The sequence below is a fragment of the Cupressus sempervirens genome, chromosome 11 (genome assembly GCF_028749045.1).
Source record: "Cupressus sempervirens isolate cs-2001-9-10 chromosome 11, ASM2874904v1, whole genome shotgun sequence".
NCBI classification, from domain to species: Eukaryota; Viridiplantae; Streptophyta; class Pinopsida; order Cupressales; family Cupressaceae; genus Cupressus; species Cupressus sempervirens.
The window spans coordinates 542,520,352-542,592,440 of record NC_143128.1 but is presented as its reverse complement, the minus strand read 5'-3'; positions in this window follow the sequence as shown (position 1 = coordinate 542,592,440).

The window sequence follows — 72,089 nt, the reverse complement described above, 5'->3', positions numbered from 1 at the left end:
CAAAAGGATTCATAGGTTAAGCTATGACCCCTCTCGATGCATTTCATGACAATACATGTCCCTAGGGGCCCTAGGGGCCCTATGGACTCATTTGGTTTGTTTCAATGTGTCAAAATAGTTCATAGGTTAACCTATGACCCCTCTAAATGCATTTCATGACAAAATATGTCCCTAGGGGCCCTAGGGCCCCAAGGAACTCATTCAACTTGTTCCAATGTATCGAAAGGTGTCATATGTTAACCTATTACCCCTCTCAATGCATTTCTTGACAACATATATCCCTAGGGGCCCGTTCGGTTGGTTCTAATGGGTTAAAAGGTGTCACATTTTAAACTCTAGCCCCTTTCGATGTATTTCATGATGACATATGTCCATAGGGGCCCTAAGACCCCTAGGAACCCATTCTATTGGTTCTAATGCATCAAAAGGGTTCATAGGTTAACCTATGACCCCTCTCGACACATTTCATGACAACATGTGTCCCTAGGGGCCCTAGGACCCCTAAGGACCCATTTAGTTGGTTCCAATCTATAAAAATGAGTAATAGGTTAACCTATGACCCCTCTCGATGCATTTCTTGACAACATATGTCCCTAGTGTCCCTAGGACCCCTAGCGGCCCTTTATACCCCGAGGGACCATTCGATTGGTTCCAATGCCTCAAAAGGGATTATACATTAACCTATGACCCCTCTTGATGCATTTAATGACAACATAAGTCCCTAGGGGTCTATTTGGTTGGTTCCAATTGTCAAAAGGGGTGATAGGTTAATTGATGACCCTTGCTGATGCATTTCATGACAACATATGTCCCTAGGGGCCCTAGGACCCCTAGGGGCCCATTCGGTTGGTTCCAAAGCATCAAAAGGTGTCATAGGTTAACCTATGACCCCTCTCGATCCATTTCATGACAACATATGTTTCTAGTGGCCCTAGGCCCCTAAAGACTGATTCATTTGGTTCTAATGCATCGAGAGGGGTCATAGGTTAACCTATAACCCCTTTCTAAGTATGGGGACCAATTGAATGGATCACTAGGGGCCCCAAGACCCCTTGGGACATATCTTGTAATGAAATATGTCGAGAGGGATCATAAGTTAACCTATGACCCCTATCAACACATTTGATGACAACATATGTCGCTAGGGACCCTAAGATCCCTAGGGTCCCATTTGTTTGGTTCTATTGTGTTGAACATGTACATAGGTTAAGCTATGACCCCTATCAAGGTAGTTGATGACAACATATGTACCTAAAGACCCTAGCAACTTGAAGGACCCATTTGACTGGTTCCAATGCATCAAAAGGGGTCATAGTTTAACCTATGACATCTCTTGATACATTTCATGACAACACATCCCTAGGGGCCCTAGGGCCCCAAGGGACCCATTTAGTTGGTTCCAATGCATCGAAAGATGTCATAGCTTTAGCTCTGACCCCTCTTAACATATTTCATGATGATATATGTCCATAGCGGCCCTGAAACTTCTAGGGACTCATTCGATTGGTTCTAATGCATTGAAAGGGGTCATAGGTTAACCTATGACCCCTTTCGATGCATTTCATGACAACATATGACCTTAGGGGCCCTAGGACCTTTAGGGAACCATTCGGTTAGTTCTCATACATCAAAAATAGTCATATGTCTTGATACATTTCTTAACAACATATGTCAATAGGAGACATAGGACCCCTAGGGACCCATTCAGTTGTTTCCAATGCATCAAAAGGTGTCATACATTAACCTATGACCCCTCTCAATGCATTTCATGAAAACATATGTCCCTAGGGGTCTATTTGGTTGGTTCTAATGCATTAAAAGGGGTCATAGGTTAACTAATGATCCCTTTCAATGAATTTGATGACAATGTATTTCCCTAGGGGCCCTAGGTCCCCTAGAGACCTATTTGATTGGTTCCAATGCATCGAATGGAGTCATATGTTAACTTATAACCTCTTCAATGTATTTCATGACAACATATGTCCCTAGGGACCCATTTCATTAGTTCCAATTCATTAAAATGGTTCATAGGTTAACCTATGACCCTTCTCGACTCATTTCATGAAAAACTTCATTGTCAAGGTTTTTCTGAGTGATCCAAGGTTTGATATTTGGATTTGAGGTTCATGACTTAGTTTACAAGGTCTGATAGTGATTGGTTCAATTGATAGAAAAAAGGAAAGAAAAACATAATAGTAAATTGCATGTTTGAGTAATGAGCTCTTCTTGTAGTTGAAATTTCATGTTTGGGTAGTGGGCTCTTCTTGTATACATTGTACACCAACTCCTAATAGGGTTGGAAATAGGGAGTCAAAGTCTCCTAACAGGGACTCATATATAACAAATGTGGTAATAGAATTCTAATAGGGTCCATCCTCTAACAAGGAATGTTTATATTAGTACATCATCTTGTGGGCATCATATTCCCACCGGGGTTTTCCCTCTAATCAAGGGTTTCCCTAGTCAACATATCTAGTGTAACTATCTATGTTCATATTATTATGGTTATTGTTTACTTTGGTTGAATGGTTAAGTTTTTTTGAAGAGGATAAATGTTTTAATTATTGGATAATTGATTCACACCCTCACCCCCAACCCCTCTTAGTTATCTTGGTGGGTTATTGTTTCTAATAGGTCAAGTTAGGGTAGATTGTGGAATTTGTGGAGAAAGACCCAAAAAAGCTAATAAAAGCCTAAGAAGTGGTATGTGGAGCTATTGTTCTATTTAATTGGTGCATTCACTAGTTTAAGGAAGTAGGATCTTGTATATAGAATCCTAAGGAGAGTAGGTCCAATTAAAAACCATATTAGGTAAGAAGAGAGGGCCTAAGGAGACTCTAGAGAGAGATAGGGTGGGATCAAAACTAGTGTTACATCATATTGGTATTAGAGCAAGTTAAGGATTTGGGAATCTAGTATATGTCTATAGCTACTGATGAATCAGTATGTGAGTGAAGGATGGTGAAAAATTAAGAGTTGACTAAAGAGGTTGATGAGAAAAGAGATAAGAATAGACTCCTTGGAGAAGCCTTAGAAGAGATGAAAATAAGGTTAGAGGAAGATGTTGATACAACTAAGGGAAAGGAAGTTGAGAGCAATGATAGGGGTAAGGAGATAGATAAGGAATATGTTGTCCCTAAACCAGATCCTATCTTAAATGAAGAACCCTTCTTGAAGGCCGTAAAATCCATAGGAGGGAATGCATTGGTAGGTATTCCATTATTTAGTGGAAAGATGTATATCTATGTTTTAATGGATTGCACTAGTACATTTGCACTTATTTTTCTACCAAATTTTTTGACGAAAGCTATGAAACCCTTTTTTTTTCTTGTTTTCATTCCTATGTTGGTTGAAAATAAAAATAATATGCCCACTTTGGTTGAAATTTTAACCAACTTAAGTTTTCTCTAGTTGAAAATATCCTAAGTTTTCCCAAGTTGGTTGAAATTTTGACCAACTTGGGTCATAATAGAATTGGTCATAATAGAAAAGTCAGGCGTTTAGAATTTTATTGATGCATATGCATTGAGCTTGAAAAATTAGGGCAAGAAGAATAGAAATTCCCTGGGAATGAAGAAGAATTGAAATTCAGAGGGAATGAAGAAGAATGGAAATTTGTGGCTAAATTCATTCCCACATTGGTAAGAATGGAAATTTTGGCTAATTTCATTCCCACAGGCTATGATGGAAATTCACAAGAAAATTTAGGGCTCATTTTGTAGTGATTGTGGCTAATATTGGGCTCATTTTGACTACGGCTAATACTGGGTTCAATTTGCAAGTTCATTTTGATTGTGGCTAATACTAGGTTCATTTTAAGGTTTATTTTGTAGGTGCATTTTGATTGTAGCTAATATTGGGTTTATTTTGCAGGTTCATTTTGGACTCTTAATTATTGCTAGTATTGTAGAGTCTATTTTGTTCTAGATTTTTTCTATCTAATTCCATATTTTCTATGATCTTGTACATGTTTTCAATTTCAAAAGTATCCTTGCTTATGATATTCTATCTAGTTTGTAGAGGTTACTATCTGGATGTAGTATTCTTCATGAAGCTTGAAGTCAAAGATATATTGCTGGTGACTTGAAAGTATCAAAGCAGATGGGCCTTGTTGTTGGAGTGCTACATTATGCATTGAGTAATTTCCAAGGCAGGTGGCCTGGTATGTGTCACCTTTCTTAAGAATTTTGTATAATTGTTGCCATTTAGTGTCTTACATAATGCTCAATTGTATGCCATTCAGTGTATGTGAATATATTCTCTTTTATTTAAGGTGAAGATTCTTGGAGGTAGACTTATAGACAAGAGCTTGATGCTCTTAGTGAGATTCTCAAAAAGTGTGAGCATGAAAATGATTTTATATGGCATGATAAATTACCTTATTCGGATGAACTGCCCAATTCAGAGGGAAAGAAAATTGCAACGCTAATTTCATATAAACCAATTGGGTTAGACAGAGAATTTGTTTTTGTGGTGTGATTTCACAATATATTGACATAATTCTTTGCTATCCCTATCAAAATGCAATATTTTTCTTGATTTTACTTTTCCAATGCATAACAACTTGCATATGACTCAAAAAAGCATTGCTTTGACAAGCCATGGGAGATAAGATATAAGATTTTCATTTGAATCAATCAAGAATAACATGTAAAAATGCTCCTTTGGGCCTTGAAAATTTGTGTAGGGTGGCTAGATGCAAGTGTTGGAAGAAATCTATAAGAAAGTCTTTTTTAGGCAGAAATTAGTTTTGTAACTTGGAGAGCTAAATATAAATATACATGTAATTTACAATTCCTAATGAGATGATTTTGAGAGATTGTTCCAATATTAAAGAGAAATGGTTTTTTTCCCAATATGCTGAAGTCAATTTTTTGCCATGGCATTTTTCCTAGAATAAATTGCAAACATAAAAGTATTTTACCCTTCAACACAGTTTTCAAAGTCTTATTCATTTTTTATAAAGTGAGTAGCAATGTTTTATGGGAATTTTTCCATGGAGGATGAATGTAGTCAGGGATTAAAAAAATTTCCTCCCTTTTATAAATTAAATTATATATGTGATGGTTGTACACTTATTTAAGGTCTTATTGTTATTGAATGCTAGTCTTTCTGAAGAGTGGCAAGTCTAAGAGTTGTAGTGATGGCATGAAGTGTTGATTGCATTTTCATTTTAGCATTCAAATATGAATGTGTGTGACTCTAGAACCTAAGTAGATATTCGATAAGATCTAAATGGTAGATTCTATTGCATTAGTAAAATCTTTATTTAGTTCTGATAGTTATAGGAACTCTATTGAGTTAATGGTAACACTATTTTCTAAATTTTGCAGAACCATCTTGTTGATCAGGTATATAATGAAACCAATTTTTAGTTTAACTCTTTTGTCCATTTCTCATCCTTTTTATAAATGTCTTTAACCTCCAACTTAATGTTTTTGAAGTGTAAAATTATCCCTTCTACTTGATTTTTATGTTTTTGTTTAAATTGCTTCGACCTTGAACGTAATGCTTTTGTAATGCAAAACTATCTCTTGGACTTTGATTTTTATGTTTTTGTGTAAATGGCTTCTTCCATTAACTTAATGCTTTATAATGTAAAATTTTTGTGCATAGTTGTTTCTGGAAATAATTGTGTGTTCTTTATTTGCATTGATGTTTTGGATCACACTTTCTCCTTCTGCTCTTTCATCCTAATGATGGGTCACATAGTGTGATCCAAAACGTTAATGTGAAAAAGGGAACACAATCATATCTAGAAACAACTATGCACAATACTACGGATTGTAGTAACTACTAACTTTAATTCATAACCACCATTGGACATTAGCTTTACATGTCACTATTTAAGTGGTTTTAACCTCCCATTTAATGTTTTTGTAATGTAAAATTATCTCTTGGGCTTCAATTCTTAATGTTTTTGTTTTCTTGCTTTGTTGTTGGCTATAACCAAGGACAAATTATGCACTAGTTGTTAGTTTATATTCTAATATGTAGCAATGCATTTCAGAGTAATAGGAGTCTGTTTGTCAAGTACAAGATCTAGTGCCAAGAATAAGAACAAATACGTTATTATTGAATTGAGTTTATTTTTTTGGTGTTTTTCTATGATCCAAGTTGTTCATGATAACAAAGGCTTCAATTTAGAATAAAAAGAATAGTTGTTTGTATTTTGAGATACAAGAGAGTTTACACTTAAGCTCACTCACAATTGTCAACATATAATGTCTTGGAACATGTATACTAAAATGCAATTGGAAATTGCCTCAAGATTTAAATCACTAAAGAGTTACCATTTTGATAGAAAATTGCATTGGAATGTAGCCAACACAATCATTTGACAACTATAATCTAATATGTTATCAAATTGGCAGACAAACCAGGTAGTCCTTGGTTTGTTTTGTGTTGGAATAGCAAGTGGAATTGTCTAAGGTGCCTTTTTAAAGGTCCCAAAATCAATTTCAACTTTTGGCTTTTGGAAAATAGTTCAATGAAACATTTTAGTTGTAGAATAGGCATTTGACAAATAGCCCAATGGTGTATATGAGCACAAATCTACACTGTACCAAGTACAATATGGTCTAGCTTGCAAAACAATATAAACAAAAACAATGAATGGAAAATATAATAATCTATAAATAGAAAAAAAAACATCATCACCTAATTATTATGGCCTATTTGACATGGAGTGCATTAGTGGAAGCCTATTTTTATTTAATTTACCATTACCAATAATCTCTGCAAGAACATTGTCCCTATTTAAAATTATGGAAATGGTTAATATCTCTCACAACAATTTCTCTTCCAACTATCTTGGAGATAAATTTTGTTGTAATGTGGCAATCTGTGCACACCTAAAGATTCTTAACAACTCTAATAGTTATTCCAGGGGGTGTGCTTAACAAACCAAATGCAATTGCCAACTTTTCACTATGGTAGCCAAAAAATGATTATTTTTCCTCCTCTTCCACATCATTAAGTAAATGTCTTGGATCTAGGGAATACACTACTGCCTTTATCTCACAAGTCAATTTCTCAAACTTTGTATAGATCTCTTGTGTTTGTGGATGTGATCTATCTCCTACACAAAAAAACATGTACCATGTTGTGGCCTTCAATACAACTACGTCTAGGGATCTTTTTTATCCCTTGATCTTCACTAGTCTCCTTACTATTTGAAAGTCATCCCATCTACCAACTTTTGCATAGAGGTTTGAGATAATAACATAGGTTGTAGCATTCTTCAGATCCAAATCAAGAATCATCATTGCTGTAAACACTCCTAAGCCTACATTCATATGTGATCTACATGCACCAAGAAAATGCATCCATAGAACCACCATAGGTTTGATTGGCATCTTAATAATAAAGTTTAGGGTGTCCTCTAGATATCTAGCATGAGTAAGAAGGTCAACCATGCACACATAATGATTAACAGTAGGTTTGATGCAATAAGGGTTACTCATATAGTTGTGGTATGTGCAACCCTTTTCAACTAGTCTTGCATGGCTACATGCACATAAAACACAAGAAAAGATTATTATGTTAGGATGTTTTCCAAACTGCCTCATTAATTCAAAGGTTTAGAGAGCATCTTTGTAAAATCTATTTTTCGCATATCCTACAATCATTGCATTCCATGAGATGACATCTCATTAAGACATCCTATCAAATAGTTTAGGTGCCCTGTATATGCTTCCACGGTATGGTAAGTAGACTCATTGAGAGGGTTATGGAGCTTTGCAAGGACTCTTTGAGAAATAATTAACTTTATCAAATTTCCACAATCCATTTGAAATGTAATTTTTTTTTCTCAATTTGATTGTGTATGTCTTTTAACATCACCACTTTAGATCACACTCTATGATCCATCATCAAGATGAGGGAATGCAAGAAAAGAAAAGAAAAATATGTAGATCAAGCCTAGCAGGGAAGATAAAGTAATTTATTGTCTTCCTCTCAACATATCATTCTAATGCTTTCTTAATTACTCAAGATAATGAAGTAGTTTCATTGAATGAAAGTAAGCATGCAAGTGTATCAACACATAAAACAAAGATAGACACAACTTATAAGGGCTTAGCCTAGGTAGCCTCATTGTAGGATAAGTTTAGAATAATGAATATGTGCTTCCTTGTGTCCACTGCCATCTTGAGAATCATGTCACTCCATCCAAATCTTAATATGCATTGTAGATTTTGTGAACATCCCTATAATTCTCTGCAACCTACTTTGATTAGAATTACTACTTTAATATATTTCTCTACTTCTCTCCACTATTACAGTCATTTTTGTCCCCAAGAACTCTTGTAGTTCACCTTTGGAAATATTGTAAAGCATTTATGTTGCCTTTGAATTATTTGTAGTGCATATTTGTGATGCTTAGATAGCATATATGAGAATATAAATTGAAGAAGAGATACTACATAATAAGAACTTGAAGTGGTGTCATTTTGTATTGTTACTCTTATTTTTGGTTTGAAACTAAAAAAACTACCTTAGAGTTCAAGACATGACCACCATGGCATATACACAACCACTAAGGTGTTATTTGAAATAAAAAAATTCTAAATCAAGATGATGGATATAGATTATAAGGTAGAGGGAAATTTCATCTCAAAAATTGGTTCTAGTTTTGCTTTTCCAATCTAAGAATTTTCCATTATGATGTTTACGAGCTTCAACTGGTACAAAAGATTTAAACTCCATTTGTTCTTTTCTTAGCAATACCTAAATGAAAGTATGACAATGTAACTATTGAAACTGGATTTAAAATGTATTATACAACAAAATATTCCTTCAAACAAGCTAGAAAGCTCATAGAATCCAGGATGTCATCTTGACACTCAAGCATTTTTGATATGCCTCATCATATATCATAATATTAGGTTCCATTAAGATGGGTCTATGCTAGTTAAACTATACAACTCTCTCTAACAATTGTATATATCTATTTTAAAACTATTATGATCTCTCCATCATGAAGGTGTTAGGATACATACAATCCAAACATTTCCTGAACCAACTATAAGATATTGATATTCATTTCTTGGCCATGTGTGACTAATTGGGTCTTTAAAAAAAATCAATCAAAAAAGTATCATATTTTCATTATTAATATGGGGACTTGTGTAACAAATGTTGAATGAAATCTAAACAAACAAGATGTGGGCACCTACCAGAGTTGATAAATCTAGGTTCTTAAAGACCTTGTTTATTTTATTCAATAAGTATGATAAGAAAACCTTAAAACATGATCAGGAAACAACTTACAATGCCCTAGAAGTTATAGGCTTTTTACTGCAATTATGCCGACAAACAAAACATAATGAGGAAACCTTGAAAGGATGTTTGCATTACAAATTGCATTTTTCCTACTAAAGAAGGCAATGTGATACCACCATGATGCTTCTATTAATTTGGCCCACATCATCATATGACCATGATTTAGGAAGGGTGTTCATGAATAATTTCCTTTGGGTAGTAGCATTCTTGTTTACTTGCATGTTTCCTTTGTTCCTCTTTGTACCTTGAACTAGTATAGCATGATTCTTTATTGACTGCAAAATCTGTACAAACCAATTTGGATTTCAAAAAATCAATTAACAAGTTATGCAAAGAAATTCCTTCACCTTAAGTTTTGTGGTTAATATGTCTTCCCTATCACATAATCTTTTTAAAGATTGAAATTTTTAGGGCTTGACAAAGAGACCAATTTGGAGTTTTTTTATGCACAATAGTATACATTAAAAAACTAAATTAAGAATTTATGGAAATGATTAAAGAAACTCCTACACCTTAAGCACAACCAACAAATTCTCTTGACTATAAAGTCTCTTCAAATTTTAAGAAATGATCTATCAAGTCTTGACTGAGTTGTCAATCTTAGGACTGATACTTTTGTGAGCTAACAAAAAAATTAGATACAACACTAGTTATGATTAATTTTCATGACCATAGCCTTGCTTCAAATTTTATATTCCACTTTCTTTATTGATGTCATGAAGCATTTGAGAATTATCAGGATATATAGCCCTAGTTGCAATCTATGCTACAAAGATTGCTTAGATGTATACGTATCTAATAAAAAAAACTTGTGCTTGTTGTGTAGTGATACTTTCTTCCATTTCCTTGTTTTGTAGATAATAAAAATGGAAGTGATAAGACTCTATGTTCTTGTATCATGGAATGTTCTACTTCTCCAATGAGAGTCAGAAGCATACATGTTAGCTCACTACTATTGGTGGCAAAGAATCCTTTCTTTTACAAAGTAATAATAGCTTGCACATACTTTAAATCTCTCCAATGTACCCTATTTTCTTAGACCTCTATTTATAAACCTTTTTGGAACAAATGAAGCTTTTCTCAAATGTTATTTGAGAATCAAAGCAAACAGATATCACTATTCATTCAAGTTGTACATGTATATTTTGTTGATTGATGCTTTTTTGAATTTTTAGCATGCTTTTTTGTTATTAGAATATGTAAAGTTCCTCTTGTTAATTGGAGAAGAAGTGGTAGTGGAATTTTGGACATAAAAAACTTCATTTGATGTTTTCTTTTGATTCCCAATTTTTAAAATACTAATTTGTATTTGGTAATAACTAATATACCAAGTTGCTTTTAATGATCACAGAGGAAGTGGAATTTATGGATTTACTGAACTTCATTGATTGTGAAACACTCAAAGCATACAATAGAAATGCACTTTTGAAAGTTCTAATGATTGTAGACAAGTTTGAGGTTGTATCTTGTATGCAATTTTGTGCTGATGCTTTGCAGAACTTATCAACTCCAAAGTCTGCATTATCAAAAAATGCAAAAGAACTTCTTATAAAGAATCTTGCAAAGAATAAAAGTTAGTTTGGATAAGAAATTAAGGTTTTAATGATTTCTTATAGGCCTTTAAATTTAGATACCACAGTGAGATGTTCTGTATCAGATGCTCTAGCTCTTATTCTAATCTCATTGATGGTTCTCACTTTGTAGTTAATTGATGATTTATGGTTTTTCAACTTTGAAGAAGAGATTGTGAATCTACCTTTACTATCCATTGAAGATGTTTTATCGAATGAAGATATGGTCATTAGGGCCACTATTAATGACCTTCCCACTCCCACCTTTTACAAAGTCCTTATCTCCAAGGATATCATCAAACAAGTTCTCTACATTCACATCCCTTCCTGTGTAGTCCTGAATGAAATGAAAACAAACAATTAGAGAAAGCGGTCTTAAATAGTAAGTCACATGGGTGAACCTTAGAGATAGTCTCATCAGGAACATAGCAAGTATATTATGAAGTCACATAGGTAGAGTTATGAGATAGTCTTAAGAAATTGAACAATAAGGTATTGTAAAAGTAGATCACCTTAGGGACACCTGCCTAAACATCTTGACCTTTAGGATGGTTGATGATAATCCCTGGTCAAGGATTAATAATATTATTTACTATGTCATTGTACATGAACACAACAATATTTTCCTCCCTTAGTCCCCCCTTTGTAAGAATTTGATATGCATGGAAAACATCAGCCTGCAAAACGAATCATTCAATTCTCAGTATAATAAATAGGTCCACAGTGTGATTTTTGGCACACTTAAAAATAAAAACTACTACAACCCTTATTATTGAGTACATTAGGTATATACCAATCTATTATTTCTAGTGTGATATAAATTATAATTTCCTGAGATTTATGATTGGATTGATAAATCAAATCCTAAGAATGGATTTGAAGCCTGAGGGCTAGGGAAGCATCTACCTTTATAGCCACTGACTAAAGTGTATTGGGTAACAAAAATATGATCATAGAAAGTGAGATATGAAATCTAAATCTATATGCATGATTCTAAAATGCCCATATTAGCAAATCTCTTTAATTCTTGTGCTATTTTGTTACCTATAATTAAATCTACCCTTGTCATTAATTGACCAATAGATTCATGTGAAACAAGAAAAAAGATTGTTAGGAACCTGTGTGTTCCTTCTGTTTATTTTGTTAGAGTAGAGTTGTTGGACGCATATGCTTTGTAAGTCGTCCCGTGAGTTTATTTTATTATCCCACATGCATAGGTAGTATTACTTTTCTAGATCGTACCCAGTATATAAGAATAGGTTGAGGCCCTTGATGGGCACGGACGAATTTATTGTATTGAGCTTGCTCAAAGGAGGTTACCCCCTCGAAGTGGCCTGCGATCAGTAGATTTATTCTGAGTTCTGCTATCACTTTGTATTCTGTTATTTCGAGCATTCTTACGACATTGCTATAAGGAGGTTCTTCTCATCTGGTATCAGAGCACTCTCTTGGGCTCGCTGGGTGGAAATTACATCAAATTTTTTTTCTGTCGTGGCCTTCAGGTTCCTCTCACTTCTAATATCTCTTGTTATTGCAATAACTCTTTTCAATTGTTCTGTCTGTGAGTGAATTTTTCTAAGTCGACTGTTCAGAAAAAAAAAAAAAAAAAAAAAAAAAAAAAAAAAAAGAGTACAATTTTTTCTGTTTTTTAGTCGTAGCTTCCTTGTTTGCTTTCTGTTTCTGCTCATACTTCCGCAGAACGTCTGCAATATCATTTCGCATACTTCCTTCCTTGGCGACCCAACCCCAAATTTTACATATCAAAGCCCTAAATCCCTCATTTATCTAATTTTAGGGTTTGCCCTATCTTTTTCACCTCTCATCCAATCGCCACCAAACTGAGCCACAAGATTCAATTCCTCATTTTGCTCCCTTATCCCTCTTGGACTGTTCGCCTCATTTCGCCTCCCTACCCTTGAAACCCTCATTTTTCTTTTTCCCTTGTCCCCAGATAGTCTCCCACCACCCGTCGAACACCCATTTCCTATATGAGTTTTACCCAAATCCAAGTTTGCCGTAACTAAAAAAGTTTTTGTTTCTCATCTTCTACCCATTTCCAAAAAAAAAAAAAAAAAAAAAAAAAAAAAAACCTTGTTTTATGGTTGTTACGCGTACAGGAGCAAAAATCATGGAAGAGGAAATTGCATCCCTCAAAACCAGACTTCAAGATCTGGATGACAAAATTCTGGGTCTTAACTTTCAGCAGTCAGCCATGAGCCGAAACCATTCAGGAGATACTAGGTCCTCTTCTGGCAATTTCCGTGGACCAAAGCTTGATTTTCCACGCTTCGATGGTTCTGATCCGACTGGATGGATCTATAGGGCAGAGCAGTATTTCAGCTTGCATAATACTTTGGATAACCACAAAGTCTCCCTTGCATCTTTTCATTTGGAACATGAAGCTCTTCAATGGTTTCGTTGGTACATCAAGGCTAATGTAGGCCCAACGTGGAGCGAATTGTGCACCCTCATTTTGGAGCGCTTTGGCCCTAGTTCCTTTGATGATTTCACAGGAGCACTCACTAAACTGCGTCAAACAGGCACTGTAAGAGAATACCAGACAGAGTTTGAAAAATTAGCTAATCACACAGAGGGCTTGTCTGATGAATTCTTCCGTAGTTGTTTTGTCAGTGGTCTGAAGGATGCACTTCGCTCAGAAGTCAAAATGTTTCGACCTACTACAATGATGGAAGCCCTTGGGTTGGCTAAGTTAGCGGAAGACAAGATTAGTGCTCTACAACGCTCCAGATCTAATTTTGTTCCATTCAGAAATACAGGTTCTCACAACCCTCCAGTCATACCAGCTCCCAGAATTACTCCGATCAAGCACTTGTCTGAAACAGAGATGCGAGTTAGGCGAGACAAAGGGCTTTGTTATAATTGTGATGAGAAATGGTCTCGGGGCCATAGATGTGTTCAGCAAAAGCTTTATCTCTTGGATGTGGATTCTCCACCGGAACTGGAAGAATATGTAGATGCTCAGGAAACAGTGGATGCTGAGGTTGAGCCTCACCAGCCTGAACCTCCTTCCCCAGAAGCTCCACCAGAGATATCTGTCCATGCTTTGGCAGGAGTCACTACTCCACAAACCATGCGGGTCCAGGGTTTCTTCAAGAAGATCCCTCTTACTATACTCATTGATTCTGGTAGCACTCATAACTTCATTGATCCACGAATAGCCAAACAGGCTGATTGCTTTATCCATCCTTGCTCTAGCTTTGAAGTCATGATTGCCAATGGGGGCACTTTACCTTGTAAAGGGAAATGTCGCAATGTGCGTCTCTCTATTGGAGATTATAACATGCGCTCTGACATGTTTGCCTTACCCTTAGGTGGCTGTGATGTGGTTTTGGGTGCCCAATGGTTACGCACTCTTGGCCCCATTCTCTGGGATTTTGCTGAACTTTGGATGCAGTTTTCAGCCGAGGGGCACCAACACACTTTGAAAGGCTTACAACCAGGGTCTCTCAGCATCATCAGTTCACACCGTATGGAAAAACTTCTTAAGAAGAATTCACATGGTGTCATCGCTCAGCTCCATTCCATTCAGATGCAGCCATCAGCAGTCTCTAGCACTCCTGCCGATCTCCAACACATTTTGGACAAGTATTCTGGTATATTTGCTGAACCTGTGGGATTACCTCCTTCTCGTCCAGAGGACCACCGTATTCAGCTCCTTCCTGGCAGTGTTCCGCCCAACATCAGGCCCTACCGCTACCCATTTCATCAGAAGACCGAAATCGAGATACTTGTCCGTGACTTATTGAAGCAAGGTATTATTCGCCCTAGTACCAGTTCCTTTTCTTCTCCAGTTCTGCTTGTTCGCAAAAAAGATGGGTCATGGCGACTCTGCATTGATTTCTGAGCACTTAATCATCTCACTATAAAGGACAAGTTTCCCATTCCAGTTGTTGATGAACTTCTTGATGAACTTCATGGGGCTCATTTTTTCTCCAAGTTAGATCTTCGTTCTGGGTATCATCAAATTCGGGTTAATGAGGAGGATATACCTAAAATTGCCTTCCGCACACATGATGGTCACTATGAATTTTTAGTCACGCCCTTTGGCCTCACGAATGCTCCTTCAACATTTCAGGCAGTGATGAATAACATATTTTGACCATACCTCCGGAAATTCATTCTAGTCTTCTTTGATGATATCCTCATATATAGCAAAACTTGGGCTGAGCATCTCCATCATCTGGAGCTTGTCTTGCAGCTTCTCTCTGATCATCAACTCTGTGCAAAACTATCTAAATGTGTGTTTGGCCAGGAGGAAGTGGAGTATCTCGGGCATATTGTTGCACACCATGGAGTGCGGGTGGATCCTACAAAAATAGATGCCATGAAAACTTGGCCGCATCCTAAAACTCTCAAGAGCCTTCGGGGTTTTTTGGGGTTGACTGGCTACTACCGCAAGTTTGTCAAAGATTACGGAAAAATTGCAGCACCATTGACAGCTCTGTTAAAAAAGGATGCCTTCTCCTGGACCCCTGTTGCTGAGACTGCATTTGAACAACTGAAACAGGCTATGTGCAGTACACCTGTTCTCGCGATGCCAAATTTTTCCAAACCCTTCACTATTGAGAGTGATGCTTGCGGCAATGGATTGGGTGCTGTTCTCCTGCAAGATGACCATCCTATTGCGTTCACTAGCAAAGCCCTCTCTGGTAAGAATCTAGCCCTCTCTACTTATGAAAAAGAAATGATGGCTATTTTGCATGCTGTACAGAAGTCGCGGCCATACCTCTTAGGGAGTCATTTTTGCATCAGAACCGATCACCAAAGTCTGAAATACTTCCTGGAACAACGGGTATCCTCTCCTACACAACAGAAATGGGTCAGCAAACTCATGGGGTATGATTATGAGATCACCTACAAGAAGGGTAAGGAGAATATTGTGGCAGATGCTCTTTCTCGCACATTTGATAATCAAGCTTCCCTTTTCGCTATTTCTAAGCCCATTCCCAATTGGTTAGCGTCTGTTCAGCAGGGCTATGACAGTGACTCTTCTTTATCTCAAATCATTCACCAGCTAGCCAATAATCCTTCTGCTATACCACATTACTCTTGGGATGGTGCTTCTCTTCGATACAAGGGTCGGCTAGTGCTTCCTCAGAACCCAGCTCTACATCAGGCTATTTTTTATGAACTCCATGCTTCTCCTTCAGCAGGGCACTCAGGCTTCCTCAAAACTTATGAGTGAGCAAGGAGAAACTTCTTTTGGAAAGGAATGAAACAGACGATTCAACAGATGGTGGCTGAATGTGATACTTGCCAACGCCACAAGGGTGAAACGACCCTCCTTCCTAGCTTGCTCGAACCATTGCCCATCCCTACACGGATTTGGACTGATATTTCTATGGATTTCATTGAAGGGCTTCCTAAATCCGGTGGCAAGACAGTGATCTTGGTTGTGGTTGATCGTCTCTCGAAATATAGTCATTTTTGTGCCCTCAGCCACCCCTATACTGCCTCCTCTGTTGCACAAATCTTCATGGACCAGATATTTCGTCTTCATGGACTCCCTTCTTCCATTGTCTCTGATCGTGATGCAACTTTTACCAGTCATTTTTGGACTGAATTGTTTCAAAAAACTGGCACCAAACTGAAGATGAGTTCAGGCTATCACCCACAAACTGATGGTCAAACGGAAATTGTCAATAAATGCTTGGAAACTTATCTTCGTTGCTTCACTTCCGAACAGCAACATCAGTGGGCCAAGTGGCTCCCTTTAGCTGAATGGTGGTACAATACCTCTTACCACACTGCCTCTAAAATGACTCCATATGAAGCAGTCTATGGTCAGGCACCTCCAGTGCTCCTTCCCTACACTCCCAACAGCTCACCAATCCAGGCAGTTGACATAGTTCTCCGCAGCAGGGATCAGATTCTTCGTACCTTACAGGATAATCTTCACATGGCCCATAATCGGATGAAACAACAAGCAGATCAACACCGTTCTGAGCGCTCATTTCAAGTTGGGGATATGGTTTTTCTTCGTCTACAGCCATACAAACAATCCTCCCTAAAGCTACAAGGGCGTCATAAGCTGGCCCCAAAATTTTATGGGCCTTATCAGGTTCTGCAGAAGATTGGTTCAGTTGCTTATAAACTGGAACTTCCTCCTTCTTCCCGCATTCATCCAGTCTTTCATGTTTCTTGTCTAAAGAAAGTTCTGGTTACCACTGTCAGAGCCCAAACTACTCTCCCTGAAATGGATACGGAAGGATCCATTATCCTGGAGCCGGTGGCAATCATTGACCAGCACACTCGCTAGCTTCGCTCTCGCTCCATCTCTGAGGTCTTGATTCAGTGGCATGGCATGCAACCAGAGGATGCTACCTGGGAACCCCTTCTTTAGATTCAACAACAATTTCCACACCTTAAGCTTTGAGGACAAAGCTTTTTTCTAAGGGAGAGGGGATGTTAGGAACCTGTGTGTTCCTTCTGTTTATTTTGTTAGAGTAGAGTTGTTGGACGCATATGCTTTGTAAGTCGTCCCGTGAGTTTATTTTATTATCCCACATGCATAGGTAGTATTAATTTTCTAGATCGTACCCAGTATATAAGAATAGGTTGAGGCCCTTGATGGGCACGGACGAATTTATTGTATTGAGCTTGCTCAAAGGAGGTTACCCCCTCGAAGTGGCCTGCGATCAGTAGATTTATTCTGAGTTCTGCTATCACTTTGTATTCTGTTATTTCGAGCATTCTCACGACATTGCTATAAGGAGGTTCTTCTCAAAGATGCCTTAGTTGCATCACTATTCCATGTAACCAATGGTACTATTATTTCACTTAGATGTATCTCTTTTTTACCAATAAATATATGAGAAAATCTATAGATCTATTGGATATTATCTATTTCTATATCATTTTATACAATACTACAAGATAATCAATAAAAAGAAGATAAGATAAGGAGTCCAAGCTCTATATCCAACCAAAATAGAGAAAGAACAATCTTAGCCTAAATTTGGAAATTAGTTTAATATTGAGTCAAAATGGCATATCAAGAGGTCAACCACTTTTAGAAGAACCAAATAGAGACATTGAGCAAACACATTGCCTATGCCAGCTTCAGTTGAAAGGATACATATGGTAAGGTATGACATTCTAGATGCTTTTGATTCTAAGATAATCAAATGACTTCTTGTTTTAGGTCCATTGATAGGCAAGTTGTGGTCTTATTGGTAAAGTATACCTATTAGTGCCCCATTGACATCTAAGCATATAGAGTCTTCATTCAAATTTGGCTCTATCCTTTGTTCCTCAATATCTTGTCATGGTGGTCCATTAAAATTATCTCCCAATGTCTCACCTCCTAATCTATCTCCACCCCACAAAACCACACTGTATGAGCTTCCCAAGCCACCTATTGAGATAGGGAAGCCATTGAAGTCTTCTAACATATCTAATATAACTCATTCAATACCTTTGTTGGGTAAGAAGAGTCAGGAGAAACATAATTTCTTAATTCTATACAAATTAAAACAAGCTTGTATTCTTAGTTTACTACTATTTTATATTTAAAAAGACTAAATATTGTCAATTTAGAGCCATAACAATAATTTTCCATGTTTTGGACTGTGCTACATAGTTTGTATGTGAAAAAAAAAGCAGAGAAAGAAGAGCTACTAAAAGGCCTTATTATTGGCACTGAACTTGCCCGTCTCTTCCTATTCTTGAGAAGGCATTGCCTACTTGCTTGTTTCTTATGCATGATGTTTAAATTTCCATGCCCTTTTTTCCTCCTACCTAAATGCTTTTTATCCAAAGTTGTATTCAAGGACTGATGATTGGGTGTTTTGTAGGACATTTTGATTGTGTGGAGAGAACATGACCAGATCTTTCCAATGGCTAAGGTCTTTGAATTGAAAAAGTGAGTACTTAATACTTTCAGTTATGATTGAACATTATATTTTGTAAGTTTTATAGTGTGAATAACATGGGAAGCTTCCATAGTCCATAGTGCTAAAAAGAAACTCTTAGAAAGAAGTAAGGTCATAGACATTGTGACACTCTATATATACATTGTGATACTCTATATAGACATTGTGACACTCTATAAATGGATTCAAGATGATAGATAATGTGGTTATTGTTGAATGTGAAGTCCAATAGTCATCTAAACATTCCTCCCTGGTAATGATTACCTCCTTGTGATCCACCCACTTCATTGTTTATGAAAGTGTCTCCCAATAAATTTCACGATTCTTCCTCTTCATGTCCTTAGTAAGAAGAATTTCAACATCATCAAATCTTAATATACTTTCTTTCTTTACAACTTGTTGTATCCATAAGTATGCATCCTTGTAATTATTTTATACTTTAGGTGGACAGGCAGGTAGGTAAAACAATTGAAGAATTTCAGCACTTGTCCTATATCCTCACTTGTCATAATATGACCAATTTTTTTTTTATAGGTAATGGGCTTAAGTCTAGTTTATTCATTATTTTATTATTTGTTGAAATTAATTATTATTATGTGTTAAGTTTGAGGAGAAATGAACACAAGACTCCCATATGAGAGGCTAACTATTTACCATTAGTGGATGTTATCTAGATCAAACAAATATTAGATATATAAACCTTTCATATAACTTGCTATGCATAGTTGCCAAGTTTACCTTTCATATTACTTGTTGTGCATAGTTGATGAGTTTGCTTACAGTATTTAATAAATGTTTCTCATCCCATGGCTTCTGTATGTCTGGTTCACATGCTATTGAATTTCTCTAAGGGTGAAGCTTGTCTGAGGTAAGTCAACCATATGCTTGTACTCATTTTCATCTTCAATTTTAACTTGAGATGTTTTATGTGTTGCTACCATGTCACTGTTGACATAATAAATACTATGGGACCCATCTTTATTCATATTGATTTTCGTAAAGGACTATCTTCCTGATGCTAGGTGTTTCAAAATTCCATCGCATATATTATACTCTTGAATAGATTCAAAATTGATTATTTAATAATCATTTTTTTAGAAGTAAAATCATTTACTTATTGGTAACAATTTGATTTGTCTTTATTCCTGACAGTCAAAGTTTACTATTTGGTGCATATGAGAATGCTTTGTACTAAAAAATGGAGTGTCATGTATAAAGGATGTATTTGGGATAGCATTGACCTTATATGGGCTTCTATGTTGAATATTTCTTATTTTTAGAATGGGTTGTGATAAAGTTTAATGAAGGAAAAAACATGTGTATTGGTGGGAAAAGACATTACTACAAATTCCAAAAGTATTACTCTTTATTTCTGCTATCATGGGCCATGCCCTATTTAGTCAAGGGTGAATGTGTCATTATTTTATAAAGAGATTTGTATCAATTCTTGGAGCATGCATGAGGAGATCGAGATTTGGTTAAAAATTATTCTTCTTATCATGTGTGTACTAAGAGATAATCCATTTAGGTACAAGTCTTCTATATATCCAGCTCTTGGACAATATAGCTATTTTTTTATTCCTGTGAATGAGTCAAGCCAAGCATATGATGTAGTAAGAGCAAATATATAGAGATAAGAAGTTTATTTTAGACTAGGAGGTGAAAATATACATTAAAGGAGAAATGAATGAGTTGTGTCATAGATATTATTTGATGTTGTGCATTTCATTGCAATTGAGATGTTGTCATTGAAGATGATATTTGCAATGCAACATTCATTTTTCTATTATTGTAGATAAAAAAGGGGTGTTATCTAAAATGCTAAGAATTTTCTAAAAAGTGGTATTAAGTTCTACATCTAGATTGGTGCTCACATTTGTAGTTTGGGTTGTTGGTACCCATTTTTCATTTTGGTTAATAAAAAGCTCTTGTATGTTGTGGTTTTTTACCCATAAGGGCTTTACGTGAATAAATTAATGTATGCATCTTTACGCTTACTCTCTTTAGTCTTTAATACTTTATGACCAATTCTTAATAGTTTTCTACCAAGAGTCGGTTGAAATTTCCACCAATTATAAAACATTTTCGACCAAACATTGGTGGAAATTTACCCCAATTCTTGATAGTTTTCTACTGATATTTGGTCAAAATTTCCACTAATTATTAAAAAAATTGACCAAACATTGGTGGAAATTTTGACCAATTCTTGATAGTTTTCTACTAAGAATTCATTGAAATTTCCACCAATTCAAAAAAATTTCAACCAAACATTGGTGGAAATTTTGACCAACAATGACAAATCAGAGCTAGCAAAAATTAAAAATTTTCAATGAATGTATTGGTTGAAATTTTGACCAACCTATAGGTTGGTCAAAATTTCAATGAGAAAAATTACCATGAAGTTCTTGGTCAAAAGTTTTACCAACCTGGGTTGAAATTTTGACCAAAATTCGTCAAAAATTGAGTTCAAATTTACTAGTGTTGGATTGATGGAATGGAGAACAAATTCAAATATGAAGGACTAATAGAAGCAAAAAATCTCAAGCTAGCTAAGGAAAGACTCAAAGGATCAACATTATTATGGTGGAAATATGTTCAAGATGAGAGGGTTAGGATGGGTAAGCGGTCCATAGCTAACTGGAATGCAATGGTGACTAAACTAAAGGAGAATTTTCTACCAAAAGACTATGAGATTAAACTCCATAGGAGGAGACAAGGACTAAAGAAAAAATACATGGATGTAACTCTTATATAGATTAATTTCAAAGATTATGTCTTAGGTCCAAGAAGAAAGAAGAGGAGCCAATGAAAAGTGGCTAGATACTTGGGTGGTCTAAAATGCAACATTCAAGAAGAGCTAAGTTTGTGGGCACCTACTATTATTTAGAGATGATTTTAATTATCTCTATAAGTGGAAGAAAATAATAGAAATAAAGGGGACTCTAGCTTCAAAGACATAGGTAGAGGAATAAATCAAAGGGGTCGAAGAGGAGGATATCAAGGTAGAGGTAGTGAGAAGAGGAACCAAGGTGAGACCAAACTCACTAATAAAAGTACTAAAAGAACTCCAAGACGGGGTTGTAATAGGGGAAGGGGTAATAAAGGAGGTTCTAATAGAGGTAGAGGGTCAAGGAGAAGTAATTTTTACTTTGCTAGCATGAAATGATATGGCTGTGGTCAACTAGGCCATCCAACATATAGGTGCCCTGATAAACCTACATCTTCCAACCATGACAAGAGAATTTCCTATGCCCAAGAGGATAATTATAGTCTTAAAACACCTAAAGTGGATCAAATAAAATTAGATATATGAAAAAATATCAATTTTTAGAAGGGTACTAATAAAAAAAATAGCCCAAGATGAGCCTAAGCATAAGAGAGCTTTGTTTAGGATGCAATAATCTTGGAAAGGTCTACAAGGTGGTAGTGGATTATAGTTCTATAGACAATCAATTTTTTGAGGAGGCAACCAAAAAGCTTAAATTGACTAAGATACCCTATGTGAATCCATATAAGGTAAGCTAGCTCAACAAGGGACAAAGTATTTTGGTGAATGAATAGAATTGGGTTGAGTTCTCCATATTAGGGTATAAAGATAGTTTGTTGTCTAAAATCTTACCAATAAATTCTTTTGTTGGGAATACCCTAGAAATTTGACAAAGAGGCAGTGCATAATGGGAAAGAAAATCCCATCTCATTTAAGAAGGATGGCAGAACTTTCAAGATTTAGTCTTTGTTGGAAGGTGACTAACCATAGTCTAAATTTCCTAGCACATTGCTATTTAGTGGGAAGGAGTTTATTAAGGATCTCAAGGATGATGAGGGTCAAGGCTATTCTATTGTGTTGAAATCAAAAGAATGGAACAACACAATCAAAGAACCACTACCAACAAAGATATAAGTATTGCTTGAGAAGTATAAGGAAATTGTAAGTGATGGAACCCTTGCCACCTTACCTCATAGAAGGGTGATAATTCATCAAATTGATTTTCTCCCTAGTGCATCTTTATCAAAAAAAATAAGCCTATAAGCTCATTCCTAACCAAAATTTGGAAGTAGTAGGGTAAGTGCAAGAACTCTTGGGTCAAGGCCTGATCAATAAGAATATAAGTCCATGTGTAGTCCTTGTTGTACTAGCATCTAAGAAGGGAGGAAAGTGGAGAATATGCATAGATTCAAGGGATATAAATAGAATCACAATCAAGTATAGGTTCCCCATACCTAGGACTAAAGATCTCATGGATTATCTTGGAGGGAAAATGTACTTCAGCAAGTTGGACTTGAAAAGTGGATATCACCAAATCATAATCAAGGAGGGAGATGTGTGGAAGACAACATTAAAGATTTAAAAAATGGGTTGTATGAATAGCTTGTGATGCCATTTAGCCTCACAAATGTTCCTAGCACATTCATGAGTCTTATGAATGAAGTGCTTAAGGACTTCACTAGAAATTTTTGGTTATATATCTTGATGATATACTAATATTTAGTAAAAAAAAGAGAAGAGCACATTAAAAATGTTGAGGCTATATTGTAGAGATTGTATGAGGAGAAGCTTTCCATTAACCTTGAAAAATGTGATGTTTTAAAGCAAGAGCTTGTGTATATGGGCTTTTTAGTGTCCAAGAGATCCTTGAAGATGGATCAAGAGAAAGTTTCATCTATCCACAATCGGCCACCACCTACCACATCTACTAAGGTAAGAATTTTTCATGGTTTATCGCGGTTTTATAGAAAATTCATTAGGAATTTCAATGGTATATGTGCCCCTTTGTTAGATACCACCAAGGGTGGGTTCAATTCAAAGTTCAAGTGGAATTTGGAAGTAGAGAAATCCTTTGAGTTGTTGAAGAAACAAGTAGAAACCCAACCTATCTTATAGTTACCTAGTTTTGAGAAACAATTCACCATAGAATATGATGAAAGTGGATTGGCACTAAGGGCTATATTGAGTCAAGAAGGTGGGCCAATAGCCTTGTTTGGTGAAAATTTGAATGAAGCAAAGAAGAAATATTCTTCTTATGATCTAGAATTATATGCCTTAGTTCAGTTTCTTAGGAAATGGAGACATTATTTGTTGCCCAAACAATTTGTTGTATTTATTGATAACTAGGCCCTCAGCTATATAAACACCCAAGAGAAGTTAAGTAATAGGAATTTGAAATGGATGGAGTACTTGCAAGAATTTACCTTTACTATAAAGCATAAGAAAGAGCACATGAATAAGGTAAAAGATGCATTGAGCAGTAGGCTATTAACTATCCAAGAATTTTAGTTAAATAGCATTTGGATAGAGAGTTTTAACAATCTCTATGAGGAAGATGAAGATTGTGTAGAAGCATAAAAGGTATGTTTTGATTTTGAGAACCATTTTCATAGCACCTTCTTTGAATTTAATTTGTAGAATGGATTGTTATTTAAGGGATATCAAGTATGTGTTCCAAGATTATCAATGAGAGAGAATCTCATTGAAGAAAAGAATAATTGGAGTTTAAGTGGTCACTTTGGTGGGAATAGAACTCTAGAGTTAGTCCAAAGATCTTACTATTGGCCAAAACTAGTCAAGATGTGACTAGGTATGTTGAACAATACATGGTGTGTATGAAAGCCAAGGGTAGAATAAGTAATATAGGTTTATACCATACCTTACCAGCCCCAAATAGGCCATGGGAGTGTGTGAGCATGGACTTCATAGTAGGTCTACCCAAGATAAAGTAGGGATATGCCAATATTTATGTAGTGGTTGATAGATTCAGCAAAATGGGAAATTTTGTACCGTACAAGATGACCAATGATGCTAGAAATATTACACACTTGTTCTTGAAGGAGGTTGTGAGGATTCATGGTCTCCCATTGATTATTATCTTAGATAGGGATAGTAAATTCATGAGCCATTTTTGGAAGACCTTGTGAAGCGTACTAGGTACAAATATTTCATTTGGTTCAACCTACCATCCTCAAAAAGATGGCCAAACTAAGGTAGTTAACAAAGTTTCGGGTAATCTATTGAGATGCCTAACTAAGGAGCATGGTAATACATGGGATGTTATTATTCCTCAAGAAGAGTATGCTTATAATGATAGAAATAATGGAACCATAGGAAGAATACAATTTGATATTGTGTATGGGATGCATCTAAGTGGTGTATGTGAATTAAGAGATCTTGGAGGCATGGAATATAGAAGTGTTCATGCTGAGGAATTTGCTCAAAATATGAAAGAGATCCAAGACTGGATAAAAAGGACTTTCCAAGACAATACACAAAAGCTCAAAGCTAAGGTAGATGAGATGAGAAGAGATCTTCAATTTTCAATGGGTGATTATGTCATGTTGAACTTAAAAAAAACTAAGGCTACAGAAAGGTGTACTGATGAAACTCTAAATTAAAAGAGTAGGACCTTGCCAAATAATAGAAAATTATAGATCCAATGCATAAAAGGTTGATTTTCCATCAAATTTGGGCATTTATACTATCTTCAATGTGGAAGACTTGGTCAAATTCAAAGGCCCATTGGTTGAGGTTGCTCAAAATAGTCAAGGAGTTAGTACTAATCTAGAACCTACTATGGTGACTTCCCCAACCAAGTTGGAAGTTGAGAAGATATTGGATTCAAGAGTCAAGAAATCTACTAGGCATAAGTTGTACATGGAATATCTCATCAAGTGGAGGCACAAAATAGATTTAGAGGCAACCTAGATTGTAGAGTAAGACTTCAACATGGTGGACATCTCAAAATATCTATTGTCCATAGGATTATGGTGTAGGAACACCTAGGTAGGGCCCACAGTAGACCTATGGTTCCAAATTTGTTTTTTCTTGTAGTGGTTCTAGCCACACCACAAGTGCAATAAGGGGACTAGCCTAGTCCTAATGTGAGGTATGTTAGAATAAGAAACCTTAATAGGTCCTTAGTGGCCTTAGTTGCCAGTATGCCCACATATTTTTGTGATTTTGGTGGTAAATTGGCCATGAAGGAAACTTGAGGTCCTTTTTCAATTCTTTAATAGCCTAGATAAGCATATGGTGAAGTTTGGTGGACTTATTACCATGTTTGGATAGCAAATCCAAAAAGATGTGAAAGTTGTCAACATTATCATTAACAACATTGACAACATTTGTTGCACAAGGGAAACTTCAAGCAATGGGTTTGATAACTATTTGAAACTATTGGTTGTGACCCTTCATCAACTATTTAAGGATATTCTTGATATGATCAAGGGGTTGGCTTAATTTTGGAAGAGTGTGTACAGACTGGATCACAACAAGAATAGTCATAGTTTTTGTTTTTCTAACCATTTGGAATTTTAATGGATTGGACTAAGTACTATAACCCATGGAAGTGTTAAAATAATTCATTTCAAAAATCTATTTAGTGTTGGATTTCTTTTTAGGCTTTCAATTAGGTTTGAAAAGTCTTTTGTTTTTTGTCAATTTGCTAGTTTGAACTAGGCAACTGATGAAGATGGAGTCATAAGTCCTCTTCCCACTGTGGCATCTATAGAGATATTGTGAATACAGAGGTGACTCTATGTACATGTTTTACAATTAAGTGGGGACCCTAGAAATCAATCCAAGTATTGTAAAGGTGATTCCCTAGATGAGCCAGAGTTGCATGGTGAGGGATCATAGTGAGTAGCATAGGGGATAAGGTGGATTGAAGGCATTGATAGCTTTAATAAAATCTTGGAGAATAGTAGATACATAAGTGTTGAAGTCCAAAATTGAATGGGAAATGTTGGTGAAAGTTTCTTGGAAGGGGAAATGAAGATTTTGTTAGATAGGCTTTGTAATCCTTGAAACCCTCATTTATACGCATGTTTGTAGGAAACATTGTACAAACAATTTGGGAGCCAAAGACCTTGAGAATCTTTTAGATCTCTAAAATGGTGCCTAGATAAAATTTTGGTTTCCCTCCTTTCTAATTATGTTTTCAATTTATTGGGGTTTTTCACCAAAAAATAGGCCTAATTTCTTGTAGCCCTACTTGGGAAGCAATTGTTGAGTTTTTTGAAACTTGACTAGGGTCCCAATGCAAAATGTTGTTGCAGGCTTGCTAAAGGAACTCAATGACCTCCTAGGAGCCTACATCCCTTTGTGAAGTGATTGTTGGGGAGATTTTTGGAAGCATGAATGCAGATGATATTCCTTATGGGGGAGTATTGTAGATATGTTACTACGATGATATGTTACATTCATGACTGAGTTTTTCATTGATGTCAACATGTAATTTTTTGTGGTATCTAATGGAAGAAAAATGAAAAGATCAAGTTGGTATAGATGGCTAGTTGAGTATTCTAACTATCCAAGGTTATGGGAGATACTTTTGAGTATCTAATATATGCAATCAATGTCAGAAGAAGAAATGATAAGTTTGGAAGAAGTTATGTAAGTTTTGGTGATGTCTATTCTAAGATAGAGTTTATAAAGGCATATTCTAGTAAACTTGTTATATCTCCTAGTAGATTTTTTATTCTAAGAATTGAAATTAAGGATATGAAGAAGTCATGTTGTTGATGACATGGATAACTTCTCTTTTTATAATATTACATGTACAAAAAGATATTCAAGTTGCAAGGCAGAAGATTAATGTTATCGCTAAGTGTAACATGTTCTTAATGTGGTCCTATAATGACTAATTGAGAAGGTCTAATAGTTGACTCAGGTTTTATGGACTTGGTACAAAGGAAGGACACTTCTATTTATCATGTTGTATAGAATTATATTAATTTTAAGTGATTACAAGTAGTAGAGAGAGTGGAATGTGAAGTTGAGTAAAGAAGAGTAGAAGTGAAGGAAACTTCATTACCAAGGTTTTTCTAAGTGATCCAAGGTTTGATATTTGGATTTGAGGTTCGTGACCTAGTCTACAAGGTTTGACAGTGATTGGTTCAGTTGATAGAACAAAGGAAAGAAGAACATAATAGTAAATAACATGTTTGAGTAATGAGCTCTTCTTGTAGTTGAAATTTCATGTTTGGGTAGTGGGCCCTTCTTGTATACATTGTATGCCAACTCCTAATAGGGTTGGAATCTCCTAACAGGGAGTCAAAGTCTCCTAATAGGGACTCATATATAATAAATTTTGTAATAGACTCCTAACAAGGTCCATCCTCTAACAAAGAATGTTTATATTAGTACATCATCTTGTGGGCATCATATTCCCACCAGGGTTTTCCCTCTGATCAAGGGTTTCCCTAGTCAACATATCTAGTGTAACTATCTATGTGCATCTTATTATGGTTATTATTTACTTTGGTTGAATGGTTAAGTTTTTTTTAAAGAAGATAAATGTTTTAATTATTGCATAATTGATTCACCCCCTCACCCCACAACCCCCTCTCATTTATCTTGGTGGGCTATTGTTTCTAATAGGTCATGTTGGGGCAGATTGTGGAATTTGTGGAGAAGGAGCTAGAAAAGCTAATGAAAGCCTAGGGAGTGGTATGTGGAGCTATTATTCTATTTAAACTGTGTCTTCACTAGTTGAAGGAAGTAGGATCTTGTGTATAGAATCCTTAAGGGAGTAGGGTCAGTTAAGAACCCTATTAGGTAAGAAGAGTGGGCCTAAGGAGAACCTAGAGATAGATAGGGTAGGAGCAAGACCAATGTTACATCACCTATATAAAGTCCCTAAAACAAAAAAGAAATGGGTTAAGTTCACAATAATTTTTATTATTTTTACAAGTATATCATTAAAATAACATTACAAGGTCACTCTTTACGTAATGGGGCTACATGAGATTTTGGATCATGTTGTCTAGCCTCATCCTCAACATGTTGAACACCTTCTAAATCTTCTAGAGTTGAAACATAAATGCTTATATTATTCAATAGAAAAATTATACTTAAATTCATTTAAATGAATAATAGTGGTCATCTTTACCTAATGGGGACACAACATGTTCCTAAAATTTTCTATCTTGACCGTACACCACTTGTTGACCACACTCTACATGCTCTAAAATACAAATAGAAAGGGTTACATTAATTAATAAACCAATTGAAATTAAAAAAAATTTATTGTATTAAAATTTACATTAAACAATTTGTATAGCACATGAATACCTTCAGCACCAAATGCACATCATGACCTTCGGAAGCTACATCAAAATGTTATGTGCATTTTTACCATTTATTTCTTATTTCCAACAAATATAGTGTCTTTATGGTGAAAATTAATATCAAATAGATTATTTTTCACATATTTAATTTTAAATAATCTCCATTTAAGGTATTTAATTACATGATAGATGCACTAGAAGATTGTTTTTTCCCATTTAATTCTCTTAGGCATTCAACCATGATTCTATAGCCTTGTTAGAAGGAAATCTTCATGTCATCTTATATGAGAACTCTATTGAATTAAAAGCCATAAGTTTGTGCATAATATCATGAAATTAAATTCTATTATGTGATTAAAAATAATCCAATATATTATTTCAGTACAAGATTTCATATCTTGATACTCTGATAAATTTTGTATAACCATTAAAGTCAAGTTTGTATTGCTCACATTTTTCTAGTCTCACCTTTGTTTTCGTCAATGTGTCAAAAAACTATGGAAAGTTTAAAATATGTTAGTTTATGTAAAAATAAAAAGTAGTCATTACATACTTACATTGTTGATAGTATCAAATACATTATTTCATATGGTGGTGTATGTTCGTTCTCTTTCCTTTTCTTCTGCTTTCCATCATAAACTAGGTCCTTCAACTCCCTCTTTGGAATTATTGGGAGACACATATTTTATTTACTTATCTAAATGTGTCCTATATTGATACCCACAAACTTTAGATATAAGCAAGATTTTTGATATACTTTGGTTTTGTTGAATGTGTCATTTACGAACAACACAACTAAATGACTTATGAGTTCATCTTTTAATTGTTAATTTTGGGCGTTCCAATGTGTATGTATGATGGGCCTAAAGATCTCCAATGTAAGATGTTTTAGATTTTTAATAAAAACATCATTGTCAAAAAATAAATCATAAGATCATTAGTCCAAAAAGAGTGATGAATAAGTAAATAATTGAACTGTATATAATAATATTTTTTAAGTACCTAGAACCTTCTCTATCTATATGGAAACTAAATCGTCAATCACCACAAATGTGACTTGTAACATTATTGCACTAGTAATATAAGAAAATCCATGAAATGTTTATAAAACATCACCACTAATTGCCTCTACATCCTTGGGTACATATCCTCCTACACTAGTCGATGCACTAGTCAAAGCATGTTTGTTGTGGGGTTTTGTATGCAAAAGAAAATCAATAACACTTGAGTTACCTTAATAAAATGAATTAAATACATGATAAATAACCATTTAATGGAAGGACAATAACATTTAAAAATATGAGGTGGTGTATGCCCATGAACATGACCAACACTTGAAGTACATGGAGTACTTTGATCATGGCCAACAACATCACAAGGACACAATTTTTTGAAAACTTACATATTTAAGTTGATTCCATATGAGAGTATTAAATATAAAAAATTAACACAATTATGTTATAATTATAAATTTCATGACAACCAACTTCCAAGTTTTGTAATCTCACTTTCAATTATATCACACTTTGTTGTATCTCATCGATTTGAGGGTACATGAATAATAATGTAAGATTTTTTCTTGCATCCTTATTTTCATTTCAATAGGGTTTGTCGAATATGTAATGTCATTCTCATATAATAGTGAGTACAAAACTATTTGGAGGTTGTTAGGTACTGCAAGTATCTTTCCCCAAACATCTACCCATGACAATAATACTAGTAACATTGGAAAAATTAATCCAAAACCATAAAAAAAGAACATAATAATATAAAAATCATGATGAAGTTTACTTGGTGGGAAGATGTGCCTAGTAGGGCATCAATCTATGACAATAATATTAGTAATATTATCAAAATTAATTAAAAACCATAAAGAATAGAGCATAATAAACAATATTTTTATTATATCTAATTATTACAAATCCAATTAGGTTTTCCAATTGGAGAGAAGTGCCCATAAATGACAAAAAATATATATGAAAAAACATTGCAAAATGAAGCCAATAAACTTATGAAAAGAACTTAATAATCAAATGGTATATTGGAATCATTGATTGGAGGTTTTTTTAAATGGTATATATCACATACCACCCCCATGAGAGTAATATTTTTTATATCTATGTGATTCAAGTTGTAATTGATTAGAAGTTCTTCCCCTACACTTATTGATTTTAGCACACATACAAATACACAATTTCCTTAAATACATTGACATATAATTGGGTTACCTATTAATTGACCTGGATCATGTATATCTTATAATCCCTATAATATTCCCTATTTATTTTTTTCTTTTCTTCAATGCAAATATCCTCTCTTTTAATTTGATCATTATATTTTAGTTGAACATAATTTTTTGATGGTGTATACCTACACATACTTTGTGTATATCAAACTAGTTTCATACAATCTTTGTAAATATAACAAGGTCTAACATATCACATCAATTCAACAACTTTATCATAACAAACCTTTATGTCATCCATGGAAAATAGGCCTAAACGATGTAATGATGATGTTGCTATGTGATATATCCTCTCATTAACAAAAAAAATAGTGTTTATTGGAGGAAGTTCCTTGGGTACCCATTGTTTCTATAGATGTTTGTACCTCAAGGGAACCTCAACATCTCCTATGCTTTCATTATCATAAGAACACAACTACCCTTAAGAAGAAAATGAATATTTTTATTAAATTTTCTTTTAATCTTCTGAAATTTTTTTTATCTTCCTCTTCTAGATCTACTACATGTCTCTCTTTCCTCTTCTCTTCTTGAATTTCCCTTGCTCAAGGAAAATGCATATGAAAAATATCTATTTGTGTTGGAAGTCTAATGGGAAAATGATATACTAAGAGATGGGGGAGGTGAATCAAGGCCTATAAAAATTTTACTAGAATTTATTCTATGTGATATCTTTCACCTTAAAGCCTTGTAACAACAATACTACAAATCACATAAAAATTTATTGCAATGATGTATCATATCTAACAACTAATCACACCAATGAAACATGCAAGAAAATGATCAACACATAACACAAGGATTTTGGTTACCCAAGAACCCTCCAAGGTGAAGGTAAAATTGAGGTGGAGATGACACCCACAAATATTCACTACTATAGAAATAACATTTGTATGTTAGGGCTACAATTATGATCACTTTTGATGATCTACCTGTTGGAAATATTTAAGACTATGCTAAGTTACTAAGAGGGGAGGGGTGAATCAATAACTTCTAAAACTTCTACCAATTTCAATTCTTAATACAATAACCAAATAGAATTTAGTTCATCACACCTAATCTAATTACATGCATGAGAAATTAGAAACATGAAAGCATCAACATCACTTAAACACAAAGATTTGGTGACCCAAAAGCCTTCCAAATAGAAAGTAAAACTGGGGTGGGGATGATACCCACAAACTTTAGTATTGCAGCATAAAGTTGGCCTATTAAGGCTTACATTGATCACTTTTTATGATCTACCCTATTAGGAGCAAATAGGACTACTAGGTCCACCTTGCGAGAATATTTACAAACATACAATGAAGTATGCACTTGGTAAAGAGATTTAGAAAAGATTGTTAGGTCTACCTTGTTAGAGGATTTTGACTGGTTCACCTATTAGGATGAAGTATTAGATCTTTGATTTGAAATTGATTTTGTTGATAGAGATTCCTTAGTGTACTAATCACCTTTCTATGATAGATTTGTCACTACTGCTCCTTGTACTGATATAGCCTTTACAATTCTTTATCTACTGCATTCAAAACTTGAACTTTGCACATCCACAATACATATGCTTACATTCACATTCTTTCTTATACACTTTGATACATTCATACTTTTCTTATTGGATATGATACAATGCATCACATATATATATATATATACCAATCCAATTTATAAAATTACAAAGTTGACCATGATACAAGTTAACACAAATATTACAAAGTCAGCCCACATGAAGATACTCTAGTTTTGATGACTGACTTGGTGAGGTTCTAATAGCCTGCATCCACTATCACTATTTGGCATTATCATGCTCTTGGTAGATGTATAAGCTCGGTTGATACTGATCACTTTCAAGTAGTCTTGAACTTGGTCTGTACTGGTAACTTAGTAGATATTGTGCAACTTGGTAAATACTAAATCACTTGGTTACAATGAAGTAGCTCGATTAACACTGGCTTTGTATTGCCTGAACTGTGAACTTGGTAGATACTCTAATGCTCGGTAAACGTAGGCTTCACATCACATGAACTATGAACTCAATAACCATTGATAAACTTGGTGCACATTGAAATGCTCAATTTGAACTGTTGAACTTCAGACTAACTGAATCTACTTGGTAACCACTGAGATTAGTTCAAAAGACTCAGTAGCAACTATAGAACTTGGTGGCTACTAAATTACATGGAAAACACTGTAAATTTTTCAATGAGCTTAGTACTTGTACAGAATCTAAATAAGTGTGTGTCATTAATAACAAACTTAACTGATATGTCAACAATCTCCCCCTTTGCCAATAGTGACAAAAACACTTATTAGCCAAAAATTGAATGCCTTGTATTCATCACCATGTGATACTAGCTTGATCTATTTTTGAGATTTTTTTAAATTGATCTTTGTAAGGTATATATAGAGTATTTCTACATCATAGCATATTTCTCCCCCATATTATGTGATCTACTATGTATATGTAATTATTCTCTTATATACATATTTCCCTTTGTAACTCATCTTCCATATCTCATCTCCCCCTTTTTTATAGTAATGTCAAAGATTTATTACAACATATTCACATGGAGACACCAAAATGTGATAAGAATTCAAAAGTGTACCTTAAGGGTAATTGCCAAGGTTTTATCCCAGTTTTCTTGTAATACCTTACATGTATGAATGGAAATTTGCACTTCTGTTGATAATTCAATCATGTGGTCAGCAATAGAGAAGTTGTTATCATGAATCAAGGTCTTTGAATATACAATGTGTTTCTACATAGAATACATGACTAGAAGGATCATGTTTTGTATATCAACCAATGTTGAATAGATCCTTACTTCTTTACTTAACAACTTAGCTTGCATGCCTATCAAAAATCTGATCTTCTTAAAATGTGCAAAGCTTGATCTAGGGTCAAGTTGCAGCTATTGAGCACTTGCTTTAAGATCAGTATCAATTTTGAACAATTTTTCCCTAACTTCCTTGGTATACTTAGTGACATCACATAGCTTTGCAAAAAGTGATGACACATTTGAACAAGACACCTCAAGATTGACCAAAATTTTTGAAAGCTTAACTTGATGAATAACTATTTTTTGAGCAATGTCCTCCAACACTTTATTATTGAATTTCTTTTCTGCCTTTTCAACTTGTTTTTCTTGTCCTTGGTGTCCTCTATGAACTTTTGGACTACCACTCCAAGCTAAAACAAAATTGGTTGAGAAGAATAAACCTTAATTCTAATAGCCTTAGTCAAAATATTCTTGGCATCATCTACAATCTTGTACTCTATGTCTCTTTCTTCTCTCAATCTTTGCTGCTTGGCCTTTTTCTAGAGGAGTTCACCAAATATGTGCATTTGATCTACAAAAAGATTATAGATATCCCATTTGGAAATTTCTATTTCCTCGTCTAAATCTATATCTTCTTCTATTTCCTTTCCTTTCAAAAATTTTGTACTTGATTGAGCCTTAGGTTCAACTATCCTTTTACTTATTGCCTTAGTAACCAGAATGGAAACAATAGTGGACATGCTCAAACTTGCAGTAAAAACTAATATAGTACTAACTAATGGAATACTTACAAAGATGCTAGAAGATTCCAAAATTGATGAAGTCAAAATTGTAGAATCCAAAACTAAAGTAGAAAAAATTGGAGAGCTTACCATGGATGCACTCAAAATTGAAGAAGTTAAAATTGGAGAGGTGATGACTAAAGGACTCAACTCGACAGATGAAGAGAGATTCTATAGCTTGATTGATGAAGTGGAAGTCAATTCTATCAATGATATATTGAGTTTTGTTGGAGCAAAGAATGATTGGACATTTGATGTGTCTATAGTAGTCACAATCAAACTTGCTAAAGTTGTCCCCATACTTGATGTAGTCAAAGATTTTCTTAGGGAGTGATGAAGCGAGGCAATGACTATAGTAGCTATCTTGATTGGGTCAATCTCCTCATAATCTCACTTATCTTCCTCAATAGCTTCTTCACCTTGATCCTCTTCATCTTCCTTACTATCAAAATCAATCACTTCTTCAACATTTTCCTCCTTATCTTTCTCCTTATCCTCTTCTTCATCACCATCCTTTACTTCAATTGTATATTCACTTGGTTTATGAAGATGATAAACATTTTCCAAGTGTTTGTAACATGCTTAACTACATGTTGCATATCTTTAATCAAAACTAAATAGGTATTAAATCTAAGAGTCAATTTTTCTTCAATTTTCTTTAAAGACTCTTTTACCTCAGCATCTGATATGCTTGGTAGTAACCACCTCAGGGTTTGTGTATAAATTTCTTTTACTATTTGCATGGAAATATCCCATCTTGGTTTTATTTTCTCTATAAATTCATTAGAGATTTGAGAGGTGATCTGGTATAGTGAGTACTTCCATTTACCCATTTTACTTAGCACTAGTTCTTCAACTTGTTTCTGCTCTACCTTTGTCCTTGTTTCATATTTCAAAGATTTGAAATTTTTTATTCCAGCTCCTCCTTCCATTTGCTTCAATTTTCCTAAAATGTGGGTGGATGTTTGTTGAGCATAATGCCACTTCCTTTCTTCTTGGACCTCCTTGTGAAGACTATAGTGGATGATTTTGCAGATTTGGTGATGATCACCTTGCCCTATTTCTTCAAAGGTTCTTCTTCTTCTTTCGATTCTTCTTCATCCTTTGCATGTTCTTCATCTTCACCTTTACCCTTAGTTAACATGAGAGGTGCACTAGATTTCAGTTTGGCTATCCTCCTCTTCCCTTTGTTAACTGCCTGTGGGAGCTTTATTTCTAGATCTATTCTTGCCTTTGCTTCTTTATAAGTACCAAAATAAGGGGCCTTGGGATCAACAGGTTCATTTACTAGGGCTTTAATGATATCCTTGGCCTCGCCAATGTTTACCTCATAGCTAAGAGGCTTGAACCACACAATTCTAGGCTTAACTGCCTGGATGTATACCTTGTCACAATCAACCATGAAGCACACACCATCCTTGTAGTCCTCAACTAATTTCTTAGGTATCATGAACCTATTGTTCATTTTATCTTTGAACACATCAAAGTATTTTTCCATGATGCTACCATAATTCTCACCCATTTCTGCAATATATTCATTTATTTGGTATAGAATAGGCACATCTTTTCTCTAAACTATAGTGCCTTTGGAAGGAAAAAACTTTTAAACATAGAAGAATAAACATGTTTACAAAAAACCAAATTTTCATGAGTTATTCTTGGAATTTCTAATACTTTCCATATTCTTATTTAATTCTTAGTAATAACTCAATAAGGTCATAAGATAAGTTGTTCTTCACCGCTTTATATGCCAAATCCATAGCTTCACATAACATACTATTAAGACAACTTGAACTATATATATTATGAGCTATAACATGAATACCAAACTTTAGCTCTACATATATGACACTACTTATTTTCATGCCTCTATCATCCCACTCAGCTAGGGCTATCTTTTCCAACTCTACTCAACCTAGGGTTCTGGTTGTTTTGGCTTTGGCAAGCATGGGAAGGCCAATGATTTGATGAATCATCTCCTTGGTTGTCAATATTGGCTGCTCTAACCATAATTTCCCATTATGCACCTAGCTAAGGATATACCTAATCCATTTAATTTGAAACCCTTGAGGCATATGGGGATTGCGAGTTAATCCTTTTTCTTCCAAATGTTGATGCTCAAGTTTTAGGGTTCCATCAACACATAACTGACCTAGGGCATCATCCATCTCAAGAGTACCAATTTCTTGAATTGCACATTTAAAATAAGTTTAAATGTCATTAATAAGAAGTAACTTGGGAGGGATTTGAGATTGAGCTTTGCTAGGATCTAGGGTCTCAGCAACCATGAGCACAAGCTTGAAATTTGGCACTTTCCATTCAACACCCCAAACCAACATGTCAAAACCTTTCTTCACCTTGCTACTACTGGATGCCATTTTCACTTGGTAGCTTGAGAGAACTTCAAAAAATTTTGTAGGAAATTCACTTAAGTTGCTTGATTGCATAGAAAATAGCTCTTCACAATAGCACTTGAAAATTCACAGTTCCATGCCTTTTGTCAAAATTTCACCATTAATGCTTGGTACAATGGTAGATGGGTTGACATAATGCTTGATAGACTGTCATCCACTATTCTATATTGTTCACTTGGTGAGGTCTTCGAGACTCAGTAACCATAACTACCTTTTTTATTGTCGAACTTGCTCGGTAGAGTCTATGACCCAACCTTACTCGGTAGAGAAGGCAACTCGATAATGACTAATATAGATCTTGCTCAGTGATCCCTTTATATATTGCATATAGATTTGGATCTTTGTTATGTTTCAACTAGAACTAATTCTATTGTCTTCTTTGATAGCTTGGTTCCAGTTCTTTCATAAGAACTTAATTGGAAATGGTGGAGTCACCCAATTCTTGAGTGAATTTACCATCATTACTCAGACCAATATCCTCGGTAGACTTATTAATCCATTACTGTCTCAACTAGTTTTGAATGTTATCAACCTTTTCCTTCTTCTCATCTTCAATTTTACCAATATTCATACAATTCTTGGCAAGATGACCAATTTTTGTACAAATAAAACATCTTATAGTGGTATCTCTTTTCCTTATATGATGTTTAACACAATTCATACCAATGTGTCCAAATTCTCCACAATAATGACATCTATACCAAGTATTGTAATCCCAACCAAATATTGCTTTCACAATTTGCTCTGCAGGATTCATTGTCTTTGTTTTGCATTCTGATAACTAATGTCCATATTTCTTACATTTATGACAATTACCTTCAAATTTTGGGTTCTCTTTGCATTCATTAGCCCTGTGACCATGATGATTGCAATTGTAGCATTTTCTATTGAATTTTTCTTTTCCATTACTCCAACATTTGTTTGATGTATGACCGGTCTCACCATAGTGATTGTAAGTAGGTCTTTGATTATTTTGAGCACCTTGTTTGGAGGATTCACCTTCTTCTTTGTATCCAATTCCTACTTTTCCTTTTTACGTATAAAGGTTTTTCTCATTTAGTTGATCCATGTCTACTTGAGATTCCATCATTCTTTCATTGGTTTGCTTCTCACTATTTAGGTCATTTCTCAATCTTTCACTGATTTTCTATTTAGATCTCAACTCATTTTTTATTCTTTCATTGATTTGTCTTTCAAAATTTAGATCATTCCTTATTCCTTTATTTTCAAGTCTTAGGCTCATGATTTCCTCATTTTCATTGGAGATTTGATCCATAAGGTCTTCTTACTAAAAGGATTGGTTCTTGATCTCATTGTTCCTTCCATCCATCTCTTCTTTTATCTTGTTTCTTTGTTCCAAGACTTCACATAACCTTATTGACTGAATTTCTTGATCTCTTTTCAGCTTTCTTACTTCTTCTTCCAAGGAACCATTCTTCTGTAGGAGTTCTTTGATTGCATCATTTGCTTCATCTAAACTACTTGAAGGGTGAAAGTATTCAATTCTTTCTTCAATGTAGAGATGATCATTCAGTTGATTTACAAGTACTTTTCTTCTTTTTAGGGACTAGAAAAGTTTCTCCTTAGCTTTCTTGAGTTGTGCAATGGCCATTTCCATATCCAAATTTTCATTATCAATAGCTTTTTCAAGTTTGAATATCTCCATGTCCTTGATGTTTTCTCAAGCTTGTTAAACTTTCTCTTAAGAACCATAAAGCTCTGATACCAATTTTTGGAAATATTCAAGACTATGCCAAGTTACTAAGAGGGGAGGGGTGAATTAGTAACTTCTAAAACTTCTACCAATTTCAATTCATAATATAATAAACCAATTAGCATTTAAATTATCACATTTGATCTAATTACATGCATGAGAAATTGAAAACATGAAAGCATCGAAAACAATTGAACACAAAGATTTGGTGACCCAGAAACCTTCCAAACAGAAAGTAAAATTAGGGTGGGGATGATACCCACAAACTTTAGTATTGTAGCATAAAGTTGGCTTGTTAAGGCTTACGTTGATCACTTCTAATGATCTACCCTGTTAGGAGAAAATAAGACTACTAGGTCCACCTTGTGAGAGGATTTACAAACATATAATGAAGTATGCACTCGATAAAGAGATTTAGAAAAGATTGTTAGGTCTACCTTGTTAGAGGATTTTGACTGGTTCACCTATTAGGATGAAGTAGTAGATCTCTAATTTGCAACTAAGTTTTCTGATAGAGATTCCTTAGTGTATTGTTCATCATTTTGTGATAGATTTGTCATTGTTGCTCCTTGTGCTAATATGGCCTTTACAATTCTTTATCTTTTGCATTCAGAGCTTGAACTTTTTGCATTCACAATACATATGCTTACATTCACATTCTTTCTTATACACTTTTATACATTCATACTTTTCTCATTGGATATGATACAATACATCACATATATACACCAATCCAATTTACAAAATTAAAAAGTTGACCATGACACAAGTTAACACAAATATTACAAAGTTAGCCCACATGAAGATACTTGAGTTTTGAAGACTGACTCAGTGAGGTTCTGATTCTTGGCATCCACTATCACTGCTTGGCATCATCATGCTCTCGATAGATGTAGAAGTTTGGTCGATACTGATCACTTTCAAGTAGTCTTGAACTCATTCTACACTGGTGACTTGATAGATATTGTGCAACTTGGTCAACATTGAATCACTTGGTTACCATGAAGTGGCTCAATTGACACTGGCTTCACATTGCCTAAACTATGAACTCGGTAGATATCGTAATGCTAGGTAAACATAGGCTTCGCATCACATGAACTATGAACTTGGTAACCATTAATAGACTCCGTGTACATTGAAGTGCTTGGTTTGAATTTTTGAAATTCACACTAACTAAATCTACTTAATAACCACTAAGATTAGTCCAAAAGACTTAGTAGCAGTTGTAGAACTTGGTGGCTACTAAATTACATGGAAAATATTGTAAATTTCTCAATGAGCTTGATAGCTATATAGAACTCAATAAGTGTGTGTCACTAATAACAAACTTGACTAATATGTCAACACTACACTATAAGGGGTTTTCCCTATTAAGAGCTTACAAGACTTATTTAATCTACATTGATTAAATGATTTAAACTTACAACTAAGTAAGCAATTTGTTAGAGAGATTTACAAAGGTCTATTAGAACCACACTGTTAGGAGATTTACCATTAAACACTTGATAGATTGTATCAGTACCTAATCCTTCAGTTTGCACTTAATATGTAGATTATGGATCTCCTCTTTCCAATCTATAATCTGATCTCTAATATGATATGTTTGTATTCTACACTTCATTAATTTATTCAATTGCTATATCTAGTTTACCTTCGTACTTCACATATGGCATCTAAACTTTACTTCTCTTACACACATTATAAAAATAGGGTTTAGATTCTCTTTTTATAACCATTTATGGAAGATTCAAGATCAAGATGAACAATTAGAGATCTCTCTCATTTTCCACTTATTTTGGTCTCATAATGCATGTCCCATTTCTCTTAGAAATGCCCCCCCCCCCCCCCCCAGTAATTTTTTTTTGCTAGACTCCTAGTCCAGAGTTTGGTTCATTTTAGACTCCCCCAAGAGTCTAGGTCAAGCCCCACTCTCCATCTTGGAAGTCCAAAGGATCAAAATCTGAAGACAAGGTGAGTTTTCTAAACTTGTAAGTGCTTAAGTGCATACTACGGCACATGCACATGTGTGTTTACTATTCAAGTGTGCATTGCATCTCCTTCCAAAGATAAACACATGCACATGTGTGCACATCTAGAGGGTGCATACATAGGAAGGTGCACACCTGTGAAGATGTGCACAAAGGGTCTTGGGTCTATATAATACCTTGGAACTCCTTCTCCTCTCACTTAATTTTTTTTCCTCTGACTTGCGTGCATCCTCACACCCTTCAACATGCACTCCTAGCTCTTGGCCTCCTATAAAACAAAAAAGGTTATCCCTTTGCGAAGGTGTACACATGCACACCTCAATGAGGTGCCTAGGTGCTTACCTTTGCACACAAAGAAAAAACCTAAAAACTAACCTAAAAAAACTCTAACCTAAGACACCATGAAGGTGCACACATGCAAACCTCCCCAAGGTATGCATGTGCACACCTTCCAACACTAAAGCAACTAATTAAGGCAAACCTAAGGCATTAAAAGGTATGCATATGTACACCTCCTCAAGTTGCACATGTACACAACTTAGTGCCTTTCAAATCTAAGTAAAATGTAAGCAAAAGCTAAGCCCACACCCCCTCCCCCCCCCCCCCAACCCCACAACACCCACCCCCCCGCCCCCCCCCCCCCGCCCAACCCACACCAAGATGCACATGTGCTTGTGTACACCTCATTAGGGTGCATAGGTGCACAACTACATACAAAAGGCCAAATAGGGGCCCAATTAGTGCACCAAGCCACCTTCAAGGTTGTGCTAGGTGTACTAAAGAACATTTTAGGGAATTTGGGGGATTTAATGGTTTTTATTGCATTTTTATTGATTTTGACCAATGTCGGAGTAAATTAGAGTTTATTTTAGGTTAAATTTTAGCTTTCCAAATGAATGTTGCTTTTCTTGTGTAGAGAAAATGATGTAATCATCCTCTTCAATGGATGAAAAGAGAGCTTTGAAACCCATTGTATTCAAGTACCAAGGTGCATTGAGGAAATCTCGATTTCAAGATGGGCATGCTCAGATTAGAGACATAGAACTTGAGCATATAGACTTGAATGCATTCCTCACAATTTGTAGCAAACCAAAAGAATGATCTATAATGGTATCAACACTTATCCGATTTGACCTAGTTAATGTGGCATCATATCCAACATCCATCTAGACTTTAGAAGTCGTAATGACTCTTGCAAAAAAATATGTGAATAAAGAGGTCATCAAGAGTGTCACAAGAGAGATAGTCCTACACCTCTGACCTAGGAACATTGAGAAAGTATTCCATGTTCCCAAGGTTGACCAATATTTGAAGATAACTTATGATAGAGTAGAAAGATGGTATAGGGAGAATGAAAAAGAGGATAAAGAAACAATTCAATCCTCTTTCCTGATAGACAACACTAGTAGGCTACAAAGTCAAAGAAGTGGACATGACCTAGGGTTATATGAATGATGATTTTGGATATGTAATTGTACTTTTGAGTAGAGTCATAGGACTTCCTATAGTAGAACACCTTCACATCTAGATGGTCTATTTTATTAATACCATCAAGATGACAAAAATGCCAATAGATTGGGATACTCTCCTTAGTGATAATTCTCATTAAAAACTTATAGCTATGAAATTAAATCCAACCTTCTATATGTCATCATATATGGTGTACTTACTAGTAGAAAGAACCACAAAGTACCCAGACCTCTATAGGAAAGGGAGCATGCAAGATGCTAATGCTTGGCCCTATATGGTGTACCATAATTGGTGAAAAATAAACTCTTAGAGAAGAGTGTGGAATATAAGGTTGTGAATGATGGCTTTATCTTCATAATCATTAGATTTATGGGAGGTGATTATGCAAAAAGGATGTCAGTAGAAGTAATAACCAAGATTATAGAAATTGCCACTTGCTACATTAAATATAAGACATTCACCTATCTTAGGGTAGTAGGTACTTTATAAAACCCAAAAAAGCTCCCAAGATATCCCTTGGATAGGCTCATTCTTCTAGAGATTGCATGCCAACTCACATCTACATATGATAGAGTGAGGAGACAACATAAGAAGACAGGGGTATGGCCCATTTGAATTGGCACTTTTGAGGTTAAGAAAAAGTAAGACATTATCACTTTTGATTCTAAATGGATCAATATCCCTTGGAAGAGTATAGTTCCCTTCGCCCTTACTTTGACAACATTAGGATGATACAACATCTAACAAGAGAGCATTTTGTACATGAAGATGCATTAGAAGACCATTGGATGAATGTAGTAGATGGCTATGATACCTGAATAAGGTATTATAATAGAATGACTCTATACCTAGTAGAAAAGGTTCTAAAAATAAAGATCCCTCTAAAGGTAGTGGAAAAAGATTCAGAAGATATCTTGGATCCTTTATACAACAGGGACAAGATCTATGACTAACCTATAATGAATGTAAAAATAAGGAAAGATAAGAATGAAAATATCAATCATTGTGGTAGGCATATAGTCCAATTGACAAAGGAACAGATCAAGAAACCTTTTGGACCAGATCTAGTTCCTTAGGCTATTCCCCTATCGGCCACTATTTAGACTAGTCAAAGGTAAAGATGAATTAGTAACAATACCAAATTCCCTGCTTGATCCCTAGTAAAGCCAAAAATGATACATCAACATGAGAGGGAGGTTGAGTACTTTGTGGATGATAAAGGCACAAACAAAAGGAAAAGAGTACTTGCAAAGGAAAATAAGTAGACAGCTTAGGCACAAGTGCCTCAACCTGAACAAGCAAAGCCATAAGTTGATCTTGAAGTACAAGAGCCTATTCAAGAGTCTGAGCAAGATCCAAAAGTTCCTCCACAAGGAGAACATGACTAGGATGAATAGGTACAAGATGAACTGGTAGAGCAAGGATAGCTAGAGGAGAAGAGAATACCACTAGTTGCTACACAAGAGGAAGAAGCCTCCCCCTTGGCTCCTAAAAAGGAAAGGATAGAATCAACTTTGGTAGAAAGAAGAAGTAGAAGATTAAAGAAGAAGAACACTCCACACCTACAAGTGCCCATTATGATCCTATAAGTGAAGGTAGAAGAAGAAGAAGGGGAGTAGATTGAATATGTCCCCTTGAGCTAAAAGACCCACTTAGAAGGGAAATAGAGGAGGATAGAAGAATAAGTTCAATAGTGACACCTCCATCTACTCTTAAAAAACCTATTCATGTATCTACATTAAAAGATGGGCAACAATAGTGGATAACAAACATAGAGGGTCAAGAAATGGATGTCTTGGACCTCTCCAATTTTGACTTCATGCTAGTGGGCACCAAGATGGTGGGAGAAAAGCTAAGAGATACTCCCACGAGTGAATCCTTAGGAGAGGACTACAATCAAATGTTGCCTCTACCTCAAGGACCTTTAGGCATTTTGTCACCACCATCTTAGGACTTAACATTTTTTAGATAAAGGCTCAATAACTCCACTTCCTTAGGCCACAAAAATAGAATAACATGTGACAGAGGAAAGGGAGCCTCAACAACTGCATGCTGATGAAGTTTCTGAGGAAGGGAAAATAACTAAAGAATCTCAACAAACACATCATGATATAGAGGCAAGGACCTTAGCCCAACCAAATATAGAGACTCAAACTATAGATCTTTCTCAATGAGAAAAGACTCCTGAGAGGACTAATAAAGGGAAGGGGCCTATAGTAGAAATAATTTCTTCAACCAAATACATGTCTCCCATGGGCACCACATCGACATGGTTGAAGAGAGAAGTCATGTTCCACTAGAAAAGATAGTTGGACCTGATAGTTGAGGAGGGAATGAAAGAATTAGTGAAAGCACTCCAGAAGCATGAACCACCTATGGGTGATACATGAATATTGACCTTCATAATGAAGAACCAAGTATAGGACTTACTTGCACATATAGCCATTCCCCTTGTACATGTTGACACCAAGGAACTAACTCCTAAGGATTTCCAAATTAAGGATCTCATGTTCGGAAGGCCCATAGTAGACACAACAAAAGTAATGATCACTACAGGCATGAAGGAGGTGTTCAAACATATGGACCAAGATGAGTCTGAGTTGATAGCACTTAGGAAGAAAAATGAGATATTAAGAGGCTATCTACATGAAATTTTAGGATGTATAAATCTAGATAATCTAGAGATTACTCTTGTTGTCGAATTCAAGAGGAAAGGCATAGGAACAACACCATTGGATCCATTTTTGGAAGCATGTTAGCAATGGCATGACAATTTTGAAGAGAAGGTGTGTAGATAATACAGAATAACTTGAACCTATTGCATTACATTCAATCAAGTATGAATAAATTAGTATCCATAGTGAACTAGGATTTTAGGTTAATGGATAAGGTACATACCTGGGCTAAAGACCTATAAGAATTGGCATCCATAAAAGGTCAAAGGTATCATACACTAATAGAAGTATACACTACAAAGGAACTTGATAAGTTGGATAACTAGATAGAGAAGCTATCAGCCAATAATAAATTCATCGAGGGACTACACACAAATATTTTGAAGATAAGAGATCAAACTCAAGAGAAAATTTTGGAAGCGAAAAGGTGCTACAATGCCATTAGCCTTGAGATTTTTGAGGATGAATCAAAGACCAAGATTTTTGCGGTGCAAGAATTTTTGCAATAGTTTAGAGGTTTATTTGAAGTAGCTTCATTAGAATATGACATTAGACAAGCCTTCAAGACTGAGGAAGCATTTTTGGAGTTCGACATCAAGCTTGAAGATTTTGTAGAAATAAGCATTGAAGTAGCTAACTATTAGAAAATAGTCAAGAATAAGTATGAGGGTATCAATTTACTAGAAGCTACTTAAGTGACTGAAATCATAGAGAAATTCAATATTAAACATCCAAACACCATTTTGGTATAAAGGGGAAGAAAACCCAGATGCTGGAAATTCAATTTTGACACAAAAATTTTAGATTTATTGAACCTATCATCAAGGTGCATTTGTGCATAGGAGCACTTTTCTTAGAGGTGCAGTGATAGTTTTGAAGAAGAAGTAGCATGCCAAAATTTAACTACCAGTTCCTAATTTAGAGCATTCCATGCACCAAAAAATTCTTTTGACAATAATTCAACTCCCATAAATGACTAGAGAAGGTTGAGCTTCCATTTTTAGAGCTCCAAAGACTCATCGACTGTCTTGCAGCTACACTATTCTTATCTTCTCATTATTTTATTCTTTTGTGTCATGTAAAGGCTCATGAACCCTTTAATTGATATAAACAAGGGTGGAGAGCTACTTAGCACCATTTAGAGTGCTAGTTTGTATATAGTTAGATTTGTTTTAATAGTATTTAGTATGAGTTGCATTTTAAGAACTCTCTCCCCTAACACAAAGGGAGGAGATGATTTCTTATAAATACATGGATTTAATATGTATTCTAGGCCATTATTTTGATGTAATAACATATGCTATTGGTGCTCTCATTCTAAGTGTAGTTATTCTTGCAGAAGTGTGTTATTTTTGTGATTTCATGTTCATGAATAATAATGGAGCCAATGGTTTTATTGTACTTTTATGATTGTGTGATCTTTTAGTTCTAGTGTTTGCCTCATGTTAATGAATTTTAATTATGTAATGAATTGAATAAAAGATCACCCATTGTTCTTGTATAGTGTCTTGTCTCACATGAGTGCACTTTCCATGGCCTTGCAACTTGATGAAATATGAAACATCTTTCAATTATTATTCAATTCCCATCAAGGATTGCATTAGTGGAATTGAGGAAGTGCTACTCTTATTTTCATTGGCTTCCTACCTAGTCTTTGTGATGATTTAATTCACAAATTTTTTGTTACTATGGTTTATGTCCATTAAGAATTTCCCTTTCAAGTTATTTGCTTAAATCTCTCATTACCCTATATTTTTTATTTTCTTTTCAAACACTTGTTTAAAATAGGAATTCATATAGTTGCATCGATAAATTGCATTCATCATAAAATAGAAAATAGGAAAAATATATCTATTTTGTGGTTACTTTTTCAAAACAACAATAGATCAAATAGATTGTCCAAAATTGGTTCAAACTAGAAAAGGCTTCCACATGAACATACACATTTATCTTCAATTAAGGGGATTTCACTAGGTCGCAAGATTGCTTAGAACCTTGGAATTCATCCTTGATTAGCTTTTCAAGAGAGGGATTCACAAGAATCTCTATTGTTCATCATTGTGAAAAATGATAGCTCAACACCACTTAGTTCTTCTATTTTTCTAATTGGTTAATCACCTTGCATAAGGATTGATGGTCCATAACAAAATGTGTGACCACTTTGGTAATTGACTCCTTGAACAAAAAATACATCTTTAGATTAGTAAAAATGATTTACCTCAATGTTTGTACCATTCCAAACAATTATATCACAATTGGTTTACTCGACACTTGAACATTCTAACACTTAGTTATTACTATTTTTCAATGTTGTCACTTGGTGTCTATCTATTTCAGTTGATTAAGGAATAGATCAAGAAACCTTTTAGAATGGATCTAGTTCCTTAGGCTATTCCCCTATAGGCCACTACAAGACTGGTCAAAGGAAAAGGTGCATTAGTAACAGTACCAAACTTCCCTGCTCAATCCCCAATAAGGCTAGAAATGGTACAACAACATGAGAGAGAGAGAGAGAGAGTACTTTGGGGCTAATAAAGGCACAAAAAAAGGAAAAGAGTACCTATAGAGGAAAATAAGTAGATGGCTTAGGAACAAGTGCCTCAACCTGAACAAGCTGAGCTTGAAGTACAAGAGTGTGTTCAAGAGTCTAAGAAAGAGCCACAAGTGCCTCCATAAGAATAAAATGACTAGGAAGAATAGGCACATGATAAATAGGAAGAGAAAGGATAACTAGAGGAGAAGAGGGTACCACTAGTGGCTACACAAGAGGAAGAAGCCTCACCCTTGCCTCCCAAAAAGGAAAGGATTGAATCAACTATGGTAGGAACAAGAAGGAGAAGATATGGCATGAGCACACTTTTTGTGGCCTTACAATTTGATGAAATGTGAAACATCTTTCAATTATTATTGAGTTCTCAATGACTATTGCATCAGTGGAATTGAGAAGATTTTAGTAGGTTGTGAGATCATTCAGAACCTTGGAATTGATCCTTGATTATCTTTTCAAGAGAGGGATTCACAAGAATCCCTATCATTCAACATTGTTCAAAATGATAGATCAACACCACTTATTCCTTCTATTTTTCTCAACTTGCATAGGGAATGATGATCCATAAAAAAATATGTGACCACTTTGGTAATTGACTCATTGAAAAAAAAATACATCTTCAAATTAGTAAAAATGATTTACCTCAATATTTTTGCCATTCCAAACAATTATATCAAAATTGGTTTACTCAACATTTCAACATTCTGACACTTAGTCATTACTATTTTCTAGTGTTGTCACTCGACCTCTATCTACTCAGTTCATATTGTGTGACTTAGTATGTATATACTTGACATGAACTATATTATGGATGACATATACAAGAGTACTCAATGACCATAGATTTTCTTGGTAGCCACTACTGCTTGGTTTGTACAAGAAATCTATGCGAGTCTAATTACAATGCTTGATCTATATAGGATGGTTTGGTCATAGTGATGACCAACCAAATCTTCCAAATATATGACTAAGTGTTTGACACAAGAAGATAACATAACTTAGGTATCAACAATCTCCCCTTTTGACATTTGTGGAAAAAATACTTTTTCATAATCAAACATTATTTATTAATAAAAAAAGTACTCCCCTTTAGACTATAATATAGAAATCTCATGACTCCAAAACTAATATATACATCCAAATTTCAAAATTTGACAAACATGATCATATAAATATATAATCATTTATACCATCATACTATTGATCATGCATCACTCTAATTCCCCCTTTTCTTTGTCACAGATGTTTTGACATATAGCTGGGGTCCATAACTTACTCCATATTTCTCCAAAAATGATCTATGGAAGTTTAGAATCATATCAATTCTCTTCTCCCAAATTTCCTTTAATTAATCAATAATGTGACTCTAAATTTCTAATGTGGTGGAAAGATTAACCATATTTTCACCAATGGAGAGTTGTTGCTTGCTCTAGATTAAATCTTTAGTAATTTTAATATATTTTTGCATGACTTCTAATTTTGGAATCAACAGATCTTGAATTGTAAGAAACTCAACTCTTATCTTTCCTTCTTTATGCAAAATTTTAAACTGCTTGGTTTGCAAAAATCATAATTTTGAAAAGTTAATAGAGCTAGAACTAGCATCCAAGGTCAATGTTTGTGCACTCTTCTACATCTCAACATCTAGCTTATGCATTTGTTCTATGACCTCCTTTGTGAATGTTGGAACACAGCATAGCTTATCAAATAAAGAAATGATGTCAGTGACTTTATGCTCAACATTAGTAGATTTGGTAGATAGATTGACCATTTTTACTGTAATCTTGATAGCTACCTTCTCCATGACTTTATTATCATATTGGCTCTCTACTTTTTCCATCAGCTTTTTCTAAACATCAATAACTAGCTCATTTAATTTGTCTACAATATGCATCAATTGATCAAGAATGGGTGTATTCTAATCTAAATTATCAATAATAATAGTATCTAAAATGATGTTCTTGATATCAAACAAAACTTATTTCTTTTGGAGAATGGGTATATGGTTGAATTGTATCTTGCTCTATATGTTATTCTAAACTTGTTATTTTATGATTTCAATACCTTTTTTATAATATTATGATTATTAGTTGGTATTAAAGTAATCCATGATGCCTTATATATGTGTGTATTTATTCTACTTAGTGTATCTTTTGGATAAGGGGAGGTAGTTGTAATCACTTCTTTGGGAGACCTACACGATGTCACACTCCTCCTTCCTTGTCTATTAGTGTTTGTATATATATATGCATTATTGTATCTTGTTGGTTGGTGATGCAGGCATGTGCATTTACTACACATCAACTCCACCTGGGTACATAGGTCTGAGTGTGCCTAAGAATCATCATACCAATTGTTGTTAAAAGGAGATAAAACCATGATCCATATAGTCCTTCTTAATCCTTAGAACCATAATAGGAATTCAATCACCTAGTATAGGTTTATATTAAAGTCATTTCCTTTTATGGTTTGATTGGTTGATTCTAGTGTAATTATGTGTGTTCATGGTCTAGATTGTTGTATTTTCCTATATATTGTTTATGATATTTGTTTGGTGTATCTATATAAGCATTTATGGATACACAGGTACATACTTATATACATATACATTGTTACATAGTTAATGTATTTAAGTGTTTGCCTATGTTATAAATAATTTTAGACATTAGAATATAAAAATAAAGAAATTAAAATGGATAAAATAAAAATCATAAGTATTTAGAAGAGGAGTACTAATGTGCATTCTAGAAAAAAAGGTAATAGATGTTAACCATGTGGAAGAATATGAGACCAAAACATAAATACAATGATGGTCATTAAAATACGGGTTATAAGGCACTAAAGAGGATTTTTACATTATTTTTAGACCATTCATTATTTATGTCTAAACAACTTCTAAAATGGTAGTTAATTTCATAAACTAAGGCAATTTTGGATTTTAAAATTACTCTTATTTTAAAGGGTGGTGTCCTTTTACCTAAATGGGTATGAAAGCTATTCAAGAAAATATATATGTGGTTTAAAATGTAAATATGAAGGGGAGGATGACTTAAAGTTAGAAGAGATATTGGTTGTACTTTTTATGAATATTTTTTGGGAAAAATAATAATGATATGTAAGGGAGACTTTGTGATTATCATTCTCTAAGGATTTATAAGTTTCTTTCATTTTTGGAATAGATATTTATAAACGATAATTTAAACGGTTAAGAGAAAGATTTATTACCATTTTATTTATTTTTCTTCTATATGTACTTGTTAAAGTGGAGAGGGTTTGAATGACGCATCTCAATTGGACTTATTTTAATCTATTGTCTCTTTGCTCCTGCTTCTTTTAAATCTTTGTATGTCTTGAGGTATGGATTAAAATTAATAATTTCATTATTTATTTGACTAAATATACATATATTTATATTTTCTCTTAATGTAATACAATTTTCTATTCAATAACTAGATTTATTTAGATGTTTTGAGTTTCTATTTGTGAAAATTGCTATGTATTTTTCTATGATGTATAGCCACTAGTTTTTGAAAATACTATTTTATGTTGGACGGTTGTTGGTAACCCGATTCATGGAATAGTGTATTGTGATACTTTTTATGTGTTATTATCCAAGGTTTCTTTTGCATGCTACATGTTTCTATTATATGCTTTGTAATTATATATGCTTGAGTTGGTCATTTTAAACCAGTTTGACCTCTTTCTTGGGTTCTCATGTTCCCAATTGTTGTTTAAGACACCAGAGGCATGTAAAATTTTTATGTAACATATACCATTATGTTTAACATTCAAAATTATTCTAAAGAAATATGCTTATATTATTTGTTCCTTTTTTATGGTTTATGGGATGTGATGCTTATATAATATGTTAAGGTCTTGTTTAAACTAGGGCTATGGGACCCTAAGAATATTGTGCCCTTAAATTTTGTATGATTTTTCTTTTGTATATTTTAGTAGGATAGGAGCCCTAATTGTGTGGGTCACCATAGGTTTTGGAAGCTAAAAGTAGTCACTAGAGGATCCTATGTAGTAGAAACTAGAGCCTTGAGTAGGTTGGCTCTAGATGCGAGTTTATAATAAAGTGGAAACATTAATTAAATAAATGGGTTATTGGGGGTTTAGGTTAACACATTAATCAAGATAAGTGATATTGGGTCACACTTTTCCTATTGGAGCACTGGGACTATATTTCATCTTGTATAAAGCCCTAATGTGGTAGGGTGACAATAGTTTAGGAGGTTGATCCCAACATTAAGGAAAGTATGATAAGGTTGTATATGCAATGTTGGAATACTGGGACCATATGTCATTTTGTATAAGGCCTAGATGTAGTAGGATGACATTGGTTTAGGAGATTGGTCCCAATATTTGAGTTGCATGTGATGACATTCATCTAGATGTGGTTGAACCTCTAACTCTTATTTTACATCTAGCTGTCCATTTGCCTTGTGATTTTATTTTGGGGAATTATTCTTTGTGTGGCTTTATGTTACCTTTGTACTTTAATTTTTGGGTGTAAGCCTTATATTACCTTAGAACATATGTGGATCATGATCTTATCTCCTAACTCAAAGGAGAGAATCATTTATGGCTCCACGTGATTCAGTTGTAATTATTTTTGAGGTATTGTTTGAGTTTTCATGGAGGGATTATATGGATCCTTGTTGAGCAGTTGTTAAAGATTAATTCTTGAAGTATATGTGTTGCATCTCTTTGGAAAAATATATAATATTTTAATTTAAACTCTTGAAGAAATTAAAATATCATATGTATGTGCATCATGAATTTAAAAGCTATGTAAAAGGGTTAAGGGTATCTTTAGGAGAGATAAAGGGAAATGTGAAAATATTGTATTATTTCAAAAGTTAAAAGAAGTTATGATGATGCCATGAGATTTTATATTTCCTTGTATCTAGATAAATGTATGATGAACCACATACTCATCATAACATTATGAAATTAACAATATAAGTAATTAGTGAATACAAGATGAATATGTTTACATGTATGGTCGATGCTTTAAATCTATTTCATATGCCTTTATTGTGCGTAAAATAGATGTATTTGATTATATGGATTAAGAAATTAGTTCCTAATTTATAAATGATCATTAGGATGGATAATGTATCAAATCATAAGTAGATGTAAAAATAATAGATGGATTAAGTTAAGTAGTAAGGATAAGGGTTGGTAAGGAAATTAAGGAATCAATGAATGAAGAATACTTGTTGGTTTGATTGGATAATAAATTTAACTCTTAATCTTGGATGCTAATGGTTTCAAAGGTGATATTAGGGAACCTATTAGGACTTTACATCTATGATTAATGAGCTTAATAGGAAAAGAATTTATTTTTAAAACTACTTACCAAACTTAGTAACATTTAGACTTATCCTTTTTGGTTCCCTGGTGGAGCATTAGATTTAGTATTAGAGTCCTAGGTTGCTACACTAGGAACTCTAGGGCCTATTATTCTTAGGAAAATAAAGAATAATGAAAATATGAAAAATTGTAAACCTTATTTCCTTGTAACCCTTAGCATGCCTCCTCTAGCATGAAGATTAGTAAAGAGTAGAGCCCTCCATAAGTTCCCAACAGGGGATTTTTCTAGGACAATATATGAGAATCACAAGATCCTAACTCTAGGAAAATGATACAACATTAAGGATAAGTCTGTCATAAATCACTTAAAGACTTTATCTTGGTGGTGATAGGAAAAGGAGAATTTTCTAGGAATTTTATATAAGCTATATTTTTCTAGTACATAACCCTAGTATTGGGAAAGGCCTATCTAAGAACTACATAAATCACTATTCAAGATAAATCTATATTTGGAAAAATTAATGTCTAGCATCATAGGAATTTCCAAGCATAGTTAAGATCAACTCTACCATGTTCTATTATTAGAATTGGTTGAAAACATTGCTAAGTTATCCCTAAAATTATAAACATGTTTCTTAAACTCATTTTAGAACATAGAGTATTGTGATATGAAAACATTGGATATTATATCTTCTTGGCTCATGAATTATGAAACATAAATTCCAAGTATATGGAATTAAGAAAATAAGGTAATGTCACTTGATGGATAATCATCATTCATTTTTACATAAAATTTAATATGTGATAAGACTAAAAGTTTTAAAGAACCATTTATCACAATACCATTAGTTGTTAAGTTTATATAAGTACTACATGAATACTAAATAAAATATTTGTTAAGGAATACATTTTTTTCCCTACCTTAACATATGATGAAAATACACTTTTAGGGAATAACTTAAAATTGTTAGAAAAAGAAGTTATAGATGTTGATATAAGATTGTTTTAAAATTGAAGAATCTATAATAGAACAATCATTATTTTTTCAATGATGTCAAACCTACTACCTACTAGTGAGACAATTTCTTTTTGGTCTAAAAGCTATCATTTAGTTGATTGATGAAGATAATTTGAAAGGAGGAGATAACAATGGCACCTAGAGAAATGTTGAGTTATTTGGTATGTTAAAGAAGCACTAAGACCAAGTAAGACATTGATACTATAGTGTATTTCTTATCTACTTAAAGTCTAAAATGAAAGATTACTCAAGTTAAGACTAGAAGAAGATCAAGTACAAAAAGTTTCTACCAAGCCTTGCCGAGTAGTCAGTGCAAGCCAAGCAAAAATTAGTGGAAGACGAGTAAAAATCAAGAGATGCCAAGAAAAGAAGAAAAATATTGCAAGCTAAGTGATTGTTAATTATGTCGAGTAAACTTTAGTTGATGCCAAGCATCAAAAGACTTTAGTGTTCACCATGTAAACTAGTGTTGGTCAAGTGGAAGAACAATATAGAAGCTGAGTGACAGCATATTGATGTCGAGTGCTAGTATTTATGTTAAATCAAAGATTTGATGAATCTAAGCTAGATATTTTATTTTCTTGAATTGTGTGAAGCATGTGGAAGATAACTATGATGAGTTGGTGGCTTAGAATTCAAGGTAAACTATTTTGTGGTGAATTCAAAGAAGATTGTAGAAGTTTTTAAAGGAACCAAATGGAAAAGTGGGTAGATTCATTGTATCCTACTTAATCCTACCTAACCCTAAAATGGATGGTTATTTATAGAGAGAGTTGGTTAGAAATAAAAGTTGTCATGTGTGAGAACGTAAGGAAGACAAGGAGTCTAGGGCATTGCTTCATTCAATAGTTGACTAGAAGAGATTGCAATTGACATGAAAAGAAAGAAGGCTTAAGAATATTAATTCTTGAAGGGTGAACAAGCTATCAAAGATGAAGTGTATGAAAGCCAAGTAGAATGGAGGACTAAAAAAAAGATCTATAATCTGTAGGTGAGTTGTAATTTATTATCAGATCAATTCTTCCTATTACTTTCTAATCATTGTAATGGTATAAGGTAAATCCTTGGATTAAGGTTGACCTAATAGTCATTTTTGAATCTTTTAACTAGGTGACATTCTAATGGAATGGTCTAAAGTCCTCTAACAAGGCTCACTCTTAATAAGGTGATTGAAATCCTTTAAATAGGTTACATTTAATAATGTGTATTGTAACCTTTAATAGGGTTGGCATTTCATAGGGCATCACTTCAGAAGAGTGAGAATCAGGAGCATGATACTGGTGCTTTTTCCCAAAGTGGGTTTCCATGTAAAATCCTTGTGTCAAATGTGTTATTGAATCTTTTATGTTTCATGTTTACATTTCTACAAAGTTTTTTTGACCTAGTACAATAACCTACAAAGTTTAAGATTTGTATGATCTAATGGATGCATGCATAATAAGGTTTTATGGATATGGGTATACTAAGAATTAAAAATTTTAATTTGTATATTTGGACCTTGGATAATTGATTCACCCCACTCTTAGTTATTCTAAAGAATTCCAACAATAGATACATGGCATTCCTATTCTAGTCTAACAATTTGATGAACCATTGCACTACATATAGTTTCTCTTTCTTTCCAAAAATCTATAAAATGCCATCAATTTAGAGTAATGTAGAGTAACAAGTTACAAAACTATTAAGTCTTGAGTCCTTCTCCTCCTATTATATAGAAATGAATCACTCTAATTTCAAGAAAGTTTGAATAATTGAATAACTCTAATAAGTTTGAGTATTATCCTTGTTAATACATTATCAGTAAGAAATGATTCTTAAGGACTAATAAAGGCCTATATGAAATTAGCAAATAGTTATGAGAAAAAAATTAAAGATCTACTTGATATCAGTAAAATCATATGTTAAGCATCAATTTTAAAATTTGTAGAATATTGTAAGATAGTCCAAAGCTGATTTGAGCTAGGAAAACTTGGGACAAAGATGAGGAAAAATTCTAATTATGGTAATATTTTAGTACTAGAAAATCACAAGACAATTAACCATGAACATATATTACCAAGATATATCCCACTAAGGGATTTGTGATGTTTAATGAATAGAAAGGATACATGAAAGAACTCCTTAATGAAAAACTAAACATCTAAGAGAATTATGAAAGCAAAAAAATTCTAGAAATGGTTGTAGCTTGTGATTTAAGTAGAAATAAGTAACCTCTAACCTAATAAATTCATTTTCTCTATAAAATTAATTACAAAAGTACATGAATATTACATGTGGTAGCATAGATAAGTAACTACACTTCAAGGCTATCATCTTTACCTTTGAGAACTAAGGGACTTAAGTTTATTTAAGGAAATTATAAATAAAGAAGGTAGCAATGGAATATAAGATTTCGATGCTATATCATGTGAATCAAGTATGAGTACCTACTTAAGTATCTTGTCTTTCTAGACACACAATTTTAGGAAAGGTAAAGTTCTCTATATAAATCACATTAATGCATGAATTAGAATTTTAGATATAACCAAGAAGAAAGTATTTTCTAACCCTAGAATCTAATCAGGTAAATTAGACAACAAATTCATATAAATAAACTAAGAAACCTTGCCTTCTAATAAAGGATTATATTTAATTAAGATCATATGGTTTAATTAAGGTAGGTTAGTATGAAATTTGATAACAAGATTATGATGACTTCTAGGAGTAAGTCAATTTTTAGTGTTGAAGGATGTAACACCCCTCTTATCTTAACAAATATTAGTAGGGTTTTGAAGATATTATAAGTATACTTGGATTAGGTTGGAAGATAAGGTTGCTTCTGGTCCCTTAATTTCACAACTTTACAAATTCATGCATACGTAAACTATAAGATAACATCTCAAATTTTGAACACAAAATGGTACCTATATACTTTGAGACTAATCATCAACTAGTTTCTTATGTTGTAATATGTTTATGCATATCATACAAATCATTTATTGATTATGGTGTTAGATATTTCTTTGTATTAGATACTTGATCATGTTCTATATATTGTCTTTATGAGAATGGGTATATGGTTGAATTGTAACATGCTCTTTATGTTATTCTAAATCTATGATTTATGAATTAAATACCTTATATATAATATTAAGATTATTAGTTATTCTTAAAAGCTAACCCAACTAATCTATGATACCTTATATATGTGTGTTTTTACTCTTCTTGGTGTGTCTTTTGGATAAGGGGAGGCATTCAAAGTCACTTTTTTGGGAGATCTATATGATGTCGCACTCCTCCTTCCTTGTCTATTAATGTTTGTATATATATGCATATGAATTAATATGAATTATATTTTTTGGTTGGTGGTGCAAGCACTAGACATCGACTCCACCTAGGTACATAAGTCCGAGCATGCCTAACAATCCTTGAACTAGTTGTTAAAAAGGAGATGAAACCATGATCCATATAGCCCTCCTTATATCCTTAGAAATCTAATAGGAATTCAATCACCTAGTTTAGGGTTTATATTAAAGCAATTTCTTTTTATGGTTTGAACGGTGGAATATAGTGTTTATAATTATGTGTGTTCATGATCTAGATATTTATACTTGCATGTATATTGTCTATGATTTTTTTTTTATATTCATATAAGCATATATGGGTGCACACATATATACCTATGTAAATATACATTATTACATAGTTAATGTATTTAAGTATTTGTCTATATTATAAATTATTTGTGAATGATTTATTTATACACTTAGAAATAAAGAGAAATTTATTAGAATAAAAAAATAAAGAAGTTAAAATGGTTAAAATAAAAATCATAAGTATTTAGAAGAGGAGTACTAATGTGCATTCTAGAGCAAAAGGTAAAAGGTGTTAACCATGTGAAAGAATATGAGACCAAAATATAAATACAATGATTTCATTAGAATATAGGTTAAAAAAGCACTAGAGAGGGTATTTATATCATTTTTAGACTATTTATTCATTCTATACCACTAAAATAACTTTCATTTTCCCCTAATATGCCTAAACAACTTCTAAAATGAAAGATAATTTCATAAACTAAGGCAATTTCGGATTTTGAAATTACTTTTATTTTAAAGGGTGGTGTCTTTTTACTTAGAGGAGTATGAAATCTATTCAAGAATATATATATATGTATGTATGTATGTATGTATATATGTATGTATGCATGCATGCATGCATGTGTATGTATATGTATATGTATATGTGTATATGTGTACACATACATACATACATACATAAATACATATATGTGTGTGTGTGTGTGTGTGTGTGTGTGTGTGTGTGGTTTAAAATTAAAATATGAAGGAGGAGGATGGCTAAAAGATAGAAGAGATATTGGTTGTGCTTTTTATGAATATCATTATGGAGAAAAATTAATGATATGTGAGGGAGAGTTTGTGATTATAATTCTTTAAGGATTTATAAGTTTATTTTCTTTTTGGAAGAGAGATTTATATATGAGAATTTAAAGGGTTGAGAGAGGGATTTATTGCCATTTTATTTATTTTTCTTCCATGGATATTTGTGAAAGTAGAGAGGGTTTGAATGATGCATCTCAAGTGGATTTATTTTACTCTATTGTCTCCTTGTTCTTGCTTCTAATGAATCTTTGTAGGACTTGAGGTATGGATTGAAATTATTTATCTGACTAAATATAGATATATTTCTATGTTATCTTGATGTACTATTATTTTATATTGAATTACTAAATTTATTTAGATATTTTGAGTTTCTATTCATAAAAACTACCATGAATTTTTCTATGGCATTTGGCCACTAGTTTTTAAAAAGATATATTATATTATATTAGAGGGTTATTGGTAACTCAACTCATGGAATAGTGTATTGTGATACTTTTTATGCATTCTTATCCAAGGTTTCTTTTTCATGCTACATGATTCTATTATATGCTTTACAATTATATATGCTTGATTTGGGTCTTTTAAACTAGTTTGACCTCTTTCTTGGGTTTTCATGTTCCTAATTTTTGTTTAAGACATCAGAGGCATGTAAAAAATTTATGTGACATGTACCATTATGTTTAATATTTAAAATTCCTATGAATAAATATGCTTATAGTCTTTGTGCCTTTTTTATGGTTTATGTGTTGTGATGCTTATATAATATATTAAGGTCTTGTTTAAACTAGGGGTATGGGACCCTAAGAATATTGTGCCTTTAAATTTTATATGTTTTTGGTTTTGCATTTTTTAGTAGGGTTGGATCCCTAGATGAGTGGCTCATCATAGCTATTGAGACCCAAAAGTGGTTGCTAGAGGATCCTATGTAGTAGATACTAGAGCCTTAAGTAGGTTGGCTCTACATATGAGTTTGTAATCAAGTGGAAACATTAAAAAAATTGGTTATTGGGGGATTGGGTTAACACATTAATCAAGATAAATGATATTGGGCCACACCATTCTTGTTGGAGTACTAGGACTATATGTCATAGTGTATAAGGCCTTGATAAGGTAGGGTGGCAATAGTTTAGGAGGTTGATCCCAACATTAAAGAAAGTATGATAAGGCCTCATATGACATGTTGGAGTACTGGGACCATATGTCATTTTTTTATAAGGTTTAGATGCAACAAGATGACATTGGTTTAGGAGGTTGATCCCAAAATTTGAGGGGTATGTTATGACACTCACCTAGATGTGGTTGAACCCCTAACTCTTATATTGCATCTGGTTGTCCATTTTCCTTGTGATTTCATTTTGGGACATTATTCTTTGTGTGGCTTTATGTTACCTTCATACTTTGGTTTTGGGATGTCATCCTTAGATTACCTTAGAACCTATGTGGATCATGGTCTTATCTCCCAGCTCACGAAAGTGGACCATTTATGGTTCCACTTGGTTGGGTATTTTGAGATATTGTTTGAGTTTTCATGGATGGATTACGTTGATCCTTGTTGAGTAGTTATTAAAGATTAATTCTTGAAGTCTATGAGTTGCATCTCTTTGGAAGAAATCTATATAATATTTTAATGTAACATCTTGAAGAAAGTAAAAGATCATATGTATGTTTATCGTGAATTAAAAAGCTATGTAAAAGGGTAGAGGGCATCTCTAGGAGAAAAAAGGGAAGTGTGTACATATTTTATTATTTCAAAAGATAAAAGAAGTTATGATGATGCCGTGACATTGTATATTTCCTTGTATCTAGATAAATGTATGATGAACCACATACTCATCATAACATTATCATATTAACAATCTAAGTAATTAGTGAATAAAAGATGAATAGGTTTACATGTATGGTTAATGGTTTAAATCTATTTCATATGTCTTTATTGCATGTCAAATAGATAAATTTGATTATATAGATTAATACATTAGTTCCTAATTTGTAAATGGTTGTTAGGATGGATAATGTATCAAACCATAGGTATATGTAAAACTAGTAGATGGATTAACTTAAGAAATAAGGATAAATATTGGTAAGGAAATTAATTAAGAAATAAATGAAGAATACTTGTTGAGTTGACTGGATAATAAAAGTTAACTCTTAAGCTTGGACACTAATGGCATTAAAGGTGATATTAGGGAAATTGTTAGGACTTTACATCTATAATTAATGAGCTTAATAGGAAAAGAATGTTTATAAATAAAATACTCACCAAAACTTAGTAACATTTAGACTTATGCTTTTGAGTTCCCTAGTGGGTCATTACAACATGTCACAACATACTTGACATGTCTAGAAGGAATACATATTTATAGTTTCCAAATATCAATTAAACACTCATGCAAGTATATGTTGGTCAAAAGAATAGTCTTGACAATTGAGTGTCAACACACTTAACCATTTTCATCATACATGTCGAGTACACAATAGATGTCAAGCTAGAATTCCAATAGGTGTCGAGTCATAGTTGGTGCCGAGCAAGTTAGAATGTAGTATGTGTTGATTGATCCAGGAAATGTTTCATGTGCCAAGTAATCCAAAAATGTTCAAATGTTGAGCAATATAGAACATACAAGTGCTAAGAAATACAGAACATACAAGTGCCAAGTAATACAGAGCATATAGGTGTTGAGAAAACCAATAAAGTAATAGATGTAGAGCAATCCAGGAACCAATTCATGCTGAGCATTAGTAATGTAATGAGTGTCGAGTAACTCAGAATTAGTATAAGAGTTTGTACTTGCACAAACTAAGATGTAAGCCATTTTTGGAGCCAACTTAGAGAAATTTCGAAGGAGAAAAAGGATAAGGATGAATCATTTACATTCCCTATACAATCTGCATGCAACCAATCAGAAAAGTAGAGAAGGCATGCAACCAATGAGAAAAATGCAAAGTATAAGTAGGAATTTGAGATTCAATATGGATTATAGATCCATACCTAACCCTAAGACTTTGCATTCTTTATAAGGAGAATGAATGCACCATTGCATGCATGGAAGAGAATAGTATAAGGGGAGATTATAGAAAAAAAATTAGTCTGAAGAGAAAAGACTTAGAGGAATAGAGTAGCAGTTTCACATCAAGTTGATTAGAATGGCACAAGGGACAAGGAGTATGTAAAAATATCACACCAAGCAAGGATCAGAATAGGAAAGAGCAGATCTAGTACCTAAACCCAACAATTTGAGATTGCATTCAATCAGGTCAAATGTTTTAATACTCTCTCACAATTGTATTAGAGGTTGAAATCCTATGTTGATAGGTTAGCTTAATAGCTAGGTAGGAGAATCTTTGGAGAAGGTCATGAAAATCCTATGTATTAGGTGAGTTTAAAAACCTATTATAAATCCTTTAACAGGGTGACACTTCATGTAAGTGTTTGCAAATCCTCTAACTAGGTCACTATTGACACAGTGTAAAGCCTTTAATGGGGCAGGCCTTTCATAGGGCAGACCATCAGAAGTGGTTGAACATTGATTGTTGTAGTGATTTTTGTGGGTGTCATCCCCACCCTAGTTTTACCTTCTTATTCCTGGTTTGTATTTATGTGTTGATGCATGCTTTCATTTCATGTTTGTTTATATGTTTACATGCATGCAAATTATTTTTCAATTATGTGTTAATAAGGGTTTGAAAGGATAAAATTTGGTTACTTTTGATTCACCCCCCCACTCTTTCAAAAGTACTCTTCCCATTTTGAACATTCCAACAATTGGTATTAGAGCTCTAGTTCTCACAAGGGGAAGCCTAACAGCTTGGAGAAAAAGGTTAGAAGATGGAAGTCTTCAAACTTGGGAAGACCATTGATAATTAGGTGATTGGTGTGCAACTAGCTCTACACAAAGTAGAGGAAGCTAGGGAGGAACTAAGAAAATCCTTGAAAAGAAGAAAGGAGATAGTCATAGCTGAAAATGACATACACTACAAGGATATTGACACCTCACAAGTGTTTTCCAATGGAGATTCCAAGGAATTTGATGCAACAATAGCAAAATTACTGGAGAAAAATAGAGCACAAGCTTAAGAAACTAGATTACTCAAGCTTGAACAAGAATCACAAGCCATAAAGCTTTGTGAAGTGACTAAACAAAAGAAAAGAGTTATTGAAGAAAAGGCCATGGTAGAAGACAACAAGATAAATCTCATCAATAGGCTGGAAGAGAAGACAATTGAATTTTGAAAAGATTTCAAACATGCAATTGGACACCTTAAGCCAGATGATGAATGCTCATCATGAGCTAAACATGAAGGACATTGAGATCTCCACCTTGAAGATGCAAAATAAACAATTGTAGAATGAATTGAAGAGAGAAAAGGAAATAGCAAAAAGTTACAATAAACACAATGAGGCCATCAAGTACTTTGACCAATTGCTAAAATCACCAAGGGCCAGTAATGATACTTCAGGACTTTGCTACATCAACATTGAACAAGGAGAATCATCCAACGCTACAGAAGAAAGAAGCAACAAAGGTAAGAACACTAAACCTACTTGTCATTTATGTAGTAAAAAGGGACATACCTCTAATGTGTGTAGAAGAAAGAATAGTCATCAACATGATAAGCCTACAAATGCAAATTTCTATCACAAGTGTAAAAAGAAAGGACATTTAACAAAAGACTATAGAACCAAGACCATGAGGACACCAAGTTTTGACGGTCACTACTACAACTATAAAAAGTATGGACATAGAGAATTTGAATGCAAATCAAAGCCTATGTGGACACCTAATTAGCCTGCAAGAGGAATTAATCATGCACATCACTACAATTGGGATTATAATACTAGATATAGTTGTCACTATTGTCAATAGTATGGACACATTCCTAAAAATTGCATAAGGATACATTTCAAGGGAAGTTACAATAGGTGGCTAAACCAAACTACATGTTTTAGTTTCTCAAAGACTGGTCATATCAGTAGAAACTATCCTACAAAATCAAAAGCATCAAAGACTAAAGTCAACAAAGGAAAAGAGAAGATTGATGCTGAAAAAATAAGAGGAGAAATGAACAAGACTTGGAAGAAGAAAGGTGAATGCAACACATCAAATGGAGAGATCACTTCACCCAAGAGGTCAAGTGATCACACCTCATCTAATTAAGAACAAAATAGATACATGGGGCTAATACATACAAAGATGTATCATACATTAGCCCAAGAAAACATAGTACTGCAAAAAAGAAACATGCATGAGAAAGGATGCCTAGTTAAAAGTTAAAAGATGATGCCGAGCAACCTTTGGTTGCTGAGTAAAACTCCAATATATTTTGAGTTGAATAGCATACTGGATGTTAAGCAAGTAATGTTAGTGGCTACCAAGTGATTGAAAAGTTCAGTTGATGACGAGTAAAATAAGATAGTGGATGCCAAGTAAATGAACTTTAGCAAAAGCCAAGTTGATAAAATCTTTGGAAGCTGAGTGTACAGTTGTACTCACAAGTGCAATAAATGCTAGGTTTTTGAAACTAATAAAGTTAAAAATCATTCATTTTTTAATCATTCAAATGTGAAGTGAAGTCAAGCAAAGTGAAGAGGCAATTCTACAATGATCAAACAGTGATTTGTAGTGATTTCAACCATGATTCAACTCTAGTTCATCGATTCACAAGTATTTCATTCAAGTACCAAGCTATACAGAATTTGAAATTCTATTTAATTTTAAACCCTAGTTTGGAAAAGATAGCATCTGGGTCAAAATCTACCAAAGGAAAGGAAGGTCTTGAAATTCAACTAGTCAATAATGAAGTTAGACAGCTAAAGTTTAGACCCATCCCTGAAGTCGCTTATAAAAATGATCCCGCTAGTGCCATATCCTTAATTCCTAATAAAGTTGTTATGGTCCAAGATGTTTGAAAATGTTATAATTGTAAAGTTGGAGCCATAGGAGATTTGGAGATTTTTAATTCATTTGAAAAACTGTGTGACAATGGAAAACTTAAAGATGAATTCTCCAAAGTTGAGAAGAAGGGTCTGACCAAAGCTCTAGTTCTCGCTATTGTCTTCAAAATAGAATGGATACGCATTGTGTTGAGCAAAATTTGTGATGGATGTTTTTGGTTAGAAACAAGACCAATAAATTTTACAAAGAAAATTGTACATAGGGTTACTAGTACTCCAACCCTAGATTAGCCAAAGACCCTAAGACGAAATAAAAAGGAAGCCATAGAGAAGAATATAGGGGCAAAATGGAATAATAGGGTAATGACAGTAGACACCATCACAAAACCCTAACTAGATTTTGTTGTGAGATTCATATCACAAAAATTCTACCAATCAAGTAGACTAAATAGTGTACCATGTATAGCAGTGGATGTTACTTATAAATTGGTGAAGAAATATCATACATATGATCTTGCAGAGCTCATGTTTCAGCAGATCAATGAAAATCTAGGAGTTATAAGGAAGTCTAAGGGAGCTCAATATAAATTTGGCTCAGTTTTGGTTTGCATGTTTTTCTACATTATGAAAGAATTCCCTTCAGTAGGCAAGGTGACATGGGATCCAAATAAGACCATTGTTGACCAAATAAATGGATTCATTGATCAAATGGGTGAGAATTTTGATGCCCAAATGACCAGCTATTTTGAGGACTTCAAGAAGTCCATGAAACAAAGAATGAGGATACTAGTCTCATTGGTTGAGAAGCATGAAAAGGACATTTTCTTTCTTGTGGACATTGATCACACTTACATACAAGTAGTCATACCTAGAGTGAGATGGCTTAGGCCACTAGATTATGAACTTGATGTTGATCAAGCCTCAGCTGCAATAACAGCTCTACTTGCAAAGGAAACTGACAAAACTGCAAAACATTTTGGAACCTATGACATTGTTAAATCAAGGGTGCTAATAAAACTTAAGAAAGCCACAACAGTAAAGAAGAAGGATAAATTGGTCAAGAAGATCAAGAAGAAATTTGGAGTTGAAGAGGCAGGCATAGCAAAGGAAGAGGAAGCAGATGAAGAGGAAGACAATGAAAATGAAGGAGATGAGCCTAAACAAGAGCCTCTATAATTGACACAAGGCTTAGGTGAGGATAAAGAGGAAGGTGCCAAGGAAGAAGAAGCTAAGGAAGCACCTATCAGAACTAAAGTCACCAAGAGGAAGGCTAAAGCTCCACCTGCTCTTCAACCCGAAGATAAGAAAGTGGCAAAACCTACACCAAAGAAGCCCACTACCAGAGCTACCACTAGGGTTACAACACAAAAGAAAGAGAAGAGGCAAAAAAGAAGAAGAAAACCACCAAGAAGACTGATGAGGAGCTAAGAAAGAGAAGAAAATATGTGGCTCAACCTGACTCTAATGAAGAAAAGATGGAAACAGATGATAATAGTCAATTTAAAGTGGTAAGTCATCCACCAAAGTCTTCAATTGATAAATTATGTACAAAGATTAGAAATGATGACTTGAAAGATTTAAAGAATTTAGATTTTAATAAGCTCACAAAGGAAGAGAAAAATAAAATAGAGGAATTTGTGTATGCCATGATGGCTGAGTACAAGCACACCTCTAGAGCTAGATGGCTCAATGCTAAAGGAATTGTACAAAATAGTAGAAGACAAATGGTATTTTTTCTTATAGATGGAGAAGGAAATAAGAGAATCTACTTTAGCAAGATTGTTGCCTGATTTGACTAAGGGTCAAACAACTAATGTAGTCAAGAGGCATAATAATATATTTACTCTAAAATATAGAGCATTCAGTATTTTGCAAAATAAAATTGAAGATGTAGTCAGCAAATCCACAAGATTGTGGAAAATAATATACAAGAAAATTGATGATATGTTTGATGAAGAATATAAGGTAGAAGCAAGTGCCAAGAAAAAGGAAATGAAAGAAACAAGGAAGAAGGAGGAGGAAAATAAGGAAGAAGAGAAGAAAGTAGAAGAAGAGAAGAAATTGAGGAAGAGAAGAAATATGAAGAGGAGAATAAAGAGGAGACAGAGGAAGAAAAGGATGCAGAAGAGCAGCAAGAACAAAGTGTGCAAAACACACAACTATCACCTCCTAGCCCTCCTCATGCCACCATCATACCTGTAGAGATTACCAAGATCAAGGATTTTATTGACACTTCTAGTCAAAACATCAATCCATTAACTATAGAGGATCTAGCAAAGATCCTTGACCAATCAACACAAGTAGCTAGATTATGTTCAAGTCCAATACTGGTCAGTGTTGATGAGTTGTAAAAGGCAGTAGTAAAATCAAAGGAATTCAAGGTGCAAACACAAGAACCACCTTCAACCATACAAACTACTAGAATCATATTCCTTCCTCCACCATCTCCACCAAAAGAAGTCGTAGATGCACTTCAAGTGCTGAGTGCAACAGTAAGGGAAGACAAAGAGAGAATTGAACAGCTAGCAAGTGCACCTCTAGCCAGTGATAGTGGAAAGGAGAAACAAACTAAAGAGAAGGAAGAGACAAGAGATGAGGAGCAATCTACAATACAAATTTTGTTTAAATTACCAAAAATAGGCACTCCCATTCAAACTCTTCAGAAGCTGAGCATTGAAATGGTAGCATTGAAAGTTAGGACACCAAGCTTGAGCTCAACAAAAGTAGCCAAGAAACTTCATTATGGAATTCTTAAGCTTGATGAGGAGATCACAATACGTTACTATGAATCTAACACTCTCACTGAGGAGAAGATGAATGAAATTCATAATGCACTTGATAGAAGAAGAAGACAAGAGATATTGAGAAAAGAATACAAATATAGGCAAGCACTAAATGAGATCAAGGACATCTTTATGGATGCCTTCAGCTTGCAAACACCTGGTGAGTCAAGGCCAATAGTAGAACAACTATCTGACATAGTTGATCAAGTGAGAAATGAGGACCATGATGCAAATGAAAAATTAATGGAATGGTCAAAAAGGAAATTCCAAGTAAAGGTAAATGAGAAAATATCTAGTGATACAACACTATCACAAGTTAAACTAGCTAAGAAATTAGATAAAGTCAAATTTGTACTTGGAAATATATTCTCCCTGTACAACAAGTTGTGTGAGTTTTCCAACTTCACACATGAGACCAGCTAGAGAAAAATGAGCTTGGAGAGAAATCTAAAGATTTCCAGTATGCAACTCGCCACCAATCCAACTTAGAGTAAGAAGCATTTTGCTCAAATGCTTCACACACAAAGAGAATTAGTTGTATTAATAGTAGAGGAGGAAAATACAAAAGTAAAGTTGATGCAAATCCAATCCTCTATAACCCTATAAGGACCCTTGTCGTATGTACTTATCAAATATGAATCCTCTATTAAAACTATTATAGGAGATTGTATCAAAAATGAAGTAATTTTTTATGTTGTGAATGTCCTAAAAGAAACTAAGATTAGTTGATTCATTCATGTTTTAGATACTTAGTGATTCAAGAACTACTACATCACATCGATTGTTTAAAACATTAATTTTTACTAATGATGGTATGAAGTGTTTTCACTTGATAATGAGGATGTTGATTTTAATACCACGATGATTAAGTTATATGCAATTCAAATGGTAAAATATACCCTATTGGTGATGTTATGATGTTTAGGTAGATGCATGCCTAATGATGATTATACTAACAATTTAAATCTGAATTAATGAATAAAGTTATGTTATATTGATTATATAATTACTGATGACTAAAAGTGTGTGTGCCAAAATTAGAAAAGGGATTATTTAAATGAAAGATTTATGTTTTGATTTATGTGACTATCCAGATAAGTTTTGAATATATGCATGTGATTTTCTTGAGCTACTAATGTGTGCAATGACTGTGCAAGATATTTTAGTTGGAAAATCTAATAGAGAAATGAAACCGAACCCTATGTACCAATTGTGGAAACCAAGGTTGAATTTGATGAAAGATGCAAACCCCGTTGTTTGTGTTTTATTTGTATCGTGGATTGAATGAATGTATCATAGTGTAATAATTAAATGTAATGTTTGGAACAATATTTTTATGGTGTTTCTTGACACTCATGAATTGTATATGTATTTTAGCATGATAATTAAGGTTAATCAAGTAACCTAAAGATCTAAGTCGGACTAGGTTAGTGACCTTTTTACTAATTAGTGAGTAATTTTCTTTTTGAACGTTGTTAGTAAGTCCTAAAATATTCTTAGCTTTTGGATAGGTCCCTAATTAATCCTAAAAGCCTAAAATCATGAAATCTAAGTACCCAAGGGGTATGGGTATGGGTTGGGGACATTTTTCACCACCTTAGCCCCTTTTGTTGACTTTTATGGTCACTCAAAAAGTCCATTTTTGCTTTAGTACGAAAATTGAATGTTTTCACCATGGGTTGAATGACTTTAACTCCACCTTGAGGTTAGCCTTAGATTTAGTTGAGTTACAAGCCTCTAGAACTTTAGGCAAGTGGGGGGGAGTTATTACATTTTAGAGGTAGTTGACTTTTGATCTTATTTAGAGGCATTTTTTAGAGGGTTTTGAGTGTTCACCCAACCTCTAGCTTTAGAGGGGAATCCAGAATTGAAGGAGAAGGAGAAGGAAGGGAATGCTCTTCTCAAACTTGTTCATTTGTCATAACCCAATTTTGAAGGTAGGAATACTTCACCTCATGTTGTTTATGTTTTGTTCATGCTTAAGATAGTGCATTTGCAATTGTATGTTGTATGTGTGTTAAGTTTGTTTTGGGAAGGATTGAAACAAGTTTTCTTGAATGTCTTTTCTTTGTGTTTTGCTTTGAATTTTGAAGGGATCGTATGGGTTGTGTTGGCATTACTCACCCTCAGATAGGGAAGAAGTGGCTATGTATAGGGGAAGGGCTTTAGTTGGACTCCAACAGTGTAGAGTCTCTTCTCAGGATGACAAGAGGGAGAAAGAGTAGGGTGTTATGGGCCCCTACTCATCAGTACAAACCATGTATGAGTTTTGGAATGTAAGAATGGAAATCATTGTGATATTAGCCTTGAAAGGGCATTTGTGGAAGAATGAAAGTTCTTGAGATTTTAGCCCCAATTAGGCATATGTTATGGTGTTGTGGCCGACATCTCCTGTTGAAAAAATCCACCTTCTCCCTAGTCTAGTTCAATATCAAACCTGTTGTGCAAACTCGAGATGGGAGTGAATGTCTAATTGGTCTTCATGATTTTTTTATTTGTTACCTCACCAGTTTTTGTTCTCTGCATGATCTTTGTGATGCTTTGCATAAAATGAAATGGATCCCTTGTTAAGGGCCAAGAAGAAAATTTAAATTGATTGTTGAAATTCAGTTATGTTCGGGATTGAAATCCTATGTAAAAATGTATTTTAAAGTTATTGTTGAAGTGGCATGGATGTTGAGTTTTCTTACTGGTTCTTTCCTGATTGAGCCTTGAACCAAGTGGTTTAATAGAAAATAAAATAAAATTGAATAGTATTCTTGCTTATGAGTTTTCCCTTGTAATTCAGTTTTATGTACGTGTGTATTGGAAAATGGATAACATGATGTTTCACTCTTTCTATGGCATTTTTATGTTTTGAAATTATATTCATTTGATTAGTATTAATTAGATAAAATGATGATAGATATAAGTTATGCAATTTGAATTCGAATTGCATCAAGTAAATTTAAAACTACATGAATTAAATATCCTCTCATATTTTCATATTTGATTTGGAAGAGAAAATAATCCTACGTTATTGTATTAACAAGACATTTAAACTCTATGTTATAATTAATTTTTTTATAAAAATATATCCCCCTTGGTTATATAAATAAATTTGAAAATTCCATCACTTTAAAAAAAAAAAAAAAAAAGACATTGAAAAAAAATGGGTCTTGAGAAAATTGTTCATTCTTAGACCCAAAAGGCTCTCTGCCTTTTGTATGAGGAAAAGTTTAATTTGTTTTTTTTTAACAAAAGATCATATTCTCAATAGAATCCCTTTTGTAAAAATTTTATTTAAATTTAATCAATATTAAAAGAAATAAGTACAATAAAAGAAAAATATCTAAAATATCCGATGACTCTTACCTTTACCCACACCTAGAAAACTTTAAATCTTAACTCCTAATTCTCTTCCCTCCTATGCCAGGAGTTGACAAAGCCTCCAAGGTTAAAAAAAGTACCTCTCATATGGCCCTATATCAGACTTGACATGACAAGTAGGCCAAGCTAGAAGAAAATAGGAATCATTGAAGTCTAGCATGTATTTAAGAGCAATGAAAAGCACCTTTTTGAAACTCTTTTTACCTCCACTTGACTTGGGCACTAAAAACTCTTAGGAGATCATGTTGCTGCATTTTTCAACCCTCGGGAAGAGTGTGGAGGCATGGGGAAGCACCCATGTCCTTGGGGTTAGGTAAAATGTTAAAGTGTTAGAAGGTTGGTGTGGTGGGTTACAAGTAGGGGGTTAGAATAGTAAGTCAAGTTATGAATTGTTTTATATTAGTTAAAAGTTAGTGGTTGTGAGGTGTTAGTAAAGGTTAGTTAAGGGTTAGGATATTTTTTTAAGTTTTAATGTTAGTATTAGTATTGGATTATAATTAGTTTTTAGTTAATAGGTGGAAGTGAGTTGTTAAAGTTTAGTGTTAGAATAAGCTAGATGTTAAGTGTTTAAAAAGGTGAGTAATAAAGTTAAAGTAGGAATTAATTAACATGTAAGATATTCTTTCAAAGAAAGGTGTATTTATTACTATTATATATATAAAGTAAGTGTTTGATTATAAGTTATGCTCTATAAGTTTCATATTTAAATATAAGTGTTAGTAATTATTTTATGGTTAGAAGTTATATGTTAGGATTTAGTTTTAATTTCAATAGGCATTTGAAATTTGATTTTCATTTTTATGATTGAAAATATTAAATTTAATAAAGTTGGTAAAAGGTATTATGAACATTAATCTATAGAATTAGTATTGGAGTTTTAACCGAGATAGTAACAGGAGGTAACCCATGTCCTTCAATGTATGAATATGTGTATAATTAGATTTAAAATAATGAATGAACCTAAGATTTACATTATTTTATTAAATAATTAATTAGATATGATTTTATTGTTATTAATATTTTGATTTTAAGGTGTTATGAGGACATGTTAATGTGCATGTAATGTTTAAAAGGGGTCTGTAACGCCCCGCCAAGGGATCCAAAAGAATTAACCTAAAGTTTTACTAAGTTTTCTAAACATTTTTTTTTTTTAAGTAAGAATGTATAACATACACATCAAACACATAGTAGCGGAAGAAATAACATGTAATCATCAACAAACATACACAACAAGTTACATTCCTTAAAGATCCCATGACATTGAGTCACATTTAAATTTAATTAATTCTAAGTCTAACAACTACCACATCCACATGAAAGAATAATAATAAAGTCCAATGTCCATAATATACATTTTCTCTAAATGCCTCTTGGCAAATTAATTTGGAATGCTCAATCATCCACTGTACATGTCACAAGATATGAAAGGCTTAAAAGAATATACATATGTAAAAATAGAAATGCATCAACCTCCACAAATCCATGATACAAAGTACAGTAAAAATAAATGAAACCATTCACCATACATGGTACATCCATACATCCATAATGATAAAACATCTATCATAAAATCTAACCATCCATCATAATAATCCAAGAACATAGTGAAGGTAAATGCCAACCAAGAAAGCTCTAGCCATAGTGACCACGGACGGATCTCAATGGTAAGAGTAAAAGCACTACCACCCAACCGCGTGGAACCGAAATGGTCCACTCCCACTGCACTGAGGAGATAGTCTCAAGTCCCAAATAGGATATCAAATCACATAATCACAAGTACTCTCTAAGTCTAGGAAATCCTAAAAGTATACTAACTCAAAGGTTCCAACACATAGATCGACATCTAGACCTAGAGGCACCACACAGACACGTAGGAAACCTACCATGCAAGCGGGAAAG